The sequence below is a fragment of the Delphinapterus leucas genome, chromosome 15, assembly GCF_059928025.1.
Source record: "Delphinapterus leucas isolate spDelLeu-1000000601 "Yukka" chromosome 15, BTC_Dleu_Yukka2, whole genome shotgun sequence".
Classification (NCBI taxonomy): domain Eukaryota; kingdom Metazoa; phylum Chordata; class Mammalia; order Artiodactyla; family Monodontidae; genus Delphinapterus; species Delphinapterus leucas.
Genome location: NC_143143.1, coordinates 79,259,042 through 79,331,130, shown reverse-complemented (window position 1 = coordinate 79,331,130; position 72,089 = coordinate 79,259,042).

The window sequence follows — 72,089 nt, the reverse complement described above, 5'->3', positions numbered from 1 at the left end:
TAAACAACAATAATAAACAAGATTATTCTCAAGCTGCGTCTCACCCCCTTGCCTTCATTATGCTGAGTGTTTGCCAACATTCAGGTTCACATTTCTGCAAAGGACTATTCTGGGGGTGCCACGGCTTTGCCACGTTCAGGTTTCTACCCAGAACAGCTATTCGTTCTGGGGGCAAATGATTCTTCCCCCACTCTCCTGTCTTGGCTCAGTGATGGGTGTTGGTCACAGCATTCCCTTCCTCTTCCTGACCACTGAGTGGATACAGTCTGGGCAGATAATCCCATCATATTCCCTGGCCACAGAAGTTGGTCCAGGGATGGCCCTGGGTCTAGAGCTAAGGCCAGTCAGAGAAGTAGGAATAAGACTCTAACAGTGAAAGCGCAGACTCAGTCACAGCCCTGAATTTACCTATTCCTGGAACCAGTCTGCTCCATCCTTCCCACAGTTTGGTTAAACAAAGCAATAAATGCCCCTCCTTGGCTTAAGGTAGTTTGATTTTCTATAGCCTGTGCTGAAGGAGCCCTGATGAGTATATCATACACTTCATGCTTTTTAGGAAATAAAATTCTCCACTTTCTCTAGATATCAAATTTCTTTACCCATAGAATGCCCACAGAATATCACAGCCCCTGGTACAGCTAGGGAGAGTGAACGGTTCCTCATCCCCCAAACCCTCTTCAACTGATCACCACAGATAAGCACGAGGGCTCTGGTTTTGCCACAGGAAGGAGAGAAGGAAGGAAATGGTATGGCATCAGTGCCTCTCAGCCCTATGAGCTAGATTTGATCATCTCTGACTAGAGGGATAAAGACCAGGAGCTGCAGGACCTATTCCCATGAGGAAATGTGGGAGAACACAGGCTCCTGGCCCTTGCCTTCATGCCCAAGGGGCATAACATAGGAGAGATTTGGAGAGACTGTGATATTTCCCTTCTTTACCTAGAACCCAGGGTCAACCCCATGGACATGCGACCTATGCAGTCACATGGGGTCCCCTTGCTTGATAATGTTCTGCTGTTGCAGTCTTAAAATTTTAATTATGTTTGAAGAAGCCCCACGTTTTCATTTTGCACTGGAATCCACATATTATGTAGCCAGTCCTGAGAGAAGCCAGCACTTGTTGGCATTCCAAAGGTACTGAGGAGGTGGCTTATACACAAAGGGCACCATCAGTTGAGGGGTGTAATGAGTAGAAGGAAGAGAAAAGAGCATGTAGGATGGCTGCTGACGGAAAGCAGTACGACCCCAAGAAAGGCATTATTTGGGAGGTTTGTAGAAAACACTGGAAACACTTGCCTTGGTTTGAAAAGAGAGAGTGGACTTGGATCCTACAGTCAAGCTGGTGGGAGTTTTTAAATGAAGGGATAATATAAAGGCAACTCATTAGGGGCCCCGGGAATCGGACTGCCTGGGTCTCATTTCTGCTACTTCATAGTTGTGTGACCATGTTCAAATTACCTAACCTCTCTGTACCTTATTTTCCTCATCTATAAAATAAAACTAGCAGTTGTACCTATCTCACTGCAGTTTGTTAAAAATCATATTAGATAATGCATGCAAATAGCACGGTGTCTGGCACACAATAAATCTTCAGTGAAAGGTTATTACTGTTGTCGTTATTGTTGTTAAGCATAATTTGGGAATTAGCAATTGTACCTCCTACTTTGTGCTAAGCAATGTTCTAAACCAGTGATTCCCAAAGTCTCAGGAAGGCTTTACACTCATAAAAATTACTGAACTTCCCAAAGAGTTTTTATTTATATGGCTTAAAATGATCAATATTTATAATAGAAATTAAAACCAGGACAGTTTTAAATGTGTATTTATTAATTCATGTTATAATAATAAGTTAATAACAATAATAATAGTAAACCATTACATGTTAACATAAACACCATATGCTTATAAAAATATAACAATTGTTTCCAAGCAAAAATCATATAATGGGATGCATGCTTTTGATGTCTGGTTGTAGAAGCTAGCTACTGTCTCACATCTTCTCCTGCACTCAGACCATCGTGATAATGTTTTTCTGCTTGAAATAAGTATACGAGGAAAATCCAGTCATACATATATATATATAAATCCAGTCATACATATATATATATGTATATATGTATGACTGGATTTTATATGATTTTATATGACTGGATTTTATATCTCACTATATATATAGAGAGAGATAAGAGAAGGGTATTTTAAGAAGATTTTCAGATAAGTATGGATATTCTCCTCTGATATCACACCAAAACTCAACAAGTAGTGGTTCCTTAAAGGTTCATTGCAGTGTGGAATCTGAAACCATATCAATAAGCTTTTTATACTCTGCTACATTAATATCCATTTGGTCTATCTTGCAATTTGAATGGACCTTTTACCCACACATGACTTTAGAATATGATACGTCAGTCATCTGGAAAATATCAACTTACCAAATTGCAAAGATATTCCAGATGTTCACATTTCATATCACCATCATTATCAGCAGACAGAAAAGTATTTAAATATGGGAAAGCTGCTAAGCTCAGAGTGGTGGATTCGAGTTTTCCGACATTCTAATTTTTGCTTGAAAATAAGAATTTTATCTTTGGCAACAAATACCATTCGTTATTTTCCTTGAAGTGATAGCTAATTTTGTTCATTTTCAAAAAACACTGCCAGATCCTGAGGTCTAAATAACCATCATTTGTCAGTCATTCGTCCTAAAAATGGTGTTTCATGAAAACAATGGCTACTTCAGTTCCCATCTCAATCACAGAAGTGTTTTTCCTTAGAGACAACCATCATCATTCCTCATACAGCAGAAGTGCTTTATATACGCTTCCCATCTCACCACACATAATATTAAAACTGTCAAGATTTAATAAAAATTAAGACATGTTATACTTCACCAAGGACACTCTTAAGTGCAACTGGTGTTTTGTTTATTTTCTTGCCTGCAAGTGTGCTGTGGTGAAGAAGACCATGACTGCTGGGACAATGAGTGCCACCGCCTTAACTCAGGCTAAGGTTCCAGCAGGTCTACCCACCATCGTTCCTGTACCATCAGTGCAAATGTCAACTCAGGAGAGAAGGCAGAGAAACTCTTAGTATTACTATGCAAATACTTTTGACTCTGTGGACCCTACGTCTCTGGGACCCTCAGGAGTTCTCAGACCACTGCTATTTTAAACTGGCCCACACACTCAATCACCGCAGGACCGCTATGACATGAGTGTTATTATTATCCCCACTTTACAAATAAGAAGTCAGGCAAGGTGAGCTTACTTAGGACCATACAGCCGCGAAGAGGAAGGAGTGGGATTCGGCCAGAGTGTGGGCTCCTAACCACTATGATGAAAGAAAGGATGTGGTTTTAGCTGCTTATTATTCCCAGCTTTTTGAGACACATGCTATAGTTATGAGGGGAAAAGAGGGGGGTCGAAGGACATAAAGTGAGACAGACTGACGAATAAAGAGAAAGATCAAAAAGAGGAAATTATCTCTGATGAAAGATTACCATTTATCCATGAGATGAAGTTACCTTCCTAGAAACAGCCAGAACACAGCTCATTTAAAATTGCACTGATGTAAAATATAATTTAGATTTTTAAAAAAAAAAACAGGTAATATAATAATAAGTTTGAACTAAAAGCCTGGGATGATAAACTTGGGTCAGCATCAGAGTTCAAGGAGAAGGTGCTTAGGGCTGAGCCAGGTTCTCAGCGAGCAGTACATTCCTTTTTCTTTAAAGGCAATTTATCAGGACTTATCCAAGCCTGTAAGAGCAATCCCTTAAGACCATCCAATTTCCTTTATTTCTAATTCCATACTTAGCAGGGCAACCTTCTGATAATTAATTTGGTTTCTCAGGTAAGTCAATACCGGGAAAGAGATTGGCTGAGTTATTGTGCTAGCTATGTTGCCTGCTGTAAATGAATAAATTGGTTTGCGGATTTATCAGTCCACCTCCCAAGAGTTCAGTTTGCAAACACCACTTTTCCTAGGGTGCGCTGACATTTGACTTGTAGACCTGCAGTGCTATGTGACCGAAGTGATCAGGGCTGTCTTAAGACTTTGTAACTCTGGGCACACTTATTTTAGGGGTCACCATCCTAAGTTCCCTCAAGTATATTAGAATACAGTCACTCTCAGGGCTGCTATATTGCACAATCCCACATCTGAATGGAGATCCCTGGAACTGCGCAGTAAGTGGCCCTACGATTCCATTTTAAATATAATTTATTGTGTTAAAAATAAAGGGAAAGAATTTTGATAAAGATCCGTATTTAGCTCTAAGTCACTTATTTGATTTGCTTTGGGCCATAAGTTCCCAGCAATCATTACATATGGCAGAGAATGCTAATTGCCCCCAGGATCCATTCTCCAATTTTTCATTTTCATAATAGAATCCCACACCCCATCCCCTAAGTTTTAGAAGACACAGAGTCACCGTACTGGAGGTTTTTCTGTACTTCTAACTATGGCCATATTTTTAAGTCTGGTCAACTGTGTATGAGCAGGCATGACATGTGTGAACTTCCACATCCCGCTCCTTAGGCAGAAGTGACTTGATTTATTTTATCCTCATTCCTTCTTGCTATGAGCTGGAACTGGTTAATCAGGTCAATGATACAGACAAGGACAATGCTTCAGCGGCTGGCAGACCAATGAGATGGAAGGAACCTGGGCCCCTCTCCCTGAACCACCCACATACTCTCACACTGTTGCATGTGAGAGAAGTAAACTACTATTTTGTTAGAGTTTATTTTGAGGTCTCTGTTACATAGGCTTGTTCTACACCCTAACTGATAGCAGGGATTATAGGGAAGTGAGACAATCAAGTTATACATGTTTTAAAAAATAGTGAAGATTTTATGACTGCTAAATTAAACAAAGTCAGTATCCTTTCAGCTATCTCCCAGCCTGACCCTGTCTAGCCCTGTGCTCCTCTCTGACCTTATTTCCTATTGCTCTCCCTATCACACACTCTCAGCTACCCTGGGCTCCTTGTTTTTCTCCACATGAGGCATCCTCCCACCTTAGGATCTTTGCATTTGCCTTTTCTTCCCTGTAAATACCCTTCCCTCATGAAACCATGGCAAATCCCTCCACCTCCTTCAGGCCTTTGCTCAAATGTCACCTTCTGTCTGAAGCCTTCCCTGACCACTCCATTTAAAATTACAGTTACCGGTCCCTCCCCTACCTGGGCCATCGTGTGGATCACCTGCTCCCCCACTTCCCGCCTCATTTTCTCTATGGGACTTATGAACATAAGATTCTCTATATCTATTTTATTTATTGTCTTCCTACTTGCATCACAAAGACAGGTATTTTTGTATTTTGTTCACTGTAATAACCCCAGCGTCCAGAACACAATAGAACCTAGTACATGCTTAATAAATATTTGTTGAATTAATAAATTAATCAACTTTAATTTTTTCTTTACATGTTAAATTCACTTTTAATTTCTTCTAGGTCTCAAATATTTTAGAGGTCCTTAAAAGGTGTACAGGCCATAGGCACTGTGTATAGAGTGCCTAATGCACACAGCCTGATGCATGGATACATGAATGAGAGGGGCATCCTCCTCCCCGTTTCCCAGCCCGCAGACATTAAACTCTCCGTACTCCTAACCCAAGGGAGCAGACACTGTCTGTGCTCTTCTCACACCCCCTTGAATCCCTTTTACGTACAGTCTCTCTGTGCCCTGTGCACTGCTTTCACCTTGACTTTCTGTGAGCTTCGCCTGTAACTGTGAATTTTTTAGGGGGCTGCCACAGGCTATGGGGGCTGCTTTGCCACATGAAAGAGAACCAGAAGTTCCTGGGTGTTGATGTCCCTCCCAACTGGCTCTCAGCCAGTTGCCAACTGGAGGAGGAGTCTAAAAATCCAATTCTTCGCCACCAGTTGGGAGAAGATCTGAGGTGTAATTTATACCCCAGAGCTCCCCACAGGATGAGGCTGAGGCTGGGATTTGCCTGAGTTCACACCTTGCTTGCCTGCTTTCCCTTCCCTCCGCTGCTTCCCCCATCTCCTCACACAATCCTTCTGGGAGTACATGCTCAGTAAATCCCCTTGCGCGTGACTCTCATCTCAGGCTTTGCTTCTGGGGAATCTGACCTAAGGCACCCCAGCGGCCTCCCACACACACATCCACCTAAGTTCCCTGAGAGACGAGCGCCACTGTGACCACTGCTGGTGGCAGATGCCTCCCTGCACAGTGGCTGAAGCGAGACTTCACAATACTCTGCCCGATGCAAACGCCCCTCCACGTGCACAGCCATCGCCAGGCAGATGCCTGAGAGGACGGAGGCATTACGGGATGAAGCAGGTACAGAAAATGACCACATGATACTCAGAAGCCCCGAGCTTGAAAGACAATGCCAGAACATTGAGAAATGGGTTCAAGCTCAACTCACCTACAGATTCGTTACGTGACTCTAGACGGAACTCCATTTGATAAATTCAAGCTATCTTGCCCTCCAAGATCAAGTTTGTATTGAGCTTTTGATTCTTCCAAAGAAAATGTACCACTGCATAGGTCTTGTTTCTAGCCTGCCTGTTTGAATCAAAGGCTTGCAGCATTTTAGTTTATGATATCTCTGGGGAGGAGTGAATAGGTCAGTGTAATTAACTCATCTGATGAGAGAGGTCTTGTTTATTTCCCTTACAAAATAACAGGTAGTGGTGGAGCTCCGATACATTATGGTGATATGAAATGCATTTAGAATAAATCATACTAAATAAATAGGGAGACAAAAATGATTTCAAGGTACACTTTTTATTGTTTTAAATTAAGTTTTGAAAGTGAACAGCTGCGTACCAAAAAGCCACAAAGCTGCTACCTACCCCCAATCTGCTCTTCTGAGAAAGGGTTAACGGCATTCTCAAGTTCAACCCACTAGGACTAATAGAAACTTGAGTGTTGTTTTCAAATTATTATCCAAACAATCACTGGGTTTCTGAGAACCCTCTCTGGGCATGGGAAATGGCAGTCAGATCAGTTTGCGTAATCAGTTAAAACAACCATACACGATTCATTTTACCGAATCCACAATGACATTCATTTAATAAACAAGTAAGAGCATCACCATGTGCTGGGCATTAAGTAAATAAAAACAAATAAAGGGCTTCCCTGGTGGCGCAGTGGTTGAGAGTCCGCCTGCCGATGTAGGGGCCGTGGGTTTGTGCCCCAGTCCGGGAAGTTCCCACATGCCGCGGAGCGGCTGGGCCCATGAGCCATGGCCGCTGAGCCTGCACGTCCGGAGCCTGCGCTCCACAACGGGAGAGGCCACATCAGTGAGAGGCCCGCATACCGAAAATAATAATAATAAAAAAACAGAGGTTTTGCTACTGGAAGCTCACAGTCTAAAGTAGTATGGTTGGGACTCCCCTGGTGGCACAGTGGTTAAGAATCCGCCTGCCAATGCAGGGTACACGGGTTCAAGCCCTGGTCCGGGAAGATCCCACATGCCACAGAGCAACTAAGTCCGTGCACCACAACTACTGAGCCTGCGCTCTAGAGCCCGTGAGCCACAACTACTGAAGCCCACATGCCTAGAGAGCCCGTCCTCCGCAGCAAGAGAAGCCACCACAGTGAGAAGGCTGCGCACAGCAACAGAGTAGCCCCCGCTCACAGCAACTAGAGAAAACCCACACGCACCAACCAAGACCCAACGCAGCCATAAATAAATAAATTTATAAAAAAAAATAAGTATGGTTGATAAAGAGGTATTTCAGGGATTAAGATGGTAAAGTATATCTTCCTCCCTCCAAAAACTTTATGAAATTCCAGAAATTGATTTGGCTTCATTTGTTTGTTTTTTGCAATTAAATGAATCCTGATATTAGAAAGCAAGTAGAAAAGATAATGTCCTTAAACCAGAAATGTGGAAGAGTTCCTGATAGTGAGAAGATTTGATTGGCGCTGTGGAGATGTTAGACTGTAGGAAGCCTTGAGAAGGAGGAAATGGTGTAAGGGAAGAAGCAAGAAGCGGAAAAAGAATACGGAAGACAAATGGAAAAGGAAAAAGGCTCGTGTGGGGAGAGTTGGAAGGGCTGAAAGGAAGAGCAAGGGCTGGGAAGAGGGGAAAGGGTGGGGACAGTGAGAAGACAGAGGGAGGCTGAATAAGACGGATGTGACAGCTTCTGTAACAGCTGGAGCAGCAACAGAACTCTAGCCTCACGGGCCACAGTCAGGAGCCAAGGGGCCCTGAATACACTGAATAGTGGCCCTTAAAGATATTAGGTCCCAGTCCCTGGAACCTGTACATGTTACCTCATATGGAAAAACATGGTCTTTGCAAATACAGTTAAATGAAGGATCATTAGATGGGGAAATTATCTGGGATTATCCTGGTGTTCCCTAAATGCATCACAAGTGTCCCTACAGGAGAAAGGCAGAGGGAGATTTGACACATCGACAGAAGAAGAGAAGACAATGTGACCACAGAGGTAGAGACTGCAGAATGTAAATCCAGAATTTCTATTGTTCCTCAAGAAGAAATTCTAGAAGGAGAGAAGGAAATTATAAAAATAATAATAATAATCTCCTAGAGCTGAAGAAAGAAAAATACCTTTAAATAATAATCTCCTAGAGCTGAAGAAAGAAAAATACCTTTAAGTTAAATGGGCCTTTGAACATCAAGCAAGATAAAAACAAATAATAATAAAAGACTCGCCCCTATATACATTATGGTGAAATTTCAGAAAAAAGACAAAAAATAGCAATTTGAAAATATACAGCTCAAGTAGTTTTACCTAAAAAGGTTAAAATTCTGATTGTCATTAGTTTTCATTGACAACATCGTAGTCTAGAAGACAGTGCATCTAGAAGGAAAAGATAACAAACTTAGAAACTTGTACCTAAGTAAACTAGCACTCAAATGTTTTCTAACATGTAAGAAATCAGAAACTTTACCATCCACAGGGTCCCTTTGATTGTCTTGAAGATGTACCCCAGGAAAATTACCAAAGAATCTATGCTAGAGGAAGGTGACATACAAGGAGAGGGAAACAAGTAACAATAAAACATAAGGTCAATTTTAACAATTAATGAGTTACCTAAACATTTTTAGTAAGAATTTGGGACTGAAATCCCCAAAACACCATTACATGGAAGGTTAAGAGGTAGGGCTGGAGGACAGAGTAAACCGTGCTAAAGTTTTTCTCTTGTTCAGAGGGAAGACATAAACACCAATTAACTCAAGATGTGGCTGGAAAAAATATACCTTCATATGTATGAGTTAAGATTTAAAGATAAACATCAGAAAAATGTAAATAAGATATATAACTGTGAAACTACACTAAAGAACAACTGAAACCAAGTAAATTCAATCCACTAATGAAAGTCAAAGTTTGGAAAAAGGAAAAAAACACATGCAGTAAGTAAGAGATATAATACACTGGCATATAAATATTCAGTAAATAACTATAAATGAGTTAAATCCATTTATGAAAAAAGCAGATATTTTAAAATAACAAACATTTAATAGAACATAATAATATTCAGTATGCGTGAAAAATAGGGTGACATAGGCAACAAAGAACCAAGAGAAATATTTTTAAGATGGCAGAAACTTTAGCCAAGTTAAAATGCTGATGAGAGGGGATGGATAGAGGGAAATGAGATGAGAAAGGAGGTAACGCATAGATTGATGTCTCTGAAAGCTAGGAGAGATTGGATCCAAAGTCAGATGGAGGGATTCCCCTCAAAGAAGAAGAAAAAAGCCTCCTGACTATTCAGACTTACAAGCTGTGATTGGAGTCAATAACCAAGATTTTTCTAGTATCACCATTCTGGGAGGGTTCTTTATAATAATATATTTTCTCATCAGAACATAATGAATGTTTATTATTAAGAAGTTAAAAAAGACAAATATTACAAAGGAAAATATAAATATTTCCTAAAGCTTCATCTTTCATCCACTGTTATTTTAAGTAAAAAATCAATGTAATTCAATTTTTTGTTTTTTTTATGATCAAAGTTGCTAAATACTACCCTTCTTTTGATTTCTTTATGTATCATCTTTCCACTGAATAATTAAGAATACAGCTGTTCTGATGGAACAAGAGCCATAATTTAATATTAATAAATCTTAACTCTGCTTGGGTTATTCAAGATTATTAAAAAGTATAATTCCTGCTCAGCCCACAAGATCTCTTCCAATCCCACAGATGTATCAGGTCCCTGCTGAGATAGTTCTCTCTCTCTCTAGAACAGAGATCAGTCCAAAGGGATACGTATGAGTTCAGAGGCAAGTCTTCCCACCCTGGAGGGCTCATGACAAGAACGTATGTCTCAAGGAAAAATCAGTCTTAAATGAACATCAGTGATAGATAGTGATCAAGAATATGAACTCAGGAGCTGAACCCCTTGGCTTTAAATCCAAACTCTACTGATCCAAGTCCTCCTTGAGTGTGAAAGTTCATATTAGCAAAGTTTATATTAGCAAAGATCTATTGAACTCCTACTCTGTGCCAGGCCTATACTAAATGTTTTTATGGGCTAGGTCTTTATCTGTTCATTCATTCAAGAAATATTTTTCATCTCTTCTTTGTATTAAGAACCAATAGGTCTGGGAATATTAGAGAGAACAAAATTAGGGACTGTCTCTAGTCTACTAGAATATGTTGTCTAAGAAGGGAGAAAATCAATAATCAAATAATCTCTCTTTTAATCCTCAGAACAGCTCTGTAAGTAAGGTACCATTATATCACTTTGCAAAGGAGGTGTCAAAAGGGCCCAAGGTCCCAGCTAGTTAACAGTTGAGTCTAGCTCCAGAGCCCACCCTCTTTACCACTTCCCTATACTGCTGACGGTGGTGGGTGTTAGAGCCTCAAGTTTCTTCAATACCTGGTTAGTAGGGGGCCTTTTGCCACCTCTCTGAATTCCCTGCCCTTGGGATCCCCTGGACTCATATTGCCTGCACTCTAGACCTGACACTACTCATGAGCTACTATCTGGAAGCCCATTCAAGTGGCCAAATCTTCAGCAGAGTTTGACCAGATTTTCTGTTCAGTCCCTGTCTTACTCAGCATAGGAGAACTCCAAAAATCAGGCTACATTTGAGTAGCATTTTGCGTCTTTTTCAAGATTCAAAATAAGGAAATATCACCTTACATATTTTCCTTTTGATTCATCCATATCTTTTAGGACCTTCTCTCAACAGCTCTGCCTCCTTCCTAGCTGGGGCTGAGCTTCATCTGCTACATCCTATTGTGGTCACTTCTGGTTACCACATACCTGTCCCACTATTCTGGAGGATCTTCTGACTGGACACTCTCTGGGAAACCCAGCAATAAGAAAAGACCATTACCCTCAAAGCTCTCCCCTCTGTCATTTTCATTCAGCACACATTATACCCAGCCTGCATGGCTGGCATGCACGCAAATTCTACAGGATCATAAACTTTGAAGGACCCAGGCCTTGGTTAAATCCTGCCTCTGCTATGTATCTGCTCTATGACATGACCCTGGACTGGTTCCTCAGACATTCTGACCTTCAGTTTATCATGTATAATGTTCAGATCAATCTTATAGCTCCCAACAGATATGGTAATCATGAATAATCAAAGAGATGCACTAAATTAAATGCTAACATGGTGCTTGACAAAGAACATGCTCAATAAACATTATCATCATCATCATTATTATAATATTACCATCATTATTACTATTATTTATGTTGGTCATTTAGATCTTTAAACATGAAAACAGTGTTCTCAGTGGTGGTTTGGCACCAGAGAAAACCACTCGTTCTCTCACAGGAGGCCTTTTTAACTCATAATATAGTTGAAATGTGGTCACTTTTTCCCCAGCTTTATTGAGGTAGAATTGACAAAACTGAGATATTTAAAGTGAACCATGTGGCTATATGATGTACATATACATTGTAGAAGGATTCCCCTCCTTGGGTTAATTAACACGCCCATCAGAAAATGTGGTCACTTTTAAATAAAACAGAAATATAAATATATTGAATAAGACATGATCTCTCATTCATTCTGAACATTATTGCTTGAAGGAAAACAGGTATAATTTGAGGATGAAAAGGAACGTGAGTAGGAGAAGGAGATGAATGTGGCACTTTTATAAGGCCTTCCTACTCAAAGTGTGGTCCACCGACCAGCAGCATCAGCATCACCTGGGAAAAGCATAATCCCAGGCCTCACACTAGACCTGCTGAGTCAGAATCTGCATTTTAAACAGTCTCAAGGTAATGCCTACACACATTAAAGTATGTACCTTGGAGCATGTTCCTGGGCTTAAAGCTGGTGGTGTACTCTTTATGAAGTCAATCTTCACTTCTGAAATTCTGGATTCTCTTTTCCTAGATCTGTTTCACTAGCATAACTTTTATACTAACCAGCAACAATTAAGGTGTTTTTCAAAATTTACAAATTAAAATAAAATGTAATGCTGGTGAGGAGGACGAGAGGAACAGAGACAGAGAGGAACAGGTCAAGACATTTTTCTGAGTCTACCGGAGCATAAGTCTCAGAGGTCACTCACTGTGCCTGGGCCCTGGTTGCAGAACAGGCTAGCAGTGGGGCTGAGATTTCAGTCAGATTGGATTTCATCTAGAGCCTGTGTTCTGTCTTCTAAATCCTATAGTGGCAATTTCCATGTGGCCAAGAAAAGATGATCCAAAAAGGAGGATCTTTATAAGCCAGTTGATGCTCCACGCCTGAGTCAGCTGGATTATTTTTACTAAATCTTAAAGAAAAGACCATAAGTCTTCAAATCTTTGAGTCAGTTTCACCTGAAGGTTTCACTAGTGAGAAAAACTGGGGGCAAATATTCCCTGTCATAGAGTCTAATAGTAGAGGCAGGTTGTAACCATGACGCTCTCAGTGCAGACAGACACTGGGCTGTGTTTCTCACATGACATGAGTGATTGTTAAGGACAACATATGAACTTGTGGGCACTAATTTTAGGCCTGGCCCTGCCCTACACACTTTGTACACATAAGGGCATTTAATCACCAAAACTGCCCTTATAATTATCTCATTATTAACCCATTATTTTTAATAGCACATTAATAGTAGTATTAGTAGTTATATAGATGGGGCAGTAGAATTTACAGAGGCTAAATAAATTACCTAGACTGAAAGACAGTAACTCAACATTGGTCAGTGGGGGGCCCCAGTCTAGACTCGTGTCTTTTCTGCTTACAAGGTTTCCTCACCTGGTGGCCTTGGGGAGTGCAATGGAAAGACCACAGGATTTGGTCCAAGGCCTGAGTTCAAATTCTACTAACACCATCTACGAGCTGGTGGACAGCGTCACACAGAACCAAGATCTTAAAGGCTTTTTCAGGCCAGGGTTCAATGTTCAGTCCACTCAGAGGCCAAATGTTCAAAAATGGGTAGGTTAGTAAACCTTCCCTGAGTAAGATTCCGTACTGTTAGTTATGACAAGAATCAATTCTACCGAATCCTGCATGGTCATCATCGATGGGAGCAAGTAAAGGCAGCATAATAAATACAGGAAGTGCCAAGATGTTCTCGTAAATAGAGAACTTGGACTGGATCTAGTGCCAAGACCTCTTTTGCTGCTCAGAAAGTGAGAAGAAATTAAAAATAAGAATGTCCAGGGCTTCCCTGGTGGCGCAGTGGTTGAGAGTCCGCCTGCTGATGCAGGGGACACAGGTTCGTGCCCTGGTCCGGGAAGATCCCACATGCCGCGGAGCAGCTGGGCCCATGAGCCATGGCCGCTAAGCCTGCGCTCCGCAACGGGAGAGACCGCAACAGTGAGAGGCCCGCGTACTGCAAAAAAACAAACAAACAAAAATGTCCAAATAACCCAAATTTCCTGTTTCTCTTATGGAAATCTGTCAATGCTGGGACCACATTCTGATGGGACAAGCAAATTATGCTGGCTTTGGTTCATCACTGTAGATTCCAGCTTGGCACTGTCCCCTTCACTCTCTGTTCTGTGTGTGTGGTGTGTTTTTTTTGTTTTGTTTTGTTTTTTGTTTTTGTTTTTTGGCCATACCCTGCAGCTTGCGGGATCTTAGTTCCCCAACCAGGGATTGAACCCAGTGCCACAGCAGCGAAAGTGCCAAGTCCTACTAACTACTGGACCACCATGGAATTGCCACTCTGTTCTCTGACACCTGCCTGATTCACCCACTTACATCAGCCGCCTGGCCCAGGGAGATAACTGAATTTGCAACCCAGGCCATAAACAAGAGACCTCAGATAGCCAATTCAGGGCTAGCTGGAGTGAGGTTCCTCCTCCCCACCCACTCTAGAACCCAGGCTCAGGAGACCAAAGTCCTTGGTCCATAAAGGGCATGTCATATAATCAAAATGTAACACATTTATCATTTCGTTTTCAAGGAGTGACTGCTGGAATTATATTTTCCATGTAAAACAATAACACAATTCTTAGCTGATCAGCAAATAAGTAAAACAGCTTTGTAATTATTTTGACAGTGGTTGGACTCAAAAAGAACCCATCAACCCCATTTCATGAGAGAGAGCACTAAGCAGAACTGAGCAAATATTTCACCTGAGTCTAGTCCAACACAAACTACCTCGAAGTTGACTCCTATAATGAAGATCTGTCGTTCGCAAATGACTCATCATGTGAAAACTCTGCTGATGATGTTGGAGATGAGGGTGATACATGTGAAAATGAAATTAATCAATATGAAGATGAAGATCAGCAGTCCATCGCAGCCAAGCTGCTTGATAATAATGAAACTGGGGAACAGACAGGGCTCAAGAAAATCATGAAAGTGCAGGAAATGTCAGTGATAATCGTGAATCAGTAACTATTGCTAGAAATGGAAAAACAAAGAGTAGGCAGACAATGGAAGAAATATTGTCAGGAAACAACCACATCCATTGCTACCTCCCCAGACCAAGCCAGCAATCTCTCTCCCCTGAATTATAACAATGAACTACAAATTTGCCTGTTCCCTACAGGATGTTAACCTCACAGAGGCCAGAATAATCCCGTTAGAACACAAATCACATTGAGGCACCCGTCTAATCAGAATCTTCTGCTGGCATTCGTGTCACTTGTTCATAAAAGCCAACATTCCCACATGACCTAAGACACTTGAATGACTGGGCCCCCCATGACCTGGCTCACCTTCATGTACTCCAGGCACATCAATCAGATACACAGTTTCTGAAACGCCAGCCGTGGTTCCTTCCCAGAGCACTGACATGTGCTGTTCCGTTCTTCTGGAATTTGCTTTCCTCAAGCAACCTCAGAACTTATTCCTCACTTCCTTCTGGTCGTTCCTTAAACGGCACGTCTCGGTGCAGTGCCCCCTAGCTAACCTGTCTGAAATTACAACCCTCTTCCCAAACACGCTACCCTACTTTCTTCCCTCCTTCACTTTCTTCTTAGCATATCACTCTCTCAAACACAAATATTTTAGCCAAGCACCTGGTTTGTTGTCTGCCTCACCAGTTAGACTGCAAACTCCGGGACGTCAGGAAGTTTTGCCTATTTTGTGGTCTGTGGTATCCCAAGTACCAGAAGAGTGTCTGGGGTGTAGTAGGTGCTCAATAAGTATTTGTTGGATACATGACTATAATTCAGAGATAAGCAGGAAAGGAATGATGATAACACCACATTAAAAGGATTTGTTAAATTTACCACCTAGAAATATGTCCAGATAGTAGCACCCTCACCTTCCAAGAGGACTTGTAAAGGTGGTGAGACAACACCAGTCTTCTCCCAAGTGAACAGATAAAATACAGATTATTGAACCACTAGAGCAAAGAACTAGGATGGGAACGAAGGCATCCTGGCCACCCTCGCCCCCTCCCCTCTGCAGTAGTTATATGGTGAGTCGTAGCCTGAAATCACCAGTCCCCCCTTCTTCATCAAGAATCAAAATGGACTGATTTGCAATTCCATTGAACAGACATTTATTTACTGAACTGAGCTTGCAAAGACATTAAGGCTCTGATGTGGCAGAAGAAAAATTGTTAAGTTAGTCTTGGAAGGAGTTTTTCTTCCACTCATTTGTGAAGATTAATGACAAATATTGGGCATGAATCTGATTGTACTGTATTGGCACACATCTTCTGTAAAAACCATTAATGGTGGGCTTCCCAGGTGGTGCAGTGTTTGGGAGTCCGCCTGCCGATGCAGGGGACACGGGTTCGCGTCCCGGTCTGGGAGGATCCCACATGCTGCGGAGCGGCTGGACCCGTGAGCCATGGCCGCGGAGCCTGCGAGTCCGGAGCCTGTGCTCCGCAACGGGAGAGGCCACAGCAGTGAGAGGCCCGCGTACAGCAAAAAAAAAAAATTAATGGTAATTTGGCAATATGTGATGCTTATCTGCAAAGCTATAGCAAGAACAAGGGTTAAAAACTAGAAAATGGTGCATTTGCAAGAAGTCCATTCTCAAAATGTATTATCTGCATCTGGGCAAGTCCCCCTCCTCTATCTGGGAAATGGATTCTCTAACAAGGTAGATCCCTGTCAAGATAGGTACATGGGCCAGAGAGGGGGGACCACATGAGCTGATTCACCTCAGAGAGCTGTATATCGAAATTGCTAAGTATGATTATCATTATCCTTTCTTGTTCCTTCAACTCAGAGGAGATATCTTAAAGGTTCAGGAAGCCCTCCTGATAAATCAAGCTTGTGACTGTGCACAATATGTTTGCTTCCACAGTACTCTCTATAGCACTGTTTCTCAACCTCAGCACTGTTGATATTTGGGGCTGGAAATTTTTTTGCTGTGGGAGGGCTGTCCTGTGGACGGTAAGACGTTTAGCAGCATCCCTGACCTCTACCCACTAGATGCCAGTAGCACTACCCCAAACACAATCAAAAATATCTCCAGATACTGCCAAATGTTCTCTAGAGGACAGAATCACCTTCAGTTGAGAACTACTGCTGTAAAATGATCTTTCCACAACTTGAATTCTATTTTCACCACCTACAGTTAAAAATAATACATGATTAAGTTTTATAAATGTATACATATGGTATGTTTGATAGCCACCCGTTCCTCCCCTTACGCATTACTTCCACCATAATTCAGGCTCTTGGGAGCTCTGTCCTAATCGGGGAAAATTAGATTGCAAGAAATAGAAATCCAACTCAGCGGGACAAAGTGAAGAAGTGTGTCTTAAGTAGGCAGAAAAATTTTTCAGACCAAAGGAAACAGAGGAAGGATTTCCAGGACTTATAGGATACACAAGCAGTCAATCACTTTCTTCTCTCCTCCTGCACATCCTTCTCTTTCATTTCTCCCCCACTATCATTTGTCCTCCACGTAGCAGTAAGAGTGATTCCTTTAAAATATAAATCTGGTCATGTTATTCCGTGGTTTTCCATCATGCTTAGAATAAAATCTCAAGTTCATACCATGATCCCAAGACACACCTAATCTGTTCTCTGACCGTATCTTGCCACTTTCTCCCTCTGTCTTCTCTAACCACAAAAGCCTTCTTGCCACTCCGAATACACTCACACCTCACAGCTCTTGAACTTCTCCTCTGCCTACAGTGTTCTTTCTCCAGATATCCACGTGGCTTACTCCTTCACTTCATTCAAGTCCCTGCTGAAACAGGACATTTTCAGAGAGGACTTCTAAGGCTATCGTATCCAAAAGAGCAACCCTCCCCACATAAGTCTCTGTATCCTTAGTCTGTTTTTCTTCATCCGTAACTCTTAACTCTATAACGTAAATTCTAGCAGTGTTATTTGTTTACTGTCTCTCCCTCACCTCCATAAAGCAAATTCCAGGAGATGAGGCCATTTCACTCTCACATCTCCAAAGCGTAGAACCACAGAGGCTGGGACTTCTCAATCAATGTTTGTTCTCAATCAATATTTGTCAAATGAATGAATAGATTTATCATTCTTCATTCTCAGAAGATGGACTCCTATGTTCAACACCCTTACAGGTAGTTCATCAAAGATATTCTAAAATGTCAGCTTAGGACCCTGACTTTATGAGAATCACCGATTTGGGGTCCACATCAGTTAACTAATCCAGGGTCCGTATCATTCTAAACTTGGGGAGAGAAACTATCTGATCTGGCCAATTTGTTTGGATGCCCACTTCTTGTCCAACCAGCTGGAGTCAGAGAGCAAGGCTTCTAGGGCTAAATCTTCTAAGCCATAAACAGGGCAGATTCTCTAAGAAATGGGGTGTGGAAGGAGCTTAGGTATTTTGGGTATTCTCAACCAGCCCACTGTCATACTCTAAGAGCCTTCTGACTGATCTTTCTCAAGGAGCCAGGGAATGAAGCTCCTTCACAGAGTCTAAAACTCAGAGTCATGCTGGCAGGGCAGAGTAGCTAAGGTAATACTGAGGCCAACAACGTGGCAAGTGGGTGCTAACCCCGACCCACCACCACTACCTTCAGATCATTACTAGGAGTTTTAATCTTGAAATCAAAGAAAGATGCCAAGATCAAAGTCAAAAGAGTCTCATTAAAGAGAATATAATTAGTCTCAAAGACCAAGAAAGCAAGCAGAAAGTATGTCCAAACGTGCAATCAGACAGGGTCTAGGCTGAAGTGTGGTTGGACGTACGTATGGGAATGGGCTGTGGGGGAGAAGGGAATACTGACACTCAGATAGGGAGACTTAAGCCTGTGGGTTGAATATGAAGAAACAGGAAGTAGAAGTCTTATGTATCATTTGATGAGGGAGTCTTTCATAAAAGCATGGGCAGAACAAGGTTGCTTAGCAGCAGCATGATGAGGACCTAACTCTGATCTCTGGAGGGGATGTCTGTACACTGCCTTGGTCTTACATGTCTTTCCTGGTGTGAGAAGGTATGTGAAGGCTGATCTTAGCAAAAGTCAGTGATGTGGCTGGGCACCAGGCCCAGAGGATTTCTCATGGTCCTAATAACTAGCTTCCATCATGAGTCAATTCATCATGTATACTATTTCTACATTAATGTTATTAAAATGACACTTAAGGCATGTCACCCCTTTGTTCAGAAGCCATGAGTGACTCATTGATGCCTACTGGATGAAGTACAAATGTTTCAACCCTGCACTTACCATCTTCCATGATTTATACTAAAGAGCTTATTGTACAAGAACCAAAGAACACAAAACTGACTGTTATGTGTTAAATTGTGCCCCCTCCCCCCCAAAAAATGATATCTTGATAGTCCTAACCCTCAGTACCTCAGAACCTGACCTCATTTGGAAAAAGGGCTTTTGCAGATTTAACCAAGTTAATAACAGGTCATTTAAATGAGCTCTAATTTAATGTGACTGGTGTTCTTATTAAAAAGGGAGATTTAGACACACAGCACAGAGGGAAGACTATGTGAAGACACAAGGGGGGAAAATGGTCATGTCATGACAGAGACCAAGATTGGATTGATGCATCTGCTCAACCAAGGAACACACCATGAATTGCCGGCCATCATCAAAAGCTAGAAAAGGCAAGGAAGGATTCTCCGTAGAGCCATCAGAGAATTTCACGCTCACAGCCTCCAGATCTATGATAGCATTAATTTCTGTTGTTTTAAGCTACCCAACTCATGATACATTCATCCCTCGGTATCAGCAGGGGATTGGTTCCAGGACCCCATGGATACCAAAATCAACAGATGCTCAAGTCCCTTATATAAAATGGGAGAGTACAGTTGGCCTTCCATATCCAGGAGATTCACTTCTGAATTTCAACCCACAGTTGGTTGACTCTGCGGATGCAGAACTGTGGATAGAGAGAGCTGACTGTACTTTGTTGCAGCAGCCCTAGGAAACTAATACAGCAGGGAAATAATGCAACAGGATTTTTGTTGTTGTTTAATTTCACATGGCAGTAGAGTGACCAGTTGTCCCACTTTGCCCAGAACTGAGGGGTTTTTCTCAGGAACTTTCAGTGCTAACACTGGGAAAGCCCCAGGAAAACTGGGGCAAATTTGTCACTTGTAGGCAGAATTCCAGGGAGAAAGTAGACCAGTTTGCATAAAGAACCAGGAAGCTCCTCTTCTTAAGAGTCAAAGTTAGAACTGTCAGGGTAGGACTTGGTGGCCTCGACCAAGGCATAATGGCAAGAAAGGGCAAAGATACTCCAAAGATAAATTTAACATGAAGGTCTATAAATTAAAATTGGTAAACTAGTCCCCACAGGGACTGAATCAGGAGAGAGATAAAAGAAAACAGTATTTCCATCTTGGAGACATGGTGAGAAATAGAAATTGTCCATACCTGGTCCTCCTTGGGCTGATTCACCAAACTTTCCCCAGAAATGAGTACTTTTTAAAATTTTATATTTGTTTATAGGATAGGTAGAAAGATATCTTGTTTTAATGTGAATTTCTTTCTTAATAGGGTGGAACATTTTCAAATGTTCACTAGTCCTTTCTATCTCCTCTTTTGTGAGTGAAGTATTTGATTTTTGCCCATTTTTCCCCATAGGTCTTAGTTTTTAAAAATTGGTTTGCATGAACTCTTCAATAGCAAATATATTTACATCTTTCATGCCATATATACTGCACATATATATCCATGTTTAAGCTATGCCTTTTAATAGTATGCCTTGTGTTACTTTTTAAAGTGCAGAAATTTTATTTAAATTGTTGATATTTCCTTTATGATTTCAATCACTTTTTTTTTAAGTTTAGAGAGTCCTTGCCCACACAGAGAGAAAATTTAAATGGTTTTTAATTTTTTAATAGAAAGTGTTAATATTTTATCTCTGGAAATAGGGACCCATCTGGTTAAAATACTTATCTTTCCATTTTATTATTATTTTTTAACATCTTTATTGGAGTATAATTGCTTTACAACGGTGTCCATGCCACTTCATCCCAGCTTACATTTCCCCCTCCCCGTGTCCTCAAGTCCATTCACTACATCTGCGTCTTTATGCCTGTCCTGTTCCTAGGTTCTTCAGAACCATTTTATTTTTTTTAAGATTCCGTATATATGTGTTAGCATACAGTATTTGTCTTTCTCTTTCTGACTTACTTCACTTTGTATGACAGACTCTAGGTCCATCCACCTCACTACAAATAACTCAATTTCGTTTCTTTTTATTGCTGAGTAATATTCCAATGCATATATGTGCCACATCTTTATCCATTTGTCTGTCGATGGACACTTAGGTTGCATCCATGTCCTGACTATTGTAAATAGTGCTGCAATGAATACTGTGGTACGTGACTCTTTTTGAATTATGCTTTTCTCTGGGTATATGCCCAGTAGTGGGATTGCTGGGTCATATGGTTGTTCTGTACTGGCACAAAAGCAGAAATATAGATCAGTGGAACAGGAGAGAAAGCCCAGAGATAAATCCATGCACATATGGTCACCTTATCTTTGATAAAGGAGGCAATGGAGAAAAGACAGCCTCTTCAGTAAGTGGTGCTTGGAAAACTGGACAGCCACATGTAAAAGAATGAAATTAGAACACTGCCTAACACCATACACAAAAATAAACTCAAAATGGGTTAAAGACCTAAATGCAAGGCCAAACACTATAAAACTCTTAGAGGAAAACATAGGCAGAACACTCTATGACATAAATCACAGCAAGATCCTTTTTGACCCACCTCCTAGAGAAAGGGAAATAAAAACAAAAATAAACAAATGGGACCTAATGAAACTTAAAAGCTTTTGCACAGCAAAGGAAACCATAAACAAGACGAAAAGACAACCCTCAGTGTGGAGAAAAGGGAACCCTCTTGTACTGTTGGTGGGAATGTAAATTGATACAGCCACTATGGAGAACAGTATGGAGGTTCCTTAAAAAACTAAAAAGAGAACTACCATATGACCCAGCAATCCCACTACTGGACATATGGCCACAGAAAACCATAATTCAAAAAGACACATGCACCCCAATGTTCACTGCAGCATTATTTACAATAGCCAGGTCATGGAAGCAACTTAAATGCCCACTGACAGACAAATGGATAAAGAAGATGTGGTACATATATACAATGGAATATTACTCAGCCATAAAAAGTAACGAAACTGGATTATTTGTAGAGATGTGGATGGATCTAGAGACTGTCATACAGAGTGAAGTAAGTCAGAAAGAGAAAAACAAATGTTGTATATTAACACATATATGTGTAACCTAGAAAAATGGTACAGATGAACTGGTTTGGAGGGCAGAAATAGAGACACAGATGTAGAGAACAAACGTATGGACACCAAGGGGGGGAAAGTGGTGGGATGAATTGGGAGATTTGGATTGACATGTATACACTGATGTGTATAAAATGGATGACTAATAAGGACCTGCTGTATAAAAAAATAAATAAAATTCAAAAAAGAACCTGCTGTACAAAAAGAAAAGCAAAATAAAATTAAAAAAAAAAAAGAATATTCTAACCGTATGCTCATTCTAGACTTGGTATCAATTTCTAGTTAACAATATTTCTGATATTTAATCTATTTCCAAATGGAAGATGTATATATAGTCATAACTTTTCTTTTTTTAACCAGATTATCCATCACTAGAATTCAAGGTTTTGATATTCTTAATATGAAAACAATAAAAATTAAAAGATCTAAAAAAAAAAAACACAAAACAAAAAGACTAACCTCAGAATGGGAGAAAATTTTTGCAAACAAAGCAACTGACAAAGGATTAATCTCCAAAATATACAAGCAGCTCAATACATAAAAAACAACCCAATCCAAAAATGGGCAGAAGACCTAAATAGACATTTCTCCAAAGAAGATATACAGACTGGCAACAAACACATGAAAGAATGCTCATCACTAATCATTAGAGAAACACAAATCAAAACTACAGTGAGGTATCACCTCACACCATTCAGAATGGCCATCACGAAAAAGTCTACAAATAATAAATGCTGGAGAGAGTTTGGAGAAAAGGGAACCTTCTTGTACCATTGGTGGGAATGTAAATTGATACAGCCACTATGGAGAACAGTATGGAGGTTCCTTAAAAAACTAAAAATAGAACTACCATTTTATTATAATAAAAAGTTGTGTTGTGTCCTTACTTATTCCATTAAGTAGCTCTCACTCTTCCTTCCTGTGGCTGGCACAACATAAACCAGGAACTGGATTAGGGTGAGGGAAGTGAGGCGTTTGGAGCACAAAGTTTAAGGGGGCTTCACTCTCAGGCCTGGAAGGATGGGAGGATTAATAGTTAATTAACTAATTATCATGTTTGAACACATGCATGTGACACTGAAAACCTGAAGAATGACAGAGGGAGAATGCTATTGAAAATAAGAAGAGGAGTAAGAGAATAAGCCAACTTTCAAAAATTCTACCAGAAAATCAACTATACTCCAATAAAAATTTTAAAAAATAAAAAATAAAAAGCTTCTACTATAAAAAAAAAACTGTATCAGAAATAAAATTGAGGGGAATCTTCAAGATGGTGGGGTTGTGAGGATGAATTGGAATATGATTATTTCCTTGTTAATGGATGCAATAGATACTGGAAAATCACACTAAACATCGCTTGCTTATCATTTTGTACATATAGAATAAACTTTTTAGGGATATGTTTCACTATATGCTATACTTCACATTTTTGGTAAGTGATATCTTTGGCTACAAGAGAGCAAAGGCACTGTGACTCAAAACACCAAAAGTCAAGATTCATAATGGAATACAGTCCACGCTTTATCCCTTCCTTACTAACAGAAGAATAATCATCCGGCAACAAAACCTCAGGCCTCCCATGGATTGCAACTGCTCTCTGTCCTTCCGCATCTAGTCTCCCAAATGCCGACATGGACTTGAGAGAGCTGGCTGTGACTCTCCGTCCACTCTTCCCTCTCCACCTGCATCACATCCTCCTTCTGGGAGTTTCCTTTAAAGTTAGAGCTTAAGGGCTCCTATGATCTTCCACGTTCAGGAGTCCAGAGTTCGCCTTTTAAAGGAGGAATGATTATATAGCATCTTTTATTTTTATTATGATTTATATAATTTATCTAATTATTAGTTAACATGTATAGGGCAGTATTCATAGATATGATGTGTTATATGTTCACTATCTGGGATTGTGGCTCATGTTTTTTTCATCTTCCATTAAATTCCCCTGAAAATAATTCTCATGTTTTCTGCTTATGTACCCTCAGCCTCTATCAAGGACTAAATAATTCCCATTGATAATTTTTTTCTTTACTATAAACAGCATTTTCCTGTCATGTAACTTTGTCGTATAGGAGAGACCAAATCACTCCCTGCATATTTTTCTAGAATACAACCTTGGCATATACTGAAATCTTCTATCTTTACAGAGTACTCTGGGCCAATACTGTGTTAGGCGCTGGGAATTTGGGTTAACAGGACAGACCGACATGATCTTTACCATTAGGAAGAGTTCCAAACTAAGAGTTTAGAATATGTTTTAGTGAATACCTTCCCTTTCCTGGCCTAGCAGTCCTGCCTACCAGCACCGTGGCACTTAGTTTGGAGACAGGAATGATCCACAGGCTCCTAGAAACTTTGGTGTGGTGCAAACAAGCTTACCTCTATTGTTTCCTGGCAGGAAGGAGTGGTGTAAAACAACTCTACAATTGTAAGCAACAATTTCCAAGAGAGATGCAAGACACTGCTGATACTGTCAACACCTTGTTGATTAACTTTCTTTGGAAGAGCGTCTATAGCAACTAATCAATAACAGGGCCAAATCTTCTCTCTATTACTGACTCTTTGGTTGATTGAAGTTTAAAAAAAAAAAACAAAACTTATGTTTATGTAATTTTTAACAACTACCAGAACAAATCCTGAGTTAATGTTTGACAATCCAAATCCCTTTACAGGCCTCCTAGGGATTGCAAGTTGTTTATTGATCAAATCCTTGTGTTTGGCAAAAGACTTTCTCTATGAAATAGGGGGGAGAAATTCCAACAGTTTGAATGAGTTAGTCTTTTCTTCCAAGGCCAATAAAAAAATAACTTATACAGGATAATTATATGTGAATCAGCAAAGACAGTGAGACATCTTCACAGGAGAAAATCTAAATATTTGTCCAATTAAAGATAGTTAAACTGATTTCCTGTCTGTTAAAGAAAAAAGTGAACAAGAGACATAGTACATTAATCCTAAAAAGAATGGCTTGAAAATGAAGATTTAAAATCTTCCCTGAGAAAAGGAATGAAATATGAAGATTTTCACCTATTTTTTCTTTAAAATGACAACATATGTTGAAATTACACATTTATAGACATGTACAACTTGAACGATCGGACAATTCTTCATTGAATTTCGTTCATTAACTATTACTTTTAGGCAGCAGCAACACCAAAATAATCAATAACCTATACAGCACCAGCACCAACCAATGAAAACAGGCGCTCCCGTGCAAGCATTAACCCTTTGGCTGCTTGACTACTAGGGAGTCTTAGGATAGGAGCTTAGGTGGCGAGGATAGGGTAGGGACATTCAGAGGGGCTTAGGAAAGGACATATATACAAACTGGTGTGGCAATGCCAATCATCCTTGTTGAATATCAACTCTACTTTAAGTTCAAGTTCAAACCTCATTACAAAGGATATCACAGAACCATCCCAATTCTTTTGCTGTGATATTTTGTCTTAAGTGATTCTGTATTACCATAATCCTAATTACACACTTTTGGTTTAAAGGTGAAGGAAAGGAAATAACAGAGGTGCAGCCCCTTTTAATGTCAATGAGGAAATGCAAAAAAGAGAAAGACAGTTTAATACCATGTAGTGGTCGGTACTACCTCTTCCTTTTTCGAGCTCTTAAATCTTTTGGTGGGCTGCATTTAGTTTGGATGGTATATTAGTCAGGGTTCTTCAGAGAAACAGAACCAATGGGATATAAAGAAAGAGAAAGAGAGAGATTTATTTTAAGAAGTTTGCTCACACGATTGTTGGGGCTGAGAATTCCAAAAAATGTGTAGGGCAGTCTGGCAGGAAATTCAGATAAGAGTTGATGTGCAGTCTGTAGTCTAAATTTGCAGGGCATGCCAGCAGGTGGAAAACCCAGGCAGGGTTTCAATGTTACAGTCTTGAGACAGAATAGCTTCTCCCCTTGGAAACCTCAGACTTTCCTGTTAAGGCCTTTGACTGATTGGATGAGGACCACCCACATTATGGATGGTAATCTGCTTTACTTAAAGTCATCTGATTGTAAACTGTAATCACATCCACAAATATAGATGCTAGGAATTCACAGCAATATTTAGACTAGAATTTGACCAAAATCTGGGCACCATAGCCTAGCCAAGTTGACACATAAAATTAATCATCACAGATGGGTATTTTGGAAGTTTAATAGTAGGCAGGATGATGGAGATGCTACTACATGGCAAAACCAAAAGCCCATGACTAATTCTGTATCTTTAAGCATGAACTCTACTCCAGGCCCAGGGCCAAGCACAACTTTCATGTATACCTCACAATAGCCCAATGGGATAAATAAATAGTGATTATTCAACTTTGTACATGACCAAACAATGGTTTAGAGAGATTAGGCTGCTTGCTATACTAGTCTCCTACTACTGCTGTAACAAATTAATACAAACCTAGGGGCTTAAAACAACACAACTTCATTATCTTACAGTTCTGAATGTCAAAATCCAAAATGGGTCCTACTGGGCTAGAATGAAGGTGTTAGCAGGGCTGCATTCCTTTGGAAGGCTCTAAGGGAGAACACGTATCCTTACCTTTTCCAACTTCTAGAGTCTGCCTGCATTCCTTGGCTTGTGGCCTCTTCCTACATCTTCAAAGTCAACAGCACAGCATCTTCCAATCTCTCTCTCTGACTCTGATCCCCTTCTTGTGATGATATTGGGCCCACCCAGATAATCCAGGATATTCCACCTGAAGAACTTAATCATATCTACAAAGTCCCTTTTGCCAGGTAAGGTAACATATTCCACAGGTTTCAGGGATTAGGACACCAGCATCTTTGGGGACACCATTAGCCCGCCTGCCACACTTGGTCCATCTCACAAAGCTAGTAGTGGTGGAGCCTGGATTCAAATCCAGTTCTGTCTGACTCCAGAGCCTACACTCTGGACCATGGTAGCATTTCACCTCTCACAAATAGCACACAAACTGAATTAAATCATCAAGGTGATTATTTATTTCATAAGCAGGGGTAGGGACCATCAAAAGCAGTGGTCATCAAGAATTGTAAGCAGATTAACAAAGTACTGTTCAATAAGTTAACCAAAGGCACAAGGAAATGCTTTGTTATAAAGAATGTTTCAACATCATGGGATTATACTTTTACGAACAATTGAAAAAGTGAGTTCTTCAGGCTTCCAACACTAAAATGAAGCTTCTCTGATCACACAGATTAGTTATAAAGCCAAATTTGGAAGAGACTGAATTAAAGACAGTTTTTTGTCAGAAGAAAGAAGGGAGATGAATAAGGACACGTTAATGCCAAAGTTATGACTATTGTCCTCACACAAAATGCCCCAAAATCTCAAGGATCAGTTTTCTAACTTGACCTGCTCTAAGAAGTCATATGGATAAAATTCGATTTGAAGGATTTGAAAAATAAAGCTTGGAATCTCCTGGCTTGTGACAGAAAGAAGAGGGATTCATTTACTCGGGTGAGGTGGGTTCAAAGCAGACCTCTAAAAAAGCACGAGCAAAAGAGCCCAAGGAGAAAACTGGAAAATAATAAAACAGACAGCTCCACAAGAACTCACTGCCCATTCTCATTTAATGGTCTTTTCACTAATTTCTCAATCAAGTTGCAAGACAACATTTAAAATAAATGACCATGGAAACAGCGTGTTCAAAGGGCATGAAACAGAGTGCCATGGGCAAGAATGCCTGTGCACAACTCAAATGCACAAAAAAACCTTACTTTTCAATAACTTGATTCCTACTTCCATTTTCTCTGCACTGAAACATATTTTGCTATTGATTTACAGATGCGATCAGCTCCAAAATACTACTTCTGTTCTTATTTTGTAGGAAGGAAGATTAAACAATAACGAAGAGAGAATTTTCATCTGCCTTCTAGGAACACTTCCAAAGAAATACTGTTTGCTGAATACTAGACACCAGTGGTTCTGAACTGGGGACATTTGCAATGCACACTTGGCAATATCTGGAGAGTCTTTTGGTTGTCACCACTCAGAAGGTGGGGACAGAGGAATGGAGGGTGCTACTGGCTTCTAGGAGGTAGAGGCCAGGGATGTTGCTAAACATCCTAAAATGCTCAGGACAGTTCCAAGTCAAAGAATTATCCAGCTCAGAATGTCAACAATGACAAAGTTGAGAAACTGATATATATAGTGTAGCAAATAAGGATGGGGTTCTGGAACCAGACAGTCTATGTTTAAATTCTGGCTCTTCCCCAGGCTGGATGGAAAACCTTGAAATTTGTCTCTTCATCTCTAAAATAGATAATAAAAGCACCCACTGTGCAGGGTTCCTGCGAGGATCAAATAAATTAATCTAGGTAAGGGCTTAGCATATAGCCTGGCACAAATGATACACATGTTATTAGGTACATCATAATATGATACTAATCTCACTGACTTAAAACTATTTGTCACGTGCCTGTCTCCCTCAATTACCTCACTAAATTGTAAGCATCCTACAGGCCAGACTTGCTCTTAATCATCTGTGTCACCTCAGCACCAAGCACAGGGCCTAAGCAGACTTAAAACAAACTGGGAGGCCAAGACTCAACCCACTGAGAGCACTGAGTCGTTATCATTGGTGCCAACCCCAACCTGCTCAGCCTTTGCCACTTCAAGCCATGCTGGCCTGATGCCTTTTGTAACTGAGGGCTTTCTCTGACCTCCAAGTCTACCCTGTCTGCAACATGGGAGGCCCAAAGTGCCGGAGAATCAACGCCCCGAGGCAGCCTTCAACGAATGACTGATAGAAACTGGTGTATAAACACCCCAGCTCCCTCACCCCTGGGGTGGATAACTCAGAGGTGTGTGTTCTACTGTCTCTGCCAGTTCCCCAGCAGGTGTACGTTCCAGGTGTCCAGAGTGGTAACTCCCTTGGTGACACACTTTCCCACCCTGGTCTCACCTTTTTACTCCCCTACCAATGTTTCTAGGCTTCACCTCCAAATAAACTACTAAACTCCAATCCTCATCTCACAGTTGGCTCCTGGGGAAACTCCAACTAACACTCACTATAAAAGTAGGATGGATCAAGTTGCCAGGAAGGTGATGTCCCTGACTTAAGTATTTTTACGTATCACTAGGGCTCTGGCTTTACTCCTGCTCGTATTTCATCTCTCAGGGTATGTGTCCCCACCCACAAGACGGCAGGGACTGAAATGGGAAGTGGCAGAAGCATAATCCCTTTTCCAAATGATGAAATAAATAATTCTCCTCCACGTCTGAGACTGGTATTAAATGAAACTTGAGGTAAACTTCCGAGCACAGCTTGGGGCTGCTCTGTTTCTAGGGAAATACATACTTTTAAAATTAAGCTTGAGGCTAAAAGCTTCGAACAATAAATCTCCCTGAGGCACACTCCTCTAGGGACAAATATACAGGGAAATTTTCAAACAGGGTGCTTGGTTTATCACTTGGTGTCTCTTTTCTTCTGAGGAAGGAAGTCCCTTTATTTCTACTGAGAAATAGAGTCCACCTGGACCTCTTTCAAGGTTCAAGAGTTCTTCAGCTGTGCCCTACCTCCACCTCTTAAAAACCTCAGATCATTTATTTTTGGAAATAACCTTTTGGAAGTTGAAACAGATAGTGTATCAGTAATCACTGTTGTTCCTTATGCCCCGTCCTCATGACATAAAGAAAAAAGGGTCCAATAAAAAACACAAAAACCATTCTGCTATGTAATTAAAATACATCCTCAAATCTGTTCTCTTATCCTTCATAGAAAACTGTGTAATAACGGTAATCAGAATTTCTAGGCATTTAAATTTATAACCTCACTGAGCAACTCCATAGGTAACATTTTGCCCATTTTACAGATGGAAAGTTTGAGAAGTGAAGCTTAAAAAACTGACCAGGGTCACATTACATAGATAGTAGAGCTAGGATTTTTAACCCAGGAGAGTCTGACTTTAGAATTCTACATTCAGTGATTACCTTATGTGAAGCTTAAGTATGATTTAACTGATAAACATCATATAAGTAAAGGTGATAATAATTCCACTTGATATCTAGCATGGAGACAGAGAACATATGAAAACTGACAGGCATCAGCGGGAAAAGTCCAGTAAATAGGGAAGAATTCTCATAGATTTGCCAGTGAAATTTTCCATCTAAGATTCTGCATATTCTTTCTTATATGTATGTCAAACATGCAAGCACCTACAACAGAATCTTGAAAGAATCTAATCTGTAGGAAGATGAAATTAAAGCCAGGACAAATTGAATGAATAGGACAATTAAACTTTCACTACAGAAAAGGACCCATGGCCCACTGTAGCAAGACCAACACAGGGACTGTAAGACCTCACAGCTTCCACAGAAAGGAACATGCTAAACTCTCTCCTTACATTTCCCACCTGCCTCTCACTTTGAGCTTGGTGTCAGACTGCCCTGGTTCAACTCTGAGCTCCAACATTCACTAGCTATAGGGACCAAAGAAATTTCCTCATCTTTTGCAGGCCTCTTTAGTTTTCTCATGAAAATATAGCCAGAGGTAATACCTTTTTCAAATTGTTGTTGTGAAGACTTAATAAGAATTCATACAAAACAGTGGCCAGCACATAATAAGCACTCAGAAACCTCTCAGGAGTATCCTTCTGCCTCCCCCTGAATCCTGAGCATGCAAGGTAAGTGCACAGTCACCTCCGGCCTCAAGCTCTACCCAGCTGTCTTGGTGCTTAGCTTCCCTTTAAGCCCAGAGCAAAGGAGAGAAACCCTTGTTTTGGGAACTGGTGGCTGCATTGAGGTCCAGGGAAGGACTATTACATTAATAATATGACGATGTATAGGACTCCAAGGCCAGGGGGTCCCCTCTTTCATTCCCAGCCTCTCCGGGATGGGATTTCACAATGAAGGACCTAGAGGATAATCCAGCAATGGCACAAAGTGCTCTCATGGTGCTTTGGGGAAAGCTGAGCAGAAAGAATATGCTAACAACAAGGAGAAGGCATATTCAGGTCTGCATCTGGGAGACTGATGGGTGGCCCGGAATCTGGGCCTTTTCTCCAGAGGTTCATAACAATATCCTCCATTGACCAAAGATACTTTACAGAAATGATTCCTAGCCCTCATCATAAGTCAATAAAATGCTGCCAGTATGCCTATTTTACCGATTCAACTGATCTCAAGTTTCAGTTAACCTACCAGCATGCCCTAGCCAGGAAGGGGTGGATTTGGGATATGAATCAAGACATCCTGGTCCAGAACCCTACAATTCTCTACTTCCTCTTCTGTGTCTCTCTTGAGTGATTAGTGTTTCTATAGATATACCTGAAAACTGTGTTGTAGACACAGAGATGCACCACCCAGATCTTTCTTCAGGGAAAGCCTTGCTGCCCAGCTGTTTCTCCTGGAGTTCAGGAGCTGCCACAGCTGTGAAATGCCAGCTGACCCCAGATTACAACCTCTGAGCAGCTGGTGTAGGGACAGAGTCAGTTGGGGAAACGATGGCAAAGGTCTAGCCGCTTCTGCCTGATGCAGGACACTGTGATGAGCAATACCGGCCCCAGAGCTCTCCCTATTGGGCCTGCCTTCCAGTTCTACCTCTGCCTCTATCCAATCTCGCGTCCTCCCCTTCTTTTTATAGGCACTGATCCCAGTAAACATCTTGAACCTCCAATTCTGTTTCAGGATCTGCTTCCAAAGAACCCAACCTGTACTGCAGAGTAAGGCCTTTTAAGCCACAGAAAGGTGGGCTCAAGTATTGGAAAACAAATTTGTGTTTTAGAGTCAAAAGAGCTCATCCACTTTCTGTACCAGGCAAGCCAGGTAACCTCACTAAACTTACATGAAAATAAAGACTAATATTACTTCACAGGCTCAATCAAGACAATGTGAATAAAAATCACAGCACATCTCATAATGGTCATCACTGTTACCCCAACAGACTCACCTCATTCCATTATGGATGAGTGGGGAAAGGTTATTTTGTGGCACGGGAAAAGGTTCCTTTCCTACCCAGTGACTCAACTGGCCTCTCTCTAAAGTAGAGCAAATGTCATTCTTTTCCAAAAGTCTCCAAAATCAGCATCCCCAGCCGAGGCAGGAAAGTAAAGAACACTGTTATTCTTGTAGAGCAGAGCTGTAGCATATAATTTAATCATTAAGAGGCAAATTAACTCTTCTAGCAATACTCTTCTAAGTATGTGTGGGCAAACCCATTAGCATTGTGCCAGTAAATCTTGAAATGTCTTTGCAGACAAACTATGATATCAAAGGCCAGGGGTGGGGTGGGGAGTGCCCTTCCCAGGTGGTTTGACCTCCTATGGAGACATGTAGGAGGGGCAGGGTGGGGAGCTGAAAGGATGCTAATGGCATGTTGTGACTTTTTCATAAACCCTTTGAAAATAACAAGTGCCAAATTTCCCCTACCTAGAGCCAACAATAAATCTATTCTTTTCCCAGGAAAACCATTCAAGAGCTTCTGGTTTCCCATTCACTCTGTCTTCAGCAACTCTCCTGAGCTCTGCTGAATTCGTTCAGTTTGGATTATTTGTTTTTGTTTTTTTGGAGGGGTCCTAACTGGGAGCCTTACTCTGTAAGCAGAAAAGGTGTCTTCCAATAGTATACTTTGTGGCTATTTATTTAGTGGGGTTTTCAGAATAATGAATATGAAGTTGGCTTCGATTCTGTAGCCAAATATATATTTATGTTATTGACTCAAATTCAAGCTGACCAATCGGGTTGGCTGTCTCTGGCCTTCAATCCTTCCAAGGCTTGAGTGTTTCAGTCAATACGTTGATCATTTACATGATGACCCTGCTTAAACCATTTAATAAAATGTAAACAACATGAAAGTGTATTGGAAGTCAACATAACTCATTACTGCTGCCTATACGTTCATCAGAATCCTGAGGGGGGGGGTGCCTGACCTGATTGGAGGTTTCCTCCAGAGTCATACAATAATTTTAGCTGCGAAAGGAAATTTTATGGCATGTAATATTAGCCCACACTCATGCAAGGTCAAAAATAATAGAATCAATAGGCAAACTCAATACCGTTAACATTTTGAGAAAATTACTCCCAGAAAACAATGTCAACAACAGATTGAAATGAGTCTCCAAAGTCGTCCCATTGATTTCCTTTCACTTTGGTGGCAACCTCTTTCTTTTATGCAATATGGAATATTTTTAGTCTTTTTTTTTTAGCTCTGCTTTAAACATGGAATATTTCTGTTGCACTTTTTTTTTTTGACTGATGTCAAACATTATATGTGTCAGAAAACTTTATATGGTTGTTCGTATCAAAGAGAACAGAATATGGAGACTTCTTCCATCATGTAAAGCCTTTAGTCGTTCTTTAGGGCTCAAGTGATAAATTCAGGAGTTATTTTAATTACAGCAAAAGGCATCCAAATGCAAATGTAAACAGTGCTGTTAGTAAATTAACAACTAAATGAAAACCTTACAGGAAAACACATGGCCTTGGGAATGGTTTTACATTAGATGTATTGTATGCACTGTCGTCATCCTTGATGTGGGAAACGGAGATCATGGTTTGACAAGAGATCCATGATCTTTAGTGTTGAGTGAAAGAAGAGCCAAGCATTAGCAGTGGAATAGCACCCCAGACTTTTCTGCTGGAGTCTTGACTCACTCCAACTACCCCAGACTTTTCTTCCCCAATCTTCTCATTTTAGTCAACGGCTCCATCTACTCCTCCATCACTGACTGACTTATTCAAGCCGAAACCTTGAGAATTATCATTAATTTCTCACTTTTCCTCTTTCCCACAGCCAATCCATCAGCAGCTCTGGGAGTTTTACCTCCAAATTACATCCTGAATCCACCCACTTTACTCCATCTCTGATCGTTCATTGCAACAGCCTCTCTCCTGTTCTCTGAGCTTCCATTCTCTACCCAATAGGCCATAATGATCACTTTAAATCACAGATTTGATCACATTGTGCTCACCTTTAAAGATTTTTTGATGTGGACCATTTTGGTTTTTTTAACATCTTTATTGGAGTATAATTGCTTTACAATGGTGTGTTAGTTTCTGCTTTATAACAAAGTGAATCAGCTATACGTATACATATAACCCCATGTGGACCATTTTTTAAAATCTTTATTGAATTTGTTACAATATTGCTTCTGTTTTATGTTTTGGTTTTATGGCCCTGAAGCATGTAGGGTCTTAGCTCCCCAACTAGGGCTCAAACCTACACCCCCTGCACTGGAAGGTGAAGTCTTAACCACTGGACCGCCAGGGAAGTCCCTGTGCTCATTTTTAAAACTCTTTCATAGGTGCCCATCACACTTAATATAAAATCCAGACTTCCTTACTGTGGTCCACCAGGCCCTCCATGGTCTGCACCGTGCTACCTCTCCTTCCTCACCCTCAGTATCTCCACCACTACCTTTCCAAGCTCCAGCCCCACTGGCCTCCTTTTGTGACTTTAACTATGTCAAGTTTAATAACATTCCAAGGCCTTTGCCTAGAAAAGAGGGGGAGAGGGAATCAGAGTCTATAAATCATTTTCTCTAACATATAATCTTTTTGTCCTCAAGTGTCATTACTAGTGATAGCATTTATCAGTTGAAGGCATCACTGCTCTTTTTGTTAAATTTTCTTTTGGAGTAATTTTCCAACCTTTCAGAGTTTCTCTTCAGTCTCAATGTTCTTGCCCCCTTCCCCAGATACACTGGGGAACCATGGAAAAGCTATGTTCTCACAGTTGAGGGAAGGTGTGTCTGGCCCACGAGCTCCCCTTCCACATTGGTTCCTCCTGTTCACAGTCTTCGGATATCTCCCTCCGTCCTACTGCAATGACTGTCATGCTCAGAGGGCATTCTGGGCTGGTATCCACCAAGATGGAGTTGAACCCACCTACTCTTTTGGGCTCTGCATTGGCACCTGGTGTTAGTGATCATGGATCTCACCATTGCCTCTCAACATGGCATGAAGTCCCAGTCATCTAAACTTTCTTTTCCTGAACCCAGTCTTCTTCCAGGCAAATGGAACATATAACATTTCCACATACTCTTTGGTACAGGGGTTGACTGCTCCCCTGTCGTGCTTGGGGAAAGGGGGCCCTGTGAGGCTTCCCAGGCTGACTGGTAGTAGTATCCTGCCCCAAACCATGTCACAGGCACCCTTGTGCCCAATACAGTACTTTCCTGAAGGGTTCACATTCTTCCAAAACTTCAAACTAAAGAATTGTGTTGTAGGGCTTCCCTGGTAGCGCAGTGGTTAAGAATCCGCCTGCCACTGCAGGCGACACGGGTTCGAGCCCTGGTCCAGGAAGATCCCACATGCTGGGGAGCAACTAAGCCCAAGCGCCACAACTACTGAAGCCCATGCACCTAGAGCCCGTGCTCCGCAACAAGAGAAGCCACTGCAATGAGAAGCCCGCGCACCGCAACAAAGAGTAGCCCCCGCTCGCCACAACTAAAAAAGAAAGCCCGCGTGCAGCAGCAAAGACCCAACGCAGCCAAAAATTAATTAATTATTACAAAGAATTGTGTTCTAGACCCCAAGTCCTAGGTGACCTCAAACCTAGAACCAGGATACTCCTGCCACAATTCCTGCCATCCTCTATCCTGGCCACATTTCTGGGCTCCTCCTTCTGTCCTCTGAGGGCTTTTCCCATCCTGTGTGATCAGAAATTTCTCTGAATTCATAACCTCACCTTTCCCACTCTAAGTTTTACTTTGTGGTCTTCCCACAAGCCCTGGTCCCTGAGGTGTAAAAGCCCAGATTGGGAAATAGCCAGAATAAGAGTGCTTTCCTGTAAAAGCCTGGCTTTTCAGACTATGTTCTTACTAAATATCTATTTTGAAATTTAAAGCTAAGAGTTGTAATTAACATAATTATTCAATAAGTGTTGCTTGAGGATTTTTTTAATTTTTTTTTTATTTTGAAGCCACCTCAAAAGTGCAGGAAAGTTACAGGTATTACTTGGAAAAAAAGAACTATTTTCCCCTGAACTAGAAGAGTATGTTGCTGACCTGATGGCCCAAACACTTTAGTGTGTATTTCCTACAAACATAAAATTATCTTACATAACCACAATCAACCATCAAAATCAGGGAACTAGCATGATATATTCCTGCCACCTAATCCTCAGATACCATTCATGTTTCTCCAAGTGTCCTAAGAATGGCTTTTGTAGTAAAAGGATCAAGTTCAGAATCGCCTGTTGCATTTAGTTCTCATGCCTCTATCCTTAGTCTGGAATAATTCCTTGGTCTTTCCTTGATTTTCATGACCTTGATATTCTGGGAAATTATAAGCCAGTAATTTTGTAGATCTCCTCTGGTATTCCTGCTGTTCCCACCCTTCTTGCCTGTGAGATATTATAGCATCATTTGAAGCTGTGGGTAAGATGACAGACTCTAAAACAGACCTCCGGGGTCATAGTCTATCTCCATCACCCCTGACTACGTGGATGTGGGCAATTTATGTAAACACCCTGGGCTTCAGTTTCCTTGCCAGTAGAATGAAAGTAACCACCATGCCTACTTCCTGGGCTGTTGTAAGGATACTCTCCTTCCTGCATACTCAGAGACTGAGTTGTCTGGGAATATATGACCCCTGGCTGCAGCCCTGACAAATGACCAATAGGTAAAAGCAGTATCAATACCTCAGCTCCCTTGCTCCTGACTGGGGCAGTTTGAGGTGGTGTCTATACGCCAAAGCTCCCCTGTGGGTTAAGTCCAAGTCACCTTCCCCAGGACTCCTTGAGCCTGCCTGATTGCTCTGCCTCCTTTTCTTCCTGGCCTCATTTCACCATTCCTGTTCTGGTCTTTCCTGAGAATACTCCTTAACAAATTGCTTTCACACAAATCTTCATCTCAGGGTTTGCTACTGGGGAACACAACTTAAGACAGTTCCCATCTTTTGAGAGAGCAGTATGCCTGCCGTGTCAAGAACAGAGAGCACACAGACCAGCTCAGAAGCTGCTGCAGTTGTCCAAACGGGTACCATGTGGGCAGTGGACACACACAGCACATATTTGGAGGTGTAGTCTACAGGACTGGCTTCTAAATAGGATACAGGGAATAAAAGAGAGACAAATCAAGGACAAATCTTTAGATGTATGCAAATTGTTTGACATGAGGAGCAGAACAGTACTTTAGCTATGGAGAGCTGATATTCTTAGAATCTCAGTTAATAATACGAAACATCGTCGGTAACAAGGACTGTAGACACGCAATAGAATTTAATCTCTGGTACCACAGTCTCACACTGGGAAATTACAATGCCTCGAATTTAATAGGTTTCATTTTCAGAGTGAATAGTTTGCTTTCACAATCTCTCACTGCCAGTGATGCTCTTGCAGTCCTCTTCCTCCTTTATAGTCTAATCCCTTTGATGACCTCAGAAAGGGCTTCAATATCTTTTCATTTTGGCAAGGCATTGATAGTACAGGGAGAAAAAACATTGGTGTAGGTATTGGAAGACTTGAGTTCCAGTCCACCAACCCCAGAACTTGGGTGGGTCACCTAAAATCTCATCCCCAGTCTGCTCAACTGACTTAATAATTGCATTCTGCAAATATTTATTGAGCATCTATTTATCAGGCTCGGTTAAAGATTAAGGATACAACAGTGAAAACAGTCATCCTAGCCCCTTCACAGAGCTTATAGGAGGATAAAATTCCCCCTCCTTATCTACAGACAAAATAGATGTTTACGATAGAAATGTTTTGTTAAATTACTGGGACAGGCAAATGCAAGTATTATTAGTATTTGTGCTGTTTCTCTACTTATGATTTCTTACATGTTTTCCCCAACTTTCTTGTATTATCAATTACAATTCAAATGCTTTTCCTATGCATTCTGAAGAAATGCTCATGTACGGTTGTGGCATAATCCTCCATCTGGAACCTTTTAGGCCCCATATATTTTGAAATTTAGGTATTACTTGAATCTTAGGTAATTCAGAGAAGATACATTAGGTAACACTCCCTAAAGGGACTAGGGCAGATCCCTGTAATCAAACTCAATATTTCTGCAGTGAGCCACATAAATATTCCCACTCAGCAGGATGAATACAACGTATATATTCATGGCAGTTTAATTCAATTTTGGTCATCAGATTATTTTAAAACTTTAAATAAACGAAGTTTGGTTTGCAGGTGGTTTTTTGATTTTGGACTTGCATTTAAGGAATTGTGGGCCTAGAGCCCATATCGTTCAAAATAAGCAGGACATGGATTGGGGCTTAAAAACGAAATTTATCAAAGATATTCATTATAATTACATTTGTATTTGATCTATAGATGACCCAACTTTATAAACTTAAAGCACCTCCAGGTTCAATAATATTTCATTGATCCATAAAAGACTTCTAAGTATTTATATTTATCAGCCTCATAGAAAGCTATATCTGATGTAGAAACCACAAAAATAAATAAATAAAGGCAGCCTAGCTCTGATATCCTGGATCATAATTCGCATGAACATCAGTAGTCAGCTATAATATAATCTTTAAGGCCCCAGGAGGGACCAATGGAAAGTTGGCATGACGGAATTGGACCATGCCATATGGTGGATCAGCTTTTCACATGCTTGAAATGGCATCATCCAGAGAGATCTCTTTAGAAGTCACACTGGGGCCAATGACTTCCACTTAAGACCATCCCCCCCCGCCACAACACCTAGAGTAAATGCTGACTTCTTCTCTTGGTCTGGCACTAAATGGCCTTATCATTCTGCATTTCTATGGATGGCCAGTCACAACGGCCTTCTAATACACAAAGCTCCCACCCACCTTTGCTTGACTGTTCCTCCTGCCTAAAACACTGAACAGGTCCTACTCTTTACACACATTGCTCCTCTTCATCATCCAGGTTTCAGCTCAAAGGTCACTGACACAAAAATATCCCCATCCTTATTGATCATCCTACTGATTCCATGTAGGCTCACCTGGATAATCTCTCCATGTCAATATCCTTACCTTAATCATGTCTGTAATATCCCCTTTGCCATGTAAGGAAACACATTCACAGGTTTTGGACATTAGGACATGAACATCGTTGGAGGCTGATCATTCTGTCTACTACACATCATATTCTCCAAGGTGTCAACTAGAGCTCCAAGCAGCGAATCCACATTCCAGGCAGCAGAAGAGGAAGGAGGGGAAAGTATCACCACAACTACCTGCTTTGAGGAGCCTTCCCAGGAGTTCCCCACTGTCATATCCCACTGGCTAAATTTAATCATGGTCTGTTCAAAGGAAATACAAGAAAGACAAGGAAATGTAGGTTTTATTCCAGGGGGTATGTGCCGAGCTCAAAATGAAGGTTCGTTACAAAGAATGAAGGGCGGATGGATATGTGGAGCCCCCAGCAGTCTGTACTGTACTCTCCTGCTGGGATGTAGGTGTGACAATGGCAGGAATCATCTCTCCGCTGCCTGTTCTTTCCCACAGAGCTTGAGCAGCATGTGAGCTTCAGCAGGAACAACAAGCTGTAGAAATTCAATCTGAAGCCATTCCTGATGGAAGCCAAGCTCCTTGGAGACAGGAACCTTGTTTCTCATGCTCACCTCTTATTCCTAGTGCCTAAAACAGTGTCAGGCACACAGGAGACTTGCGATATTTGTTGACTGAGGAGTGAATCTTATCTCTTTAATGTCTGGTGCAGAGGGTCTCAACCAGAGATAATTCTGGCCCCCAGGGGACATGTGGCAATACCCGGAGACATTTTTGGTGTCACAACCAGGATATGCGTGTCACTGGCACCTAGTGGGTAGAAGCCACGGATGCTTCTCAACATCCTACAGAGCACAGGACAGTGAATTATCCAGCCCCAAATGTCAATAGTGTCGAGGACATGGTGTCAAAAGTTCATGGACCCAAGAATTCTAAATGTGCTTAAAAGACGACTATCAAGAACTCTGCTAAGGTGGGCAGAAACAGAGACACAGATGTAGAGAACAAACGTATGGACACCAAGGGGGGAAAGTGGCAGGGAGTTGGTGGTGGTGGGATGAATTGGAAGATTGGGATTGATATATATACACTAATATGTATAAAACAGATAACTAATAAGAACCTGCTGTATAAAAAGTAAATAAAATAAAATTAAAAAAAAAAAAGAAGAACTCTGCTAAGTGCCTGGAGTAGACAGAGCCCCATTGCCTTCATGTTAGAATTTAAATTCTGTGGTGTGAAGCATTAAGCCCTTTGTGGTGTGGCCTACACCTGCACACCTTGCCTCATGCCTCCTGAAACCCCCATGTCCATCTTGCTGGAGCAATACCACCCCCTTGCAGGTCACCAGACATATCTCTACATCCATGAGCTCCTTTGCTCAAGAAACTTCTCCTTATTCACCTGTTTATATTTTTATATGTCTTTAAAGAACGATTTTCCTTTTGGAAGCTTTTTCTAAAATATTTTTTTTCATCTTCCTGTAATACTCTCATCATGGCATATCAGTTTTTACTGGTGTGTTAATCTCGCAGGGCTGCTGTTACAAAGTACCAGAAACTGGATGGCTTGAAAAAAGAGAAATTCATTACTCCCGGTTCTCGAGGCTAACAGTCCAAAAGGAAGGTGTCAGCCAGGCCATGCTCTCTCTGAAGACTCTAGAGGGAGGATCCTTCCTTATCTCCTCCAGCTTCTGGAAGCCCCTGATGTTCTTCAGCTTGTGGCAACATAACTCCAGTCTCCGTCTCTGTTTTTACATGGTGATCTCTCTCTTCTCTCTTCTTATAAGGACACCAGTCATTTTGGATTAAGGGCCCTCCCTACTCCGGTATGACCTCATCTTAACCAATTACATCTGCAAGAACCCTATGTTCAAATAAGGTCATAATATGAGGTACTAGATGTTAGAATTTCAACATATTTTGGGGGGGGACACAATTAAACCCATAATAGCAGGCATAATAACAATTAAACATACTGGTCTTTGAAGAGAGAATGAGAGAACTTCAACTATACAGGTTTAAGCAAAAGAGGAGAATGTATTCGTTTACATACCTGGACACACCAAGGGGTAAAGCAGCTTCAGGCATAGCTGGATCCAGGAGCCCAAATGCCACCCTAAGGGCTTGATTTCCATCAGTCTCTAAACTCTGATTTCTACTGTGCTTGGCTTCATTTTCATGCATGCTTTTTCTATGTGGCAACCCCCAGAAATTACAGAATTACAGTACCTAGAAATCCTATTGGGGCAAGTACAGCTGATAAGAACTTGTCTTCCTCTGGTTCTGCAATTCTAAGGTTGAATGCTATTGTAATACTTTGGGTCAGATGGCCACCCGAACCTACTGCAGTGCTAATCGGCTCAGCCTGGTCACATGCCCTCCCCTGGAGCTGGGAGTAGTAATGAGGTCAGCCATCTCTACAACTCATGGCCTAAGAATGGAGAAGAATCGTATTATGGAAAATCAGAAGAAGTAAGAGTTGTTGAAATAGAAAAGACAGCAAATATTTACTGCAGATAATTTTGTTTCCTCTTTCCTGGGAGATGCTAAGCAGGTTGATGTAAAACATGACATCATTCTTGTTAGACTCTGTGCAAAGCACAGAATCACCCGACAGACCACCTGGCACACAGTAGGTGATCAATAAATGTTTCTCGAATCGAACGGGGATTTTTTTCTGGTATTTTTATGGCCCTCGTGGGCACCTCTTCCTTTTTTTTTTTTGATCTCAGTGTTATCATGCATGCTCTCCAACTACATCCCCCTCTTTTCTTACCAGTGAAAGTAGTAAGACATTCTAAATATAAACCATTTTCTCGTCTCTTTTTGCAAAAGTATGACCCTACCGTTGGTGGACCTAGAGTTATTAGGTAAAGTTACACAGCTGTTACTATTGTGATTGCAATGTTTAAATGCCCACCTTCCTCTCAGGCCCCCACCGACATCTTCAGAAGATATGTGATTTACAAGCAAGAAGAGTATGCTCAGAAAATCCCAATCAAAGGGATTCTGCTCAAAGTTGCTCAAAGAATATGTCAACAGCAATTGGGTTCACCAGCTTTCACCAAGAGATCGTAAAAGAGTTTGTGATTTTAATCAAAGTTTGTCATCCACCCAGAACTTAAGAAATGAATTTCCATCAAAAGGAAATTTAAGCTTCTGAAAGTTACTTAGCCCTAAAGCCACAAGGGTGAACTCTGGGTCCAAAAGGAAAATAAAAATCAATCATGACAATTATTTTACTAAATTATTTTAAACTGCAGTGTATCGAGAAGGCTCAGGTAAATGTTGGCTGTCACACCAACAAGCAGTGCTGTCCCCATACTTGACCTTTTTCTTGTTAAAACACATGTCAATATGCAAAACAGAAGTGTTCCGTATCAGAGCCAAATGCACTCTCCATTTCTAGAGGTTTCCCAAAACAATCAGCAGAAAACGGAATTCAAGGGACTATTCTGCTTTGTTAGAGACATGAACAAACAACCTTTAAAAATTGTCTTATTTGAGGGTTTGCAGTAGAGGGAGTGCCACAATCCCTCGGCCTGATGGGACAGGGGATGGGGGTGTTTCCAGAATCAGGAAGAACGAAAAGCTATGTGGAAAAGGCTACCTTGATTACAGTGGTATCGAGGAAACAACCAGCCAAGACAAACCCAGAGGAAGGGAGCCTAGGAAATAAATATCCCGGCCTCACTCTCTTCCCTCTGATTTCTTGCCAACTCGCCCAATAGAAAGCTGGAGGGCTGGAGGGCGGGGGAGCAGGTTGCCCCTAAATATCAGAGGGGGAAGTGGATCTGCAGGGGTGAACAGATGTCTGGCACACTTGATGGATACATATGGATTTCTCAGCTCATGGCATGTGGGGAAACCAGAGGTGACTGTTACTAGATACAGCACATGGCCACACCCAGAGGAATATCTGACAACAGGAAAGAAGAAACGATTTTTACAGCAGACACCAAGACATTCCAATATGTGGATGGTTCATTCGAAGAGTACAAATTCTCTCCCCAAAGGAATTCAAATAAAACTCATATGGGGGCTTTCCTGGTGGCGCAGTGGTTGAGAGTCCGCCTGTCAATGCAGGGGACACGGGTTTGTGCTCTGGTTCAGGAAGATCCCACATGCCACGGAGCGGCTGGGCCCGTGAGCCATGGCCACTGAGCCTGCGCATCCGGAGTCTGTGCTCCACAACGGGAGAGGTCACAACGGTGAGAGGCCCGCGTACCACAAAAAAAACAACTCATATGGAATGGGACCGGTTAGGTAGGGACCCAGTTCTCCAAGGTGTCAGAAGATATCATTGTAATATAGATACCTCAACAATTTAATAACAAGTAGCCCAGGAAAGTTTACAAAGAATTCCATAAGCTCATCTTAGACAGGCAGAGACATGTTTGGGAGATTTATTTATAAGGTTTCTCTCCAAAGTGTTTAAAATTCATTGGCTAATTCATGAAACACACAATAATAATAACTGACATTTTATTGAGTTCTTACTATGCACCAGGAACTGTACATGCAAATACCACTTTATCCTCACCTTAGCCTCATGAGCTAGTGTGATTATTTCATTCTCATTTTGCACAAGACAGTTAATAATTTGTCCAAGTTTCCACAGCCAGTAAGATTTGGTGCCTGGCTTAAAAGCAGGCACTCTGGCGCCAGAGTCTGCATTCCTAACCAGACACACAGCCCCTCTAGTCCATGTGTGTAGCACCTTCCATGCGTAAAGCAGAATGCAAAGATGATGTTTAAAACTCAAAAGAAAGAACCACTATGGCGGCACTTCAGTTAATCTAAGTATAGAAAAGGCACACGTGGTATGTTAGTTTTCTAGTGTTGTGTGACACACTACCATCAGTTTAACAGCTTACAGTGAACCCATTAATCAGCTCCTGGTCTGTAGGCCAGAAGTCCAGGCAGGGTATGGCTGGGTTTTCTGCTCAGGATCATACAAGGCTGAAACCCAGGGACTGGCTGAGCAGCATTCATATCTCGTACTAGAGACGGATCCATTTCCTACCTTATTCAGATTGCTGGAACTGAAGTCCTTGTTTTCTATGGCTGTTGGCAGGGGCCACTCACAGCTCATAGAGGCCACCCACACTCCTTGCCATGCAGCCTCTTCCATCTTCACAGCCAGCAATGGACACTCTCCCTCATGTCAAATCCCTTTCATTCTTTAAACCTCCTTCTTCAGGAACAGCCCAATTTCTCCTTCAAGGGCTCACCTGATTGGGTCAGGCCCACCCAGGACAATCTCCCTATCTTAAGGCCAACTGATGACACATCTTAATTTACATTGGCAAAATCTTTTTTTTCACAGGAGTGATATTTCATCATATTCACAGGTTCCTCTCACACTCACGGGGAGGGGATTATCCAAGGAAAAGGTCACAGAGGATCATACTAGAATTCTGCCTACAACCTCTGGTATTAACATGGGATGAATACAGAGCCAATAATATATACACAGAAACCATTAACCTTGCAACGCTGGCCTAAGACTATACAGGGTCCTCCCTGCACTCAGCCACTGATACTCAAGTTACTAGATTTCTCTGAACCTCAGAGGACTTCCTTTCACTGCTGTTGTAAAAGCCATAGTATAAGCCTCAAGCAGCTGTGAGGGGTAAAGATTAACTCCATGTGACTACCTACCACAGCACCTGGCAAGGAGGAGGCACTGAGTAGCTCTTAGTTACTAGAATTAACAATAGCACTGCCGTTAATATCTTTCTTGCTATTCATATTTGAATTATTTAACCAGAACTGAGATAAGCCCACACTAAGTTCAAAGCACAGCTGAGAAAATCTCTGTGGCTTGTGTGTTTTAACATGGATTCTGGGAGCAATAACCCTGGTCACTGATGCATCAACTCAGGAATAAAAGCAAGTGGCCCCTGGCAAGAAAGGAATGAGAATATCTCACATTCCAGGTCCATTTACAAGAGATGTATCACTCTTTATAGATTCCTCAGAAAACAAGAGCACAAAGGTTTCCAGAGAGGAAAGCCTGAGATATTCTAATATATGGACAAAAATATTTGTACGATTCTTCAAAGCAAATAGTCTCTGCCCAAAGCAGACAAGCAACTGAAAAAATTAAAATGTCCCCCTCTATTTAACTATCACAAGCTTCTCATTTACCTTTGCTTTTATTTCAACAACATTGTATGTCAGGCTACTTCCTACAAGATATAACTTACTTCAGTTCCGTTTGCTTATCAGTCAAGGGAAAGCACTAAAGGAGATGAGGTGGGGCTGTTTCATTTGGGGGGGACTATGTCCTTTCTGGAAGCATCACCCTCTTTAACTGGTAAGGACAAGGAAGCATTTTCTGATTTTGTCTAGGGCAGTGGCCTCCAAAGTAAAAAACAGGAAAAATAGGCAACATTAGACCTTCTATTTATACTTATTTTCATGCTAAAAATAAGAAAGAAATTAAGCTTTGCTGTATTTTGCGGAGCACGGGCTCCGGACGCGCAGGCTCAGCGGCCGTGGCTCACAGGCCCAGCCGCTCCGCGGCATGTGGGATCTTCCCGGACCGGGGCACGAACCCGTGTCCCCTGCATCGGCAGGCGGACTCTCAACCACTGCGCCACCAGGGAAGCCCAAGCTTTGCTGTATTTTAATAAGCAGCTTGGCACTCGTCTCACTTGATCTGAGTCAGTTGCATAAGGTGTTGCAGGAATGCTGAAAAAAGATGGGAATCCTACAACCCAGCAGAATTCTTTTTTTTTTTAATTTTTTAATTTTACTTTAGTTATTTTTTATAGAGCAGGTTCTTATTAGTTATCCATTTTATACATATCAGTGTACACATGTCAATCCTAATCGCCCAATTCATCCCACCCACACCCTCCCACGGCCACTTTCCCCCCTTGGTGTCCATACATTTGTTCTCTACATCTGTGTCTCTATTTCCAGCAGAATTCTTATTCCTTCTAGCCTACAGCTTCCTGAGGTTTTTCCAATTCACACATGCCCAGTAATATGGATTCACAGATTGCACTACCTGCTCTTAACTACAGCAGCTCTTACAAAAAGGACAAGTGGCTTAAAAATTCCTGCAAAGAAATCTGAGTTGAAGGAAATAGCAACAATGCAAAGTATCTACATTCAACAAGAAAACAGCAGAACTCCTCCCACTCCTACTATGAGCTTTTTGTCAGTTATGCTGTGATGTTAAAAAAAAAAAAAAGTGATGATCAACTCAGATCTGCCAAGAATTCAAACCCCAAAGCCCACAGAGTTATTAAGAAGATTATTTTAAATATAGATTTACATTTATATCCATGGCCCAATATTTTTTGTACTAGAATATAGTCTCCAGAAGGACAGGGACATTATTTTTTTAAAACACTACTTCCTCATATTCTTAGCCTGACACATGGTAGGTGTTCCACAAATATCTATTAATAAGTCACTGAATCTATAATGGCGAATGGGGCAGGTTATATTCTCCAAGGATATATCCAACAATATCTCCCTTCCCACATGTGGCTTACAATGTGATCTTGTTATCTGCTCATTAAGAGGCATAGTCTAATTCCCCACTTCTTAAATCTGGGCAGGCTTATAAGTGCTTTGACTGACAGTTTATGGGGGAAGGAATGCTGTGTGACTCCTGAGGCTAAATCAGGAAAAGCCATGCAGCCTCTCCATCTGGTCTTCTTGGTATGCTTGTTCTGAGGGAAGCAAGCTGACAGGTTAGAAGTCCAGCTACACTGAGACCACCATGGTGGAGAGGCCACATGAATGTGTCCTGGTCAACAGCCCCAGCTGAGTCCCAGGGCTGCCAGCCATGTGAATGGGACCCCTTGGGAGTCCAGCCCATCAAATCTACACATGACTGCAGCCTTGGCCAACACTGGACTGCACGAATGAGGGACTCCAGAAGAGTACCATCCAGCTGGACCCTTTCTTAATTCCTGACCCAGAAAATGTGAGCAAAATAAAATTGTTGGTTTAAACCACTAAATTTGGGGACAATTAGATACATAGCCCAAAGTAACTGGAACAATGGCCCTCATCCCAAGTACTTGTTAGGTCTTGGTATGCTTTAGAATAATAACATGAAGCCATCAAAAGTCATGAAACATGTAAAATTCAGCATGCAGTTCACACTTAATACTAATTTTGTTTAGTGAGAGCAAAGAGATTTCTTTTACAATTAATAAAATAATTAAATTACAAGTCATTTATTTTTGTTTAATCTTACTCATTTAAACTTCTAGCTTAGTTTTTATTTATGCTTTACAGTGGACATAATATATCAGTATTTTAGTGCAAATACGTGATTTGTAAATAAATATATTTTATTTATTTACAAATAAATAATGCATGGGGGTGCATGCTCAAAATATTTTAAAATCAGGGTACATGATTAAATTGCTAGCCACTGAGAAATTAATAAAATAAATCAAACCTCATCCAACTTTCTGCATAAAATTTCGGAGGGTTCTTGGACTTCTGTCACCCATGCCTGAAATCCCATCTTGAGTACTTTAAGCAACCCAATGCTTGAGTCACACCTTAGTCTGAAATACTGTCATAAGCCAATCCAGTTCCTTCTGGAACACAAGGTAAATTTATCTGAAGATGTTTTATTTGGGAATCTCTCAACAGCAAGTGTCAAAAACCTAACTTGACTGGATTTAAGCAAAAAGGAGCCTTTATTGTCTTATATACCATTAAAGCTAAAATGATAATCTACCCTCAGGCAGAGCTAGATCCAGCAATTCCAAAATTTCATCAGGACTCTCTCTTTATTTCTCATCTCTGCTTCTCTTAATGTGGCTTTTTTCTCTGGCTAACTCTCCCTTCACAGTAACAAAGCACCAGACTTCATCTTATGGACTTTGTGGTCCTAGTGAAAAGACAGTTTCTTGTTCCCAACTGAACCCATTAAAGTGCCTGGCACCATTATAATTGGCCATACTTGGGTCAGTTGTCACACCTGGAGCAGAGGAAAGAGTCATCTCTCTCCAAACCTCATGGATTGGGAGGAGGAAGGCATGATTTCCCAAAAGGAAATTCAGGTGCTATTACCAGAAGGAAGAATGGACTTGGGGCAAGCAAACAACAGATGTCTATTTCAAGGGATACACAGAGGGAGTGATTCAGGCCACTGAGCCCCCAACACTCTCAGGAGCCATCCTGAAGCACAAAGTCTGCCATGTGAGTACAGAAACGAATGAAAAATCAAGGAGTCCCAGAAAGCCAGAAGGTCACACAAGGACAAAGGAAACAACTGACTTGCTGATTCAGAAGGACTGGTGATTCTTGTACCTTTTAGAGTTTGAGAGCCCTAGGGTTAGAACTCGGTTAAAAAGGATGCTCCTGCTACATCTCCCTACAAGCCTACACACTTGAGAAGAGAACATTAAAGGTAGCGCTTATGAACATCTGGAGTCAAATCACAGAGGTCTCCTTCCTGCCCCACCACCTGGTAGCTGTGTAACTGTGTGGAAGCTCTTTAACGTCTTTGTACTTCATTTCCTCATCAGGAAGACAGAGTTGATTACAGCACCAACTGCATAAACTTCCAGCTAGCATTAAATGAGATTATATTTTCTCCTAGAGCTGCATAATGCACCAATTAAGACGGTAGGGAGTGGAATCCACTGCTTGAGAGGAGTCTCTGCTCTCCTGCTCATGGCCAAGTAAATGTGGGTGATTTATTTAAATGCTCTGAAACTGTTTCCTCACCAGGAAGAAGTAAAATTGATAACAGTACTTGCCTCCTATGGTTTTTATAGGACTGACATCCCAGGTGTTCTACACTGTTCCTGGCAGATAGTAAGCACTCAACACATGGTAGCTGCTGGTCTTATGGAAGTTCTTCTCTCACTCAGTTGTAAGTCCCATAAGGATAGGATTTTTGCCTATTTTGCTTGCTGCTACAGGCCTTAGAACAGGGCCTAGCACATAATAGATGTTCAATAAATACGTGTTAAATGGCCAGTTAAATACTTGTCATCAATTGGAAGTATACTGTCTCAGTCCTCAGCCTTCTCATCTACAGCTTCCCATGTTTCCCAAATTTTCTGATAGGGATTCTTTATTCAATGAAGAGTAATCAAATACATATTTTATTTCAGATACCAACCTACACTATGGGAATAGAACCGTAAACAAGGCATGCATAACATCTTCTCTTAGGAGTTTATATTACACAGAGAGAGGGAGGGGGACTATACTTCAGGTGGTTGGTGAGGTGTATGAAAGAAACAAAGTCCAGTGATGACAGGGAGTTGGGGGGGTTCATAGTTGAGATGGGGTGCTCTGGGGAGGATCCTGAGAAGCTGGCTTTTGATCTGATTCCCGAAAGATGGGAATAAGCCAACCATGGAAAGAGCTGATAGAAGAGAACGCAGGGTAGTAATCATGAGGTGGATTATGGACTGAATTACATCCCCCCAAAAAGATATGCCGAAGTCCTAATTCCCTGTACCCGTGACTATGACCCTGTTTGGAAACAGGATCTTTGAAGATAATATCAAGTTCAAATGAGGTCGTACTTGATTAGGATGAACCCTAATCCAATTGTGTACTTATAAGAAGAAAAGAGACACAGAGAGACCACCATGTAACAACAGAGGCAGAGATTCAAGTGATGGGTCTACAAACCAAGGAACACCAAAGATTGCCAGCACACCAGAAGCTTGGAGAGATGCATGGGAAAGATTCTCCCCTAGAACCTTAAAGTGATCACGATCCTGCCAACACCTTGATCTCAGACTCCTAGCCTCCAGGACTCTGAGAGAATAGATTTCTGTTGTTTTTAGCCACCCAGTTTGTGGTACTTGGTCACAGCAGCCCTAAGAAATGAATACAGTGGGAATAAGCTTCTTGTTCAGTAGACAAAAAGGAAGAACAGGGATGCAGGACTACAAAGGAGAGAGTAAGAAAGAACAGAGTTAGAAGGGGGCGCTTAGGCAGGACCTTGTCAAAGCAGGACAACCAGTTAGCCTGAAGATAATTAGCCCTGTTAAGAGCTTGAAGTGGCTTTTAATACCTTAGCAAGCAGCATCATTTAAATGCTGAAAGGAGGGAGCATCGACTGTGTTAAGTGAGCCCAGAAACATCCTGAGGAACCAGGAGTTGCTCAGAAAGCATGTCAGATGCTAAATTCGTCCTTGTGCCTTCTGATCCTTCCATCTCAAACCATCATCTGCCAATTGTTCTCCCACACCAAATTCTCGGTATTGTTCCAGAAGCGATGCATAGATTTTCTATGAATGTGAATATATACACACATGTAAACATACGTATTTTGCACATTGTCCTAAATCAATGGATCATACTTAAGAAACAGGTACCAGTTCCTGCAACCTATGGTCAACCTAGATTTTGAGGGGTTTTTTCCCTCTTTCTCTCGCGAAGCATGGAAATACTGCATTTTGTATGTTTTTCAGCACTGTGATCATTCTGATTTTGTGACTGTGTATTAGTTACCCTGGCAACATGGTAGACTTGGATCTGATTGGTCAGGTTGGCAGGTTCACTGTCAGAGGCGTGGGCCCAGTTTTGAGTGGTGGATATGTGCATGTTAACCAGAGCTACACAGACAAGCTTGGCCAAGAAAATCTGATCCAGCAGAACTTCTGCATCCCTTCTTCTGGCCAAAAGGACCTTTCCTCCACCTGCTGTGAAAGTCCCTTGCACTGCTTTTGGGAAGATGCAAGAACTCATCTGTATCTTTGAAATATCTGTTAGAAAATGTGTTCAGTATTGGTATGTTCATCCTGTAGTGCAGAACACATTTATTTGTAATGAGAAATTAATTCTTGAAGAAGCTAAGGGAGAATGGTCCAACTGCTGGACCATGGGATTAGAACCTGCTACACAGCCTTAATTCTGATTTGCTGTGCAATCTGGAATGAGTCACAAACTCAGCCAAATGCTTCATTTTCTGTAAATAAATTTCATTCATAAAGAAAGAGCCTTCTCTTAAGAATGAGGTCCTAAGAGCGTAGTATGCTAAAGTTTTAAACTGGGACAAAATTCTAGCCCAGTTTATGCCAACAATATTGAATCACTTATTTATTCAATTTACCAGGTGCATTGTTTACTTATTAGAATCTGGCTCTATTCGTTCACCAATTACCTAGGGAAAAAACAAACTTCTACCTAGAGCTGAAAATTTTTATTAGCCAATGAATAAAGAATCCCAGCACAGAGTAATGTACAGACTGATTCCTAACAAAGTAATAACTATATTTTTCTTATTTGCACAAATTTCTATGTAGCCATACCTGGCTCACTTTTCACAATATTTGTGTTTTCAAAAGCATGTCATTGACACCTAGATCTACCACCCTCTCTACATCAGAACATATTATGTTTAACTGTAGTATATAACCACCATAGTCTTAAAATAGACGTAAAAGTCATTGGCAAGCAGTCATTTTTCACCTGGGTTAAGTGTTACAGTATGTTCAGCTCCAGTAATGCTAACATTTAGGCTGTCCAATTTCAAAGAAAAAAAATCTGAAGGGAAAAGAGACAAGAACCACATTCCAAACAGTCTTCCAAAAACGACGACTGCATAGTAATGATTAATTCCTCTGCTAAAGTTACTGGGGGGAAATGTGCCTTCTGAAACTCCTATTTTCCCCCCACTGAGAATAAATGCCTTGTTAACTGCGCCTAGAGCAAGGAGAGAATCAGTATGGGAACCAACCAACTTTTTCAGGATTTAACCAATAAACCAATTGATATTAGCTCTCAAATATCATGATATCTACGATATCACCTTGCGTGCCTGGGTTTTGTTAGCGAGTCTTGTTTGCAAGACTATCACTAGTTCACACCGAATAGATATTGTTAATAAATTCCATAATTTTCCTACACAAAGCACAATTACATAGCCTGAGATTTGTGTGAGGGGCATTAATTTGAGTGTAAATATTTAAAATGTATCACAATTTTTATAACCCTCTTTTGGTATGTTTTCACTGTAGATGTAACAAACTGAGAACCCCAAAATGGAAGTGGCCTGGGCCTCTTGATCCCTGAGAGGTCTACTTGCTCCAGTATTTGTGCACAAGGAAAGCTCTTCAGGGAATGATCCTCTCTTGGGAGGGAGATGGGGGTCTTCGGTAAAAAGGGGTTTCCCTGTTGAGCCCCAGCTTTGGGCCTCTCCGCCCTGCTGGTCCTGCACTCAGAAGCCACCCTCCCCGACCTCTCCCTTCCTACAACTCTGGGCCACAGACAAGTGCCCAGAACATCAACTTCAGATTTTGGGGGAAGATACAGCAGAGCAAGAAAATGAAAACCACAATGTAAGTCTGTGGGGATAGCATTCATTGAAAGGAAACAAATAATAAGGGCAGGGCTGGGAAGGGGGGGATGGTCAGAAACAACAACAAAACCTCATTTGGAGCCAACAGAGATAATCTGAGGGAAAGCAAAGAATGGAGCCCAAATGAAAGATTCCGTGCAAATCTAGGGAGAGGTCGTGGTGGCTGTGCGAGGAGACAAAAGAACGCAGGCATTAATAAAACAGACGGACAATGAAAGCGCATCACAAAGCCTTGCAGTTCCACATACAAGCCAAGGTACATACACACGCCCATAAAAGCAGGGAAGTGGGGAACAAAGGATGTCATAGCAACCTCAGCGAGCCCCGTCATGCTACCCACTGCAGTGCTCGTGGTCATCCATCAAGGAGCCTCCCATTTCCAAACCTGGAGTTCACATGGGGAGGGAGGGGCCGCCCCAGTCAGAGGGGTCCAGGCCCCTGCAGTGCACTCTTGTCTCCCTTTCTTCCTTCCTTCCCCCATAAAATCCAAGCTAGGTCTGTGCCAAGCCTCCCCCTCCCCTCTCCCAACAGCTGCTTTTCTGAAATACAGGGAAACATAATCCGGACGCAGCATCCTGACACACTCATGTCCCCAGTTATGTTTCCCCAGTTGTTTCAGATCTGGGTAAAGCAGCATTCCCCTGTGCTCTCAAAAACTCCCCTGTTCCTTTGAAAACAAAGACAAGATAATAACAAAAGAAGGGGAGAAAAAGCACATAAATGCATTTTGCTTGATCGTGTGAAATCAAGCATCCCACTGTTGGAACTCATTTGGGATTGTGGATTTCCAGTGGGATGTAAATCTCATTTACCTGTGCCTAATTCAAAAGAGAAATGCTCATTTCCTTCCACCTCTATCTTCTACTTAAATTATAGGTCTCTTCTTTATTAATAGACCATCATTTCTTTCTACTTTCCTCTGGTTTGAGTGGGGGAAATACTGTGACACTGGAAAAAAAGAAAAGATGAGTGTTTCACCAGCAAGACTTGGAAGGCTGTGGAAAATAAAAGAGAACTTTTACAAGAACCTAATGGAGATATTGACATGTGTGTCTGGAAATCTAAACTTAGCAAAGTGTAAGGCAAGAACAGGCTTTCTCACTTTATTTCCGTATCTGGAAAGTTTCAGCGGCTGGTACCATATGAATATTTATTAACGCATTGTGAATCAGAACCTGTGATTATTACTCAACTATCTTTTTACCTTACAAGCTTCAACTAAGAAGAATAAAAACACATCTGCTTTTGCTCTTCCCATATTTTATTCAATGTTTTAACAGCTTTGCTGTAAATATCTCATCCATTACGATTCAGTTGTGACTATATCGGCTTCACGTCTCCTGTTTTATTACTGTCATTGCAGTGAAACAACACACTGTTAATTCTGTTAACTAACAAGTTCATTGTTCAAGCTAGTCAGCGATCTACTGTTTGTTGGGTCCTCATGTTAAAAGAGAACTGGTTATAAATCAAAGAAAGGCTTGAGTGAGGCGTGTTCCCTTTGTTCAGATGAGTGGGTCTTTATTTGAGATTGTCGTTTAATATGCTGTCATGGAAGAGATGAGTAAATCTGGAGATAGGGCCAAATCCAATCATATTAGATGAAGTGGTTGCACAACCCTCAAAGAATTCGGCTCTGGAATATGCAAGCACCCCTACAGCTTCAGATTCGCTTCCTGAAACCTGCACCTCCTTTATAGCTCCCATCCAGTGTAGACCCTGTAAACCTGTTTTCTTCTAGATTCTTTCCAGCAGAAACATGTTCATATTTCTTTTCCCCTAGGTGTGATTTAGTCTGTCTGAAAGTGGGGTCTGACAGATAAGAAGGTGGGCCCTATAGTCCAGCAGACCTGGTTTGCTTTCCAGCTCTGGCATCTCCCAGATGAATGGACTTGGATGATTTACTTACCGTCCATGAACCTCATCTGTAAAATGGGAGCAGCCACCATAACTCCTCATCAGGTCGTTGTGATAATAAAAGGAGCAAATCTTTGTAAAATTCTGTACCAGTCAGGATTCAGTGCAGGAGATAGAAATCACTATAGATGGTTCAAGCATAAACTGAGTTAATTTGGGTAATAAGTATGTACCAATTATCTATTATTATGATAATGTTGAAACACACACATGCACATGCACACACATCAGCTTAAAACAAGAGCATTTATTTAAATAACAGGTCAGGGGACTTCCCTGGTGGTGCAGTGGTTAAGAATCCACCTGCCAATGCAGGGGACACGGGTTCGAGCCCTGGTCCAGGAAGATCCTACATGCCGCGGAGCAGCTAAGCCCATGCACCACAACTACTGAGCCTGCGCTCTAGAGCCCATGAGCCACAACTACTGAAGCCCGCACTCCTAGAGCCCGTGCTCCGCAACAAGAGAAGCCGCTGCAATGAGAAGCTTGTGCACCGCAACAAAGAGTAGCCCCTGCTCGCCACAACTAGAGAAAGCCCGCGTGCAGCAACAAAGACCCAATGCAGCCAAAAATAAATAAATAAATGTTTATTAAAAAAAAAAACAGGTCGGCAGATCAGAGATTTGGGCTTGGCTGGGCAGTTCTTCATGCTATGTTCACTCAATACCTTGCTGGTGGCTAGTACATCTGGGCCAAATGTGTGACTCTCAAGCAGGATAACCTGGGCATTTTCCTGGCAGAGGCAGGGGAGAAAACAGGGTACTTCTTGGCTAATATATGCTAGTATCCCATTGATCAAAGCAAGTTTCATGTTCAGCCCACAGACAGGGTTGGGGTAGACAGAATGCCCCACCCAGAGTGGCTGGATCTTAGGGTGACCAACCACTCCGGTTTTTTAGAACCTGAGGAGGTTCCCAGGATGCAGGACTTTCAGTAGTAAAATTGGGGCAGTCCTGGACAAACTGGGATGCTTGGAACTCTGTTGGCACCTTATAGGGCAAGAAAATGGATGCATGGAGGGTCTTACAAAAGGGACTAATAAAAGTCTTATAAAAGGACTTAGAAGTTGCCTATCAAATCGTTGGAAAGGCTGGAAGAGAGACTATTAGTTTGAAGGTCCTGGTTCTGTTTTTGCTGCTATTACCACTTCTGCTGTTATCCCCACCTAAGTGGCAACCAGACACTGGAGCCTGGCATCTGGCTGTCGCACTGTGAGTGCTTGCTTGTTAACTGTCATGGGCACAGAAGGTATCTCTGCCCCACTCCCACCTTCCAGATCTCCCACAGGACAAGTGATGAATAGAGCCTAACTCTAACCCAGAACTCTGACCACAGGGGAATCTGGGAATTATGCTCTTGAGCTTCCCAACCACCCAGAAAGGGGGGAAGAAACGGAGTGAGAGAGGCTGGCTCCAAGCCTCTACCACGAAGGCTTCCACGAACATGTGGCTCATGGGGAATGTTGTCGTCTGTGATAGTGGTGTCAGATTCATTCAGACAGATTCACTGATATGGCCTACTACTAATACCCAGGCTGGTAACCCTCTCTCTAGTTTAGCTAAAATTAAAGGCAAACAGGTTACCTCCTAAGGTATCTGATTCCTAGAAGGCTACCCTCAAAAGGGCAGAATCATTATAAAGAAAATGGTTTCTGTAGCATTTCAACTTCCAGGGACAATTTGGGAATTTTAAGAAGGCACAAGCCTTTTTTCACCTTGTTTTGTTTTAGCTATTATTGGGTTTTCCTCTTTTTTCTAATTTCTCTTCTGAACGTTATCTGGGTATTCTCAACCTCTGAAAGCTTTTCTTCAAACTCTGGGTGAAGATTTACAGCAGTAATCATCACTTTAGCCCAGCTGACTTCTTTGTAATCACATAGTTACAAAATAAATAAGAAAAGAGAATGAATTCTGAGGGCATCTGAAATGAGCACCACAGTCCCTGGCCTGTATCTGACCTATTTTTAAGAAAAAGAAGAAAAAAAAAAAAACCAAAACACCACATTATCTTAAGAAGGTCATTTGAGGACTTGAGGACACAGGGAGGGGGAAGGGACGAAGTGAGAGAGTGGCATAGACATATACACACTACCAAAGGTAAAACAGATAGCTAGTGGGAAGCAGCCGCATGGCACAGTGAGATCAGCTCAGTGCAGAAACTAACACACCACTGTAAAGCAATTATACGCCAATAAAGATGTTTTAAAAAAAAGAAACAAATAGAGCTGGAACAATTAGATATTCACATGCAAAAGAAGGAAGTTGGACCCATATCTCAAAATATACAAAAATTAACTGAAAATAAAGAGTAAAAAAAAAAGGTCATTTGAGTCTACTGATTTCAAAACACAAATGAGCTGAATTTATGAGGAGAAATTCTGGTTCATTAGAGATAATTTTTCTAAAATACAGTTCCTTAAGGAAAACATACCTTAGTTGTGATTCTAAATCTGTCTCCTGAGAAATCTTGGATGCCTGCTGATCATTTTGAATTCTTTGCCACCCTTAACTTTCTGGCTACATGTTAGAAATCATTTTAAATGAATTGAATAAAATTCACAAGTGTTATATGCCAGCAAATGATGAACTCACAGGAAATATGACTCAAATCCACTTTTTTTCATTTTGTTTTTTTCTAATAAATAGAAATGAACAAATGTGGCTTTAATGACATCTTGGAGCAAAAGCTTTTATTGATATATTACCAGCTGGAAGCATGTAATGCTTTGGTGAAATAAACTCCATTCTGCATATTTATAACCAGGTTGAAAAAGGTGTGTTTGTTATTTTGTGTGACACTTCCTAATGATAGTGAAGTTTTATATATGAAGATATACATGCACCATCATAAAAATGAACAATATTTCAGCTTACAAAATCTTTCTTTGATTGAAGATGCTTTTATACTTACTTAGTTTCCAATTACTTTTTTAACCTGTGCTCACAAACTTACAAATACCTTTTCCTCATTCCCGTAAAGCCATGAACATATGCTCCAAACTGTGTCAGTTGAAACAAAATGTGGGGCAACTGTTTAGAGTGACAAGTCCTTCTTTGGACAGCTGAGGTTCTCATCATTAGCTAATTAAGTTTGTATCAGGTCAACCTCTTTGGGTTGCAAAAACTAGAAACTGCTTTGAGAAAAAAAGGAATCCACTGGCACAGAAGTTAAGTGTAGAGGGCTGGTTTCAGACACAGTGGGCTGAAGGCACTCAAATGATGTCACCAGAACCTGGTATCCCTTCATCGCTCAGATTTGCTTTCTGATTTGTGTTAGCTTTCTTTTAAAATGGGGTCTCTCTACAAAGTCACAAAATGATAACAGCTCCAACACACACACACACACACACACACACACACACTCTCTCTCTCTCTCTCTCTCTTTTGTGTGCGTTCTCTCTCTCCCTCCCACCTCCTACTAGTTGAAGAAAGTCAAGGATCTGTCTACGACTGGCTCAAATTGCTCACATGCACAATCCTGAACCAACTATTGTTACCAATGGTGTATTAGCTATCTACTGTTGTGTAACAAATTACACCCCAAAACTTAGCAGCTTAAAAGAACATGCATTTATTATCTCCAAGTTTCAGTGGGTCAAGGATCCAAGCAAGGCTTGACAAGGTCCTCCAGCCCAGGGTCTCCCACAGGCTGCAGTCAAGGTGTTGGCCAGGGCTCGAGTAATCTCGAGGTTCAGGGAGGAGGATCCACTCCCAGAATCACCCAGTGGTGCAGGCAGGATTCAGTTCCTTTCCGGGCAGTTGGGCTGAGGGCCTTGCTTCTTCATTGGCCATCAGGCAGAGGCCACACACTATTCTTTGTTACATCGCCCTCTTCTAAGGGCAGTTCATAACAGGGCAGGTTTCATCAGAACAGGCAAACGTGAGAGAGACAGATGGAATTCACAGTCTTCAATCCTAATCTTGGAAGTAACATCCCATCAATTTTGCCATATTTTATTCATTAGTAGCAGGTTCTGGGCCAGCTCACACTCAAGGGGAAGGAATTACACAGAGTGAATACCAGGAGTTGGGGATCATGGGAGCCATTCCAGAAGCTCCTACCACAAAGGGTAATGAAATTTTCTGATCAGTTTAAATATGAATTTTCCATGTTACAATATAGGCTTTATTAACAATTGTTTCAGTCTGCATAATAATTCATTGAGTGGATACATCAAAGCTTATTTAACTTTAAATTTATTAAACTGAGTTGTTTACAGGTTTTTTAATTTTCCTTGCTATTGCAGATACAACTGTGGTTCAGCCTTTAAAAAAAATCATTTGATAATCGTATCTAGGAAAAACCAAACTCAAATGCTCACAGGGGCATGGGAATTCTATCCCTAAAGGAATAGTGTCCAATCAGGCTGGCTTCCTGTTAACATGTGGGAACATGAACACGGTATTAACAGAACTCCTGCTTTTTCAAGAAAAATAGGAAATTCATACTTGTATGTGAAGTGTCCTATTGACTCCATTAAAAAGAAAATATACCTAAACAAGTGTGTGGGCCAAACAAAACTGATCTGCGGGCTGAATTTGTTACACTGGCTACCAGTTTGAGATTATGAACTAAGAGTTATACTTCTGAAATCAACCCTAAAGAGAAAAGAAAACAGGAAATGGCAAAACTATGGAGACAATAAAAAGATCACTGGTTGCCAGGGGTTAAAAGGAAGGGTGTAATGAATCAGCATAGCACTGAGGATTTTTAGGGCAGTGGAACTATTCCGTATGATACTATAATGGTGGATACATGTCGTTATACATTTATCAAAACCCACAGAATGTACAACACCACGAGTGAACCCTGATGCAAACTATGGACTTCGGGTAACGATGATGTGTGTAGGCTCATGGACTGCAGCAAATGTGGTTGATAATGGGGTAGGCTATGGGTTTGTGAGGGGAGAGTGTTTATGAGAAATTTCTGTACCTTCCATTCAATTTTGCTATGAACCTTAAACTGCTGTAAAAAATAAAGTCTATTAAAAAAACAGGAAATTAAATTCTTTAAGAATCACAGCTATGTAAAAGAAATAAGTATAAAGTTATACCAATCAGTGTCTATTGGAAAGAAATACATTTATAGACCTTTGAGGGGTGGGGTTATGTATTTGTTTTTTCCTCTCAGTCTATTTCCAAAATCTTTCTCAATGAGCGAATGGTACAGGCAGTCCTCACTTCGCACAGAAATGTGGGACTATAAAAATGACTATGCAAGCTGAAACTGTGCCAACTGATATTAATAATCAGTGGTAAACATTCCAGTCATACCATGACCTTTAAAAATGCTGATCAAAACATTAAAACTGTCTTACTGTCAGTTCTAAATGCACAGGGAAATGAAAAAAAATAGTACAACTAAAATTTATTTAGTACACTATATTTTCATCATTAGAAACATTGAGAATTAAAGTATTTATTTCTTTGTGAAAGCTTATCAAGTAGTCTGAATACTACTGTTCTTTTCATTGTATAACTTGCGATACAAAGAGAACATCTTTTCCATGCCTTGGTGAATTTTCAAACTTAATCCTAAGCTTGGATCAGCTTCTAATATTTTGACATTAGTACTTTCAATGCTGTGAACTATCTCCGAGAGCTCCTAAATGTGAAGATTTTTGCCAGCATCAATTCCTCTGGGACATCTTCAACCTTGTCATGACCGTTTTCCTCATTTATTGATAAGTTTGCATCCACTATGCTCCTCTGGCTGCACACCTACAGTCTCCCATAGCAGCAGAATCAACATTCCCATGGTCAGCTATTCCTCTGATAATTCCATTTACGTTCATTGAGAATTTCACTTCCAGCATCTCTTTTTCTTCCACAGTTGCACTTATATATTTGTTGACCAATTCCTTCTTTGACTGCTCACTTTTATGAAATGCCATGGGGGTTTATCACCAGGAGACGAGGAGGCAACACAACCACACACTTTGCTGTCTGTGTGTGGACTGAACACAGATGCACAGGGACCAGTCACAGACAGACTGGGGAAGGGACGTGATGGGTCACGGCTAGGTGTGCACATCTGCTGTTCATGTAGTGATTTGTGGGCTGAAGAGCCAGCTATGAAGTTTGTATTTTATGCAGTTATTCAGTTAATATACCATGTTATTCAAAATTGAATCATGTTTGGGGGGAACTGGTGTTATTTAACTAAAACATGGTAACTGAAATTAATGTGTAGCAGAACCATGCAAAGCAAGGACTGCTGGTACTTCAATATTGGAAAAATTAACTTTATTATAAAAGAAACCGATCCCATGCTCCCTTTTTTTGGTCACAGGCAGACTCAAGGACTAAAGATAGACTCTACCGAAAAAGGTACACTGCTGGTTGAGCTCCACTGATTTATGACCCTGGAGACCTCACAGAACATGCTGTAATGCTATTTTGTTCAGACTCCCTGTGAATAGGTACATCTGGAGACATATATATTTATGGAAAATGATAAATATTTTTTCTCCCCTACCTTATGTCTAAGTAGGTCATGTTGGCAATATTTTGAGTACCTATTACATTTCATCCAATGTATTTTCAAGAGCACGTTAAATGTAGCTGTAGGACGCACATGGGTGGTGACAGGGAACACCTCCCACCTCAAAATCCTGTAAACATGATTGCTCTCTGAGAGTTAGACTGGGAAACTAGAACATCATAGATCAAAGCAGTGAAATGCAAAGTCAACTGAGAAATGTAATTCTGAAAGCAATTTGATGTCCTTAATAGATGCAAAACGGATAAAATTCAACAATTCTTCATGTTTTTTAAAATACGAGGAACTTGGCAAAACAGCAGTATGAAGGAAATTCTTTAACAAGGTAAACACCAAGAGCAAACATCATTCTTAACGTTGAAAATTCAGAAGGATTGTTATCAAAGCTAGCAGTACAATTAAAGCATGCCCCAATACTGCTGTAGACACTGTTCTGAAGGTCCTAGCCAATGCATTCAGAAAAGGCAAGCAAACAGGAGGAATAAGAGTTAGAAAGGAAACGATTATTATCATCATTTGCAGCCAACAGTATCATCAGTAAATAAAACTGATATATGATTACAACTAAGAAAAAAGTGTATCCAAGTTGCTAGACATCAGATGGGCATATAAAATGTCCTAGACACTAGAAATAATCAATGAGGAAATTTAAGGAAGTGTCAGTGTGATTCGTAAGTTTGCAAAGCTGGAGATAACCAGATTGAAGGTATTAACACAGATAAGCAACCATGTGGATACTTAGGGGACTAGGTAAGCCATGAATTCAGAGACAATGAGAATCACAGAGGACAGTATCAGTGAGGCCCAAGCAAACCCTATCTTATGACACAGATATCTGATATAACTGTCAAATATGTCATTTCTGTGAAACCAGTTTGTACCTGAAGCCATTACATTTCCTAATCACATATAACTAAATTAGCTGAGGTCACCCCTTTCCTTAAGATTTCAGCAAACTTGTACTGTGCCCTTTGTTTAACAGTCTTTGGAAATCCAATGCTGCCCAACAATTTAAGTTCAACCAATACCAGGCCATAGGCTGAGTCAGAGTTTGATCCCATCAGCAAAGAATCATACCTTTCCAGGAAAGCGGCCTTATACAGGGCCCAAACCCTCTTCTTTCCCTCAAAGTCAAGAACAAGATGCTCATGGATTTCCCGTGAATTACTTGCCACAATTTCCTTTGAGAGAATTCAACCATTTGAGCTGTATCCCCTTACCCCAGAAAAAAAAAAAAAAATGCACGTTCTTGAAAATATTATACATATTTCCAAGAGGTTCACAGACCTCCTGAATCCTATCCAAGAGACCCCAGATTAACCATCCTTACTCTGCTATGTGTGATGCATCAACGCTCAATCACAGTGGTTCAAAATAAAGAAGCTCATCCCATTGGCTGCCTGGGTTTATACCTCAGCTCGATCTTTAACCAGCTGTGTGAGCTTGATTATATTATTTAACTTCTCTGGGCCTCAATGTCATCATTTGTAATGGAATCATAATAGTTCTTACCTCATTAGGTAATTATGACAATCAAATGAGACAAGGCAGGGAAAGCTGTTGGCACAGTGCCTGCCACGTGACAAAAGACCAATGGATGTTAGTTATTATTTTATTATTAACTACCCTTTGGCTGCTTTGTCTTTTATTTTGTTAAAGCTTTTGAAGATAAGTATACTTTAGAATCTATACCGAGTTTTTTAACTTCAGCCATACTGATACTTGGAGCCAGACAACTCTTTGTCGCAGGGGATGTCCTGCACATTGAAGGGTGTTTAGGCAGTGTCCCCGGACTCTACCCACTAGACGCCAGAAACACCCCACAGTTGCGACAACCAAATATGTGTCCAAACATTTACACATGTTCCCTTGATGGGCAAAATCACCCCTGACTGAGAATCACTGCTCTATGCTGATTATATGGATAGGTTGAGATTTTTTTTTTAATGGCAGAAACAACAGTAATCATACTATTTAAAACGTTACCACTGCTGATGAAAATACAATGAGGCCAAGAAATCTGTACTCCAAATGGAGAAGGGCTCAAAGTGAGGAAGAGGAAGTGACGGTGTGAATGAGGATGGGACTCACAAGGCTCAATACACGTATACGGGTGAAGGTGGTTAATGAGAAACATAGGGGTCATGAAAGATAGAGAGGAAAATAAATTTTGGCAATGGAAGGAATAAATTGGAAACTCTTAAGAGGAAGAAAAGTAGCTTAGCCTGGAGAATACACAACCTTCATAACACCTGGAAGGAGTCAACAGAAACAATATGAAAAACAGAAAGGAAATGAGGAAAACTGTTCTATGGATTCCACAAGAGGTCAACACCACTGATTCAGGATAAGACAGGACAATTTAATATGGAATTAAAGGGTAGAGCCCAGGGTTAAAAAATCCTTGGAACAGAACCAAGGCTGATGGTGGGCTTAGACCCTGAGTATCAGCCTTTTAAGAGACTAACATGGCATACTCATTCCTGAAACAAATAAAATTCATATCTTGTGTACAGGTAGTCCACATACTGTTGTAAAGTTGTTTTACATTCTGAGAAAATAAGCTTATGGGGGCTCAAAGTCTCTCTTCAAAAAAAGAGCAGCTCAGAGAAGTTAAGCATCAGCCCTGATCAAAAGGTGCGTCATCTGTGAATGAGACATGTGCTCCTTCCCTTGGGTGGTGGCAGCAGAAACTCAGTTGTCCTTTCAATGTTGATGTTGGTGATATGAATCTACTGAGCTCTTCTGAGCACTTTCCATATGTTGGGTTAAATTTTTCACTTGTCTTATGCCACTTTACCCCAACAGCAACCTTTTGAGAAGCAGCAATTTTGATCCCGCTTTACAGATGAGGAAGCCAAGGTTTGGAAAGGTTCAACTCTCCAAGGCTGCACATCTTGTAAGCAAGGATTTAATGCCCAGTGGCCCATCTCTAACACTTGTTCTTGTGGCTCCTGTACTGTACTCTCTTGAGGGCACATAGGGAGGGGTGGGATGCTGAATTCACCTTCACTCAATGTGCTCAAAACTAAGGGCTTAATAGACTAATAATACTTGAATAATGTGGCTCTGCTCTGTCAAGCACTTTTTATCACATTAATATTTCACGTTGCAATTGAATGGTGCCCTAAACGTGTTAATTGTGCCTCTGAAGAGAAAAACCCAGCAAGGGGGAAAAGTGCTGTGGTTATCTAGATTATCAGCTCACCCTACAATGATGGAAACCAATCCATAGAATATTTATTGCCTATTTGCTGCACTCCACGCCAGATATTCCCCTGTAAATTATTTTACTTACACTGACATTAAAAAAAAATTTCCAAGTTGGCATTATTATCTGCATTGTTCAGAGAGCAAACCAGATTAACCCTGCCATCAAGAGAAGGAGCTAAGGCTCAAATCAAGCTCCATCAACTCCAGTCTAAGGTTTTCTCCATCAGATCAAAACAAACACATTAAAACCAAGAATCCTATGCTCTGACATCTTTTCCATGTCTCCAAATTTTTTGCCATGTGTGGCCAATTAGCACAGTTGGCTAGAACATGGTGCTAATGAGGCCAAGGTCAGGGGTTCAATTCCCTCATGGGCTGAAACTTTATGCTTCCTTCCCAGAGTCACAGGCTGTGGACTGCACCACAGCTGGTCCCCTCCCATGAGTGTCATATTGGTCATAAAGGCCGTTGAAAAAGTCTTGCTGAATCACGGTAACTCCATCCACACTGTTGGATCAACTCAGAACACAAGCTGTAGTGACAGTGTGACTATAGACATAAATGAAGGCCAACACTGTGACTAGCTGAATAAATTAACAATTTTTGCCTACATTCTATAAGTTTTAACTGCACTCTTTATGGATCAATGGAGCTGTGATTTTATTTATAAAAACTCATATATTAAGAGAGATGCCAAAATTTCGAGCTGTTGAATGACATGTGCAGTAATACCTCAATTACTTAAACTCATAAGGAAATGAGTTATTTTGTATATGTAAATCATGTTCAGATAATAGAAGTGTCTCCTTAGTACCAAGACATTTTCATATTAGAAATTTTGATGGAAATCTTTCTAAATGGAATTCACATTTTCCTGCCTAAATAGGAGATATGGGACATAATTTTTCCTAGATATCTGTTATTTACAAAAAGCACAATTTTTAAAAAGTGATTTTTTAATTGAAAATGAAGGGATGGGAAGATAAATCAACCAGGAATGTCAATGTTAATACCAGACAAGGTGAAATTTAAGCTTAAAGTAACAGCAGGATAAAAAGGAAGATAATATAATGATATACGATATATTTTCCAAAGAAAATGCAATAATCACAAACCTATGTGCACCAAATAATATAACAACTTCACTGAGTCCCAGCTTTTCTGACCTTCTAGCTATTCCTGAAACAGGACCAAGTAATTCCTAATTCAGGGCTTTTGTGGCTACAGTCCCCTCTGCCTAGAACTTACTTCGTCTGGGCTTTGCATTCCCACCTTATTCAGTTCTCTGCCCAAATATCACCCACCGAGTGATGGCTAACCACTCTATCTGATTTGTCACCTAAGATCCTAAGATTTCAAGTTGTTCAATAACTGATCGCCCATATATATATGAGGTCTCGTTGCTGTAGGAAAAATTAAAGATACATAGAGCCCTGAATCCACCTACCCTAAATTTCATTAGATTCCTAAGATGTGTCTACTAACATCACAGTCCTCTAAGAAACTGTAATCTTTATTACCAGCCAAGACTTTAGAGCTAAAACCCCACAGAAGGAATAAGCCCATAGTCTCTCCCTTGGCACCTTTTCTCAATGGCCAGTCCTGAACTTGCCTATTAAGTTCTTACTACCCTAAGCATGAGAAAAGTCACAGAAAAATGAATGCAATGAAAAAAATCATAATTCTTTCTGTATTACTTTCCTGTGACAGTTGTAACAAATTACCACAAACTTGATGGCTTAGGACCACAGAAATTTATGCTCTCACTGTTCTAGAGGCCAAAAGTCTGCAATCAAGGTGTCAGCAGGGCCACAGTCCCTCCAGAGGCCCTAAGTGAGAATCCATTTCTTACCTCTTCCAGCTTCTGGTGGCTGCCGGCAATTCTGTGGCTTGTGGCCACGTAACTTCAGTCTCTCCTCCATCCTCACATCACCTTCTTCTGTGTGTGTTTGTGTGTGTGTACGTGCACACGCGTGTCAAATTCCTTCTTTCTCTCTCTTACAAGGACACTTGTGAGAGCCCACAAGTGGATAATCCAGCATTATCTCATCTCAAGATCCTTAACTTAATCATCTCTGCAAAGATCATTTTTTTTCCAAATAAAGTAATGTTTACAGGTTCCAGGAATGTGAACCTGATATCTTTGGGGCCACTGTTCAGCCCACCGCACTTTCTAACTCCAGGTGCAGGTGTTGCATCACTTTTCCCTTGAACCCTACTGTGGTCTTCTAGGTTTTGCAAAGGTAGAAAACTCCTTTATAAAAGGTAGGCATCCCCAAGTCCATCCATGCATAATGGCCATGTGGCATTCTGAGCAGGAGCAACAGTGGAAGGAAGTCAATAAAACAATGACCCTAAGAGTGTGAGCCCTGAAAGGACAAAACATATTTTTTTTAATGTCTTTTTTCACCATTTGCTCTTCCCACAAAAACTCTAGCCCTAGTGTCTGAGCCACACTGGGGTCTTATCTGATATGAGAGAACCTCCTCTTCAGGATTGATCTGCAAAGGGGGAGGGCCTAAGATCCACCGTTGCAAATCTTCTAATCAAGCCTGGTATCATGTTCAGCTGAACCTAAACGCAGCTTCAGGAACATGCTCCACACTGTGCTCTCGTGGCCACCCAATCCATCAAAGTTGCCACAAGATGAAATGCTTTTGCCATAACTGTCTTGGAAATACTCTTCTGTGAGTGGCGACATCCCCCATACCATTTATTATTCACTCATTTAGCCGATATTTACAGACCACCAGCTATGTGCAAAATTATGTAAGTGCTAAGGTTACAATGGTAAGCAAAAGCAGACTCTGTCCCTGCCCTCATGGACTTAACCATCTACAGGGAGGAAAGAGACATTCATTAAAGAGTAGCAAATGCCCATGTAAGACTGCAACTGTGACAGTTGCTCTGAATGGATCCTCCGTAGTGAGAATCTGTAAAAAAGGGGATTTGAACCACTCAGGAAGTGAAGAAAGAATTCCTATAGGAAGTGATACCTGTGCAGAAACCTGAAGAATAAACAGGAATGTACCATGTAGAGGCGACAGAGGTAGATTATGTGCAAAGATCTTACACCAGGGGAAAGCACAGAGAGGAGAAGGGAGAGTACCATGGGAGACAGAAGATAAAGCTGGAGAGAGAAGTGTTTTTAACAGTCTTTGATTATTTTATAACCTCAAGGGCACTGAGGAGGCTTTGAAGGTTTTGCCATGCGGGAGCTGGCAAAACGATTTATGCTCTGCAAAAGCTCTGGACTCTCTCTGGAGAATGGTTTGAAAGGGGGACCAAGAGTGCAACCAATAGATGCCTGGAATCTCTCAAGAGTCCAAGAGAACAATGACGGTGACTTGAATTAGAGAAGTGGTACTGATGGTGGAGAAGGAAAGAATAAATGGATTTAGGAGACATTTAAAACAAAACATTGACAGCACACCATGGGGGTCAGGGAGAGACAGGCATCAAGGAGGAGCCCTAGACTTCCAGGTTTCCTAATAGGTAATTTCCCAATCACTGCAAGAGAACATTGAGAGAACACTAGGTTGGAGGCATAGGGTAGGGGGAGATGTGCTATGAGACTGACTAGAGGCTTACTGAGTCTGAAGATGCCTCTGATATTCTACGTATCCCAAAGCTGACGCCAATGTGATTTAATGTGAATCTAGCACTCAGAAGAGCTCACAGGAAAGGTCTAGTTTAGACACGTAAATGTGCGAGTCATCTGGGTTTAGGGAGTGATGAAGTAAAATCGGGTACGGAAGTAAATATTTATGAAATAAGAAACCACAACAAATTTTTTTTTTTTTTTTTTGCGGTATGCGGGCCTCTCACCACTGTGGCCTCTCCCGTTGTGGAGCAACAGGCTCCGGACGCGCAGGCTCAGCGGCCATGGCCCACGGGCACAGCCACTCCGCGGCATGTGGGATCCTCCCAGACCGGGGCATGAACCCACGTCCCCTGCATCGGCAGGCGGACCCTCAACCACTGCGCCACCAGGGAAGCCCCAAATTACAAATTTTAAAAAGCTTAAAATACCACAAGCATCACAAGATCCAGAAAAATAACATAATAGCTTTATTAACTGCCTGCTGCCCCCTATAAAAAATCTCTTTTGCACATTTTAGTGTGTATGCAACTTGATAGCCTTTTCTTATAATAATATAGCTTTTCTCATTAAAAAGTAATGTAGGGACTTCCCTGGTGACACAGTGGTTAAGAATCCACCTGCCCATGCAGGGGACATGGGTTCGACCCCTGGTTCGGGAAGATCCCACATGCCACGGAGGAACTAAGCCCGTGCGCCACAACTACTGAGCCTGCGCTCTAGAGCCCATGAGCCACAACTACTGAGCCTGAGTGCCACAACTACTGGAGCCCATGCTCCACAACAAGAGAAGCCACCGCAATGAGAGAAGCCCGCGCACTACAACGAAGACCCAACGCAGCTAAAAATAAATAAATGTATTTTTTTAAAAAGTAATGTAATTTCTCAAACAAGGTTAACTGAAATTAGTTTCATATTATTGATCACTGGGATCACAAAATATGAAACTCCATATACAGATGATTTGCCTTCGTACTACTGCTACAAGTTCATGCCCTACAATTCAAGAATTCCAATAAATTTTATTTGACACCACTTTTAAAAAATAATAAAAATGTATGGTACTTTTATAATTGTATACACTGTACTGTCAGAGAAAGGAATTCTATTTTGTCTTGGCATCAGTAAGAAATTAATCCTCTGCTTCAGTTTATACATTTGATGGCTGGAAAAATTATCCATGGACTAGCTTTTGGCTCCACAGATTTTCTAAACCTCCTCCACTACCCACATCAAGTGCTGGGTGCAAGGAAATATTCATATCCCTATAGAGCCTGTAGCCTATTCCTTTGCATCATCATGCTGGGGAGATGGTAAAGTGAGCATTAGGAATATTCTGGAAGCCATTCCTACACCAGTACGATGAGCAGTAACTTAACTATACACATGGTGACCTATAACGTGTATATTCCACTAAACCCAAATTACATGAACTCCCCGGTCTTTCCCTTAGCCATATCCAAAAGCTGCCAGAAGCCACCTACATTTGGACAAAAAATTGGACAAAAATACACGGCATGTGACTATACTGCCATGGTGCCTCCCAGGTCCTTGGGACAAGGTCTGGTACAAGTGAATGAGAGCCTTAGCTTTATCAGCTTCACAGAAAATTTATCTCCCATTCTAGGTTTGTATGAGATTCCTCCAGAGCAGGGCTTCTCTACTTTGGCACTACTGACATTTGGAGCTGTATAATCCTTCAATTGTAGGGAGCTGTCCTGTGCACTGTAGGATTTTTTAGCAGCATTCCTGGCCTCTACTCATGCAAACCCACCCTCACCCCAATCGGGATACCCAAAATGTCTCCAGATATTGCTAGATGTCCCCATGAAGGGCAACACTGCCCTCTGTTGAAAACCACTGTTCTAAAGAAAGACTTTAGAGAGAGAACAATATGTTTATTTAGTGAATTCTGATTGGGTACCTACTATGATTAAAGCCCAATGGAAGGTCACTTTGCACAAGGCCACAGTGCAGTTGGGAAGGGAGATAATGAATAATAAATTTCAGTAGAATGCAGGAAGTGCCATAGGGAAGATCTCAAATACACTGTGGGAATCGAAGACAAACCTCTTTCCTACTTCACAAGGCTACTGGGGGATCAATGTGATGAGGATTGTAAAGATGAGATTACTCCGCATCTATTCTGCCAAAGCATTTCTTTACATCGGCATGATATAAGCTGAACATATAGAGGGAATTACAGCAAATACTTCAATTAGCCATAATAGTCACTATTTACAAATCCTGGCCAAGAAATGTTGCAAAAGTGTATTAATCATGATGAGGTGGAGGAATCCATCTCCTTCTCTTTTATTCTGGCAGTTATGTTTCTTACACCATGCCAGCCACACTCGTATCTGAAGCCTACAAACACATAGATTGAGTCATTCCTAGGAGAGGTTGACGATTTTATTCATAGAAGATTTGCCACAAGGCTTTATCCCAGCTAAATGGAGGGGGGAGGAGTAAGCCTAAATCAATGAGAATTTAGCTTGTGAACAGCACTGTATATAAATTAAAAAAAAAAAAAAAACTCACCTGATTTGACACAAATCATTCCTCCAGAACTCTTGAGATAACCCTGGTATTGTTCTTACCCTATTGTGTTTTCCCCTCCAATCAATTATTAAACCTATTGACAACAAAATAAAAGAACTCCAGGGTACATTGAAAATCAGGGCCTATTTCACTCAGGGTGTCATCTCAACTATCAAATGTATTTGTTCACAGAAAGCCTTGGAACAGACGGTAAGTCCCTTTGCTGAGCTGTTTGCGTTTCTGTATAATTAGTAATTGGAGAGGGAATGTCACTAATTCCCATTTCTCTCCTTGAAAGTTACTGCAGTGTCCTTTAACAAATTGAACACTATGTAACTGTGCTGGGCAGAAACGAGTTAACCTGTTAGCTCTCCTTTGATTGCTCTTAATCACAGGGGCCCCTTAAAAGCATGTTCCTTTAATCTTTTTCTTTACCGCCACTCTTTATTTTGCTGATCTCACCTCAATTTTGTCATTCAGCCCTCTTCAAGAGGGTGCTCTGTGGCCTTCTGCTGGGTGGTGCTCTGGATTAATCAATTATTACAATAATTTCCACCTACATAGTGCTTGATCATTAAAAATTCATTTTGATATTGCCAAAAGGTAGCTTCACATTGTGGGTTTTAAAAGCAGTGATTCCTCAAAATTTATTAGAAAAATAACATACACTTTTGCATTGAACCCATGATTCCAGGATAGCGCTGCAAGGGGTGAGGTTACATTTATTTAATTTTTTTTTAAATCAGGAAAATAATAATGCAGGTGTCCCATGGATAGAGCAAAAAATCATTGAAGAGGGTGTGGGGTGACTGATATTTCAGAGATCCTAGAGAAGAGCCAGGGCTTTGGGCTGAAGCAGCCTGGACTGAAATCTGCTCCTGTCCCCCACCAGGGCTCTTAGAATCTTGGACAAGTCACAGGTTCTCATCTGTGAATGGGGTTAATCCCATTCACAGTGTTGTAGTGAGGATTAAAACAGATAATCTGCGCCTGATATATAACCACACAGGGAGTTTCAGGTCAAGAAAAAAAGTTATTACTTAGCCATGTAATATCACTGTACACACACATATGCACACAAACACATAAACGCACACATGCACACACACTGTCATTGCCAGTTTAACTGAACAAAGAGGCCTATAAAATAACCAAATTCATAGGCTCTTCCCACCCACAAATTGACCAGTTATTAACTGGGAGAAAAAGTCTGAGTCATTTCAGTCAAGAGAGGTCCACAGCATTAGTCAGTTGGTTAGTAAACTGATTAGTTATTTAGGTAACTGGCTAATTAGTTACTTATTATAAGATTTGTTTCTCTACGTCTTCTGGTTCAAGGTCTAAAAATCTCAGCAAGCTTTACGTTTTGGGCTGGATAACTCTTTGCTGTGGGGTGTCCTGTGCACTGCAGGGTGTTTAGCAGCCCCCCTAGGCCTCAACCCATTCAGTGCCAATAGCAATCCACCCACCCCTAGTCGTGACAACCAAAAATGTCTCCAGAGATTGTCACATGTCTCCTGCATGAAGAATCATTACTCTAGTCCTAGCTTCCAAATGGTTTACGTTAACGTTAATACAACTTTCTCCCATATACTACTTACTTTTAAATCTCATTTCTCTGCAACCTCCTATCTCCATTAATTCTGGAGTCTTCATCTAAATTTAAGACCTAAACCAAATATGGAATCTTAAGCCTTGCTAATAAGTTTTTAAAAATACAATTACCAATTATTCTTCATTTTAATTGTTACTTTAAAATTACTACCTTGGGGCCTGCCTGGTGGCACAGTGGTTGAGAGTCTGCCTGCCGATGCAGGGGACACACATTCGTGCCCCGGTCCAGGAAGATCCCACATGCCGCGGAGCGGCTAGGCCCATGAGCCATGGCCGCTGAGCCTGCGCGTCCGGAGCCTGTGCTCCGCAACAGGAGAGGCCACAACAGTGAGAGGCCCGCGTACCGCAAAATAAATAAATCAATAAATAAAATTACTACCTTGATTTCTAAATTTGGTCGGGGGGGGGGGTGGCAGGTGGGTAGGGAGGTGGGTCTTAATTGTGCCAGAAATTGCAAAAGTATAAATTAGTAGCTTATGCTCTAGTTTG